Below are 72089 nucleotides of genomic sequence, written 5' to 3' on the forward strand. Positions count from 1 at the left end.
AAATTGGGTCTTGGGCACTGCTTGGACCCTGTTTTGATATGAAATTTGTATTTTTTTTCAATATTATTGATAGAAATAAATTCTATAGTTGAAAAATGTGATTTAATATTCAATGAACTCATATTGAGTTGATGAATATCAGAAAATGGATGTTTTATTGAAGAGATTGAAAATTGTAAAAGTCGAAAAAAGGGAAAAAGGGTATGAAATGGTAAAATGTCAGAGTCACACCCGAGGGGTGATGTTTGCATTTTACGTTGTTGTGCTGTGTGTAGGTTGGTGAACAGATATCCAGGAATAATATTATTGGTTACATGTTTATTTCCTTTCTGTTAGCGCGAGGCGCTGTTTACGTTTCCGTTATGTTATTTATTTTAGGCCGGGTGGCCACACTTGCATGGTAGGAAACTGGATATCTATTCTCAACCTTGTATTGTTAATTTCTCTTTTATTTTCAAATAAAAATAATATATATGTAGTTATTTTGTGAGCTGTTAAAGAGGCTGTGAATGCCTGAAGGGATAGTGCGTCATATCATCCGGAGTGGTGTACTATCCTGGGATGTACGGTAGGGACCACCAAACTCATACGTGATATGGGACGCGTATGAGAGTGGAGTCACAACTGGAATCCGGGATATTCCTCTCTATCTTTACCAGTGAACTTGTAATGTAAAGTTGGTCGTATACGAATGGTTTGTATATTTGTGAATCACATGCACGCCTGATAGGCATAGACGAAGATGATTGGTCAATGATCACTAACAATCTATAGTAGTCGAACGTTCTGACACATCGAAAAGAGACCCATTGCTTACGGTCACGTCAAACGGCCAGCCTGAGCCAGATAAATGGTCAACCAAACGTGGTAAGGGCAGCGACTGGCCACAAAATCAGGAACTAAAAGTCAGAGAGAAATTGTAATATCATGTCCCGACTGGGAGCGATCTAGTCGTGAATCCCAACACTCTAATTCCAATACTCCACCATTGTGTATTATGTATCTGTTGCTTATTTTGATATATAAAATGAAATCCATGTTTATTGTTTCCATTTGATCAATTAGATTTGTATAAAAAGAGAATGTTATAGTGAGTACTGCTGATCGATGTAATCTGAGTTTTAAAATGTTTAGTTGCTCACCATGGTTATATGTACCAGTTAATCGTAGTTTATTATGTAAAACTTTGATTATTTTAAAATGATTTAGTATGCTTATTCGTTCATGCTAGGAGGGGTTATTGGCAGAAATTGTTTGTTTCCTTACTGGGTAACCATTGTTACTCACCCTTTCCTTCTCCATTTTTTTAGTTTCAGATCTGAAGCTTGACGAGGCAGGTATAGAGCATGAGTGAGAATCATCTGGTGGGTCAGATAGACAGCCAGAGTTTGTCACTTGGTGAGTATTAGGACTACATCCCTCTAGTGGTGGTAGTTTGTCTAGGTAATGTTATAGATTTTGTTCTGAGCGTTAGGACTTTTGTTAGAGTGAGAAATAATTGTATAATCTTGTATTCTGATTATTCTTCCGCACTCTGATATTTCATTCGTTATTAGACGTATTTAAGCTTCCGCTAGTATTATATTTTGTATATGTATGCAGGATTGTATGTCGTTTATCAGGTGCAGGTTGAACGCCTTGGAATGCTAACATAAACAGAGGAGACCATGCCAAAATTTCGAGGTGTCACCTAGTACCTCGAGATCTGTCATGGGGATTTGTGTTAGTATTCGGCGGGGCGCCACAAAAATAGTTTGAATGGGCACTCGAAAAATCATTTTGAAAATTAGTTTTTGTAGTGATTCTCGTACGAATTTACACTAATCTACCTAAGATCTAAGTAAGGGCTCCATTTAAAAAATAGGGGAGATGTTAGACAACATATTTTCTCCATCTTAGATGGTAACCTTGGAAGTGGTTGGTACTTTAATTTCGGCTTGGGCCATGAAGGCTTCTTTATTAAGGAATGAGTAACATCCATGTCCATGCATTGTAAAACATACAATTTAAAAGTTTAGGCTTTGTAATTATAGGCCCAATTTTATGGAAGAAAAAGGGCCCAAAATCATTAGCTTTTTGAAAAACATTTTTGTGGTGGGTGCAAAGTGTGTAGGGATTTTTTTTAAAAGAAATTTTTGAAAATGGGCTTCAACCCTTATCCTTTTGAAGTTGAAATCCAATTATTGAGTATAGGAGAGGGTGTCTACTACATCCTAAGGTTGATATAAATCGAAAATAAAGAAGAGATGGGAAAAGATAGAAAATGGGAAATGGAAAGGAGAGAAATGAGGATTGTTAAGTCACTTTGTCCTCAACCTACCTTGTCCTTAAAGTCTTTGTTCTTGATCTTTTCTTCTTGTTTCTCAAAGTAAGTTTCTTGATTTTGAATTTAGATGTAGAGAAATTGATGGATTCAGGGGCCAATTTATAGTGGGGACAATGGGGGCAATTACCCCCACAAGATTTTTTGAAATCTACAGGGAGGTAGTCATAATTTAAAAAAAAAAAAATTAAATAGTAATACTAGTTTTCCCCTACAGAAATTTTGGAATTTTTTCATATTAGTAATTTGCCCCCATAGAAATTTTAAAATAATTGAAGGAATTAAGAATTAATATTCAATTCTCCCTTGTAGTCTTAGTCTCCTTATCTTCTCAAAGACTCCAACTCCCTCTCTTGGTCTCCTACAAGCCCTAGACGACTCCATATCTTCACCAACTGAAATGGCGAGAAGAACCCCATGAATTCGAACATCAAAGAGCTCTTAACAGGCAATGCCTCTTCCTTTGCTTTTAGTAAGTAATTTCTCTCTCTCTCTCTTTCTATTGTGGAGATTGTGAGAATTCTCTATGTATGAAGGAGGTATTTAAACCCTAGATGAAAATTAAAGAGTCTATACAAATTTTCATAGGAATTAAGTTTTGAGAAGGGTGAGGATCAATTTTATTATAAGATTTAAGGTCTCATTTTGGATATTGATTTGGTTTTCTACTTAGGATTTGATTTTTGGATAAGTTCATTCATTGAGGGATTTTTAAAATCTAGGGTTTTTACTGGGATTTTTGAAATAAAATTAATATGTTTAAATGAAATATAGTAGTCATTTTCTCTTTTATTTTATTATTTAGTTTTTTTGAAATTTAAAAAGTTGAATTTTAATATAAGTTTGGATAGTCTAAGATAGATTTTTTTTTATTTTAGTAGTTCTCTTTTTCTAATTCAAAGTCTCATGAGTAAAATTGCAATTATTAGCGGTATTAGAGCTTGATTATTGTCTTGCATCAAATGTGTTTGATGATTTGTATAAGGGAATAACATTTTGATTTTTTTTTAAATGCTGACTAACTTTAGAGATGAATCGACTTTGATATTGGAATCTTTTATCTTGAAGTCGGTGTGTTTACAAAATCTAAGTTTAGACTACAATATCATGTTCTACAGTTGAAATTAAGATAAACCTGACTTGCTAAATTGTTAATGAATATTCCCTCCAAATGTGCTGTGTTTCCTTGTTATCATTGTATAAGCATGGGATGTAATAAAGGCACTGGTGTGTTCATATTAGTCTTTTAAATAAATGGTGTGCACATTTCCTTATCTAGCATGGAATAAATCAATCAATTTATTAGTGTGCTACCAATAAAAGTTGGTGTGTTGGTAGCAACTCTCTAAATGTTCTATCTAATAACTTTGCTGAGGGCTCATTTTGATATAAAGTAAAATGTTGAAATTAAATGTGAAAAAGTAATTTTGGAAAAAGTACTTTTTACAAAGAAAATGTCTATTTGATTAAAAAGTCCAAACGCCTGTTTAGTAAACACTTAGGGGGCGATTGATTGCGCTTCAAAATGCAATTTTACCGGTGTTTGCATCAAAAGGCAGCGTTTTGAAATTTTTAACGCAAATTTCCAATTTTTACCGTTGTTTTGAAAAGCAGATGGGAAGAGCTTCGCGCAACAGTGTTAAAACACAGTTAAGTGAAATGATTGTTATGCCCTTCGATTTTTTTAAAATTCCATCACTGTCTGCGATATTAACCTCGTTCACACTTCACCCTTCGATTTTTACAGTCGACTGATCTCATTGAAGACAACGACCAGTTGACTGATCTCATTGACGACGACGACTACCGAAGCACCGATCTAACCCTTTGACAACGACGACGACGCTGGTATCTTTGTTCAAACGAAACCCATCAACGATGACGTTTGCTTTGGTCAAACGAAACCCATCGGCTTGAAAAATTCATCGTCGATCGATTACTTCGATTAACGCCTTTTCCAATCTCTGTGAGCTCTCTTTCTCTCTCTCATCGATTTCAATTTGTGTGATTGTTGACGAAATTGCATATTAACAGAAAATTTTCTGTTAGGGTTGTAATTTTTTGGTTGCTTTTTATTAAAATAAATTTTTGTTAGAATTTTTGTGAATGATTGTTGTTGATTAACGCCTTTTAGAAATTTTTTTGTTAGAAATTGCATCGATTGAAATCGATTAACGCCTTTTAAAAGTTTTTGTTAGAAACAAGCAATTTTGTTAGAAATTGAATCGATTAACGCCTTTTAGAAATTTTTTTGTTAGAAATTTTTGTGAATGATTTTTGTTGATTTTAATTGTTGCTTGTTTTGTTGTTTGAATTATTGCTTGTTTTGTATAATTTTTCTTTGAATTTGTGTGAATATGTAAAAAGAACTTGGAATTTTTCTGTTTATAAAATGAATTTGTAAAAATAACTTGGAATTTTCTGATTTGAAAAAATAACTTGGTTTTACTTATTTTAATTTTCTTGATGAGAGTTATAGAAATTTTTTATTTTTCAAAACTAATCTAAATCATAATTACAAGATGACTGAGTTGTTATTTTTCTTTAATGTGACGTTACATCGTAATCTGAATTTCTTCAATGTGACGTTCAACTTTTGTACCATTAGTCCACTTTTCATGGGCTATTTGATCATGTTCAAATTTCATTTTCTTGCACTCTCTTAGTATGTGTTTGATTGGGTTACTGTTTTCATGGGCTGTTTGCTATCTTGAATGATTCTAATGAGACTTACTATTTTGGATGATTCATATTGTACTCTCGACTACAATTGGTTTACGAGGACTCAATGGTCTAATCATTTGGATTAAATAAAACATTGATTTGTTTGGAATAGGATCCAAACTCTGTTATTTGAATCTTGTATTGATACACATTGATTTGTTCTTTGGCACATGGATTAAACTTTCTTTTTAGTAATTTTAAAATTCAATGCAATCTGTTTCAAATTTTTTATTAGTCACTATCTCAATTCATTACCTCAATCCAATTGAAATCCAATTGTTTCACTCTCATTATCTCAATTCATGTTTTTTTAACACAGTCAACTTGTATATTTCTTCTAGCAAATAAAGTGTAAAGTAGAAATATATTTAGAAACTTCACTTATATGAGCATAGAAGTGGTACCACTTCTAACAAGAACTTGGGGTTTATTCTTATAAATGATCATGAAACTGGGATGTAGTACAATGTCATAATAGTACTAAAATTGATATGAACTTCTTATTGGAACTAAATATTATAATGTATGTGATGTTTCCGATTTTGACATTAAGAAAACTTGGATTAAGCTTAGGCCACCATTGTATTCATTATAACTTTGAAATACTTATACTAACTAAATGTTTAAATCGAAAGATACCTTTTCATATGCATAATAATGTCAATATGATTATGTTTCTATTATTACAATCTAGTGGGGGATTGTAAGATGTATAATAATATTTGAAAGTGATATTTTTTGTTTCAAATGTTGTGTACCATATTGAAGAGTTGCAATAATTACCTTTTGAAAAGTTGTGATCCAAAAAGCTTTGAAAAATTACACCTAAGTGGACGATTACTTTAATAAGGTATTTTTTTACTAGGTACAATGATTACTTTAATGAAAAACTTTAAATGGGTATTACATTCAATAGTAATAAAATTATCACTGTGATTTCAACATGATTTCAATAGTAATGCCTTATCTCAAAATTTCAATAGTAATGCCTGATTTCAACATGAAATTACTGTATTTTGTACAGTCAAAGATTGAGAACACAGAGTTCCCTCACCGTGGGACTGAGAACTGTGCGTTCTTCCGACTATCTATATGATAACTTGACATTGCCTCATGGTTTCTCTCTTTGATTATACACTGTGCAAAAATTGTAGGTTGAGATGGTGTAAGTAATCAAATAATTTACATGATTAATTGAAATAAACCATTTAATATTTCGTTCTACTGTCGTCTCTTGTTGTTACCATTGGCAGATGGAAGATAACAATTCGAAGAATGCAAAAGCAGATTGAACACCCAAACAACATGAAGTTTGGGTCGAAATCTGTTATGAATTAGTTAAGAAGGGGAGGAGACCCCATAAAGTGCTTGACAAGACCGGTTATGATTTTTTAGTTAAGGAGTTTAATAAAAGAATTAATGTTTATTACGATAGAGGGCAAATGAAGAACAAATGGGATAGACAAAAAGGCATTTGGGAACGTTGGAATAAGATTTGTATGAATACTAGCGTCTCTTATGATGTTGATAATGGTATATTAGATGCAAGTGATGAGTGGTAGGATGGGTGGTTAGAGGTACATTTCTTGTTAATTTGTCATTTTATTTATTTTAAGATTTTTGTCTCTTTATGTAAAATATGATTTTTTTATATTTTATAATATCATCCAAAAGATGTAATATTTTGAAAGTAACCTCTGAAGTTTGTGAAACAATTAGATTTAATCTTTGGAGGCACATATGCCACTAGTAGCCGGATGTGGTCACTTGAATCTAGTACAATGCCATCTGCATCAGTACCTCAGGATGAGAATCTTAATGAGGATGATCTAGATTATGTCATGCCGACCCTGCATCCAGAGTCTCAGACACATCTAGACTTTACTCCTGATGATGTTAATGAGTGATGATGATGCTACTCCTATTGTACCCTCACCCACAATCCACGTTCGACGTAGAAGTGGTGATACTCTACCACTTCAAGGTCGTAGGCAGAAGATGACTACTGCTATGCGAGTTGGCAGTCATTGGAAAAGTTCACAGATGCAGTCCACAGTCAGATATCCGCTTCTACCAATCCCACTCTACTTAAGAAAGGTAGTATTCAAGAGTCGATCGAATTCTTAGACCAGTTACCAGATGTACCCACCAATAGTGATCTCTATCGTTATGCGTTGAAGATATTTATAAAAAATAAATAATTCAGAGAGGTTTTTTATGCATTACGATTAGCAGATATTTGTCGTGAGTGGTTGAAGGGCGAGATATTTGATTTTATGGATGGAAAAGGCATTTAGACATGTTTTATATATTACTACAATTATTTTGTGGGTTTTATGATGCACTTATAGAGTGTAATAGACATTGGTTATTTTTGGCTGTTGGATGGATATTATGCATATTATAGTTTCTGTTAGATGGATATTTTATTTGCTGTTAGATGGATATTGTGATTAATATTTTCTATTAGATGGATATTTTATTTGTTGTTAAATAGATATATACCACTAATATAGATTCATAAGCAGGTCATGGATTCAGATGTTGATACCACGAATACTATCGATTCAGCTGATACGATTGATACCATCGATTCAAATGATGAGTCCATCAATACTGTCGACTCAAGTATTTTAAGTATGGTGACTACAAGAGGCGTCCTAGGTTCTTTATTTTATTGCGATAATTTCTTATATAGGAAGCCACATAATAATAATTAGTTAAAGGAGATTGATTTTGTGTGGGAAATACTGGATGATAATCGTGTGATATGTCATTCATTATTTAGAATGGAACGACACGTATTTCTGAATCTGTATAGTCTTTTAGAAGATTGAGATCTATTAAAGATGGAACGCTACATTACTATTCAAGAACAACTAGCGATGTTTTTTTATTGATAATAGGACATAATTAAGAACAAAGATTAGTTGCAAATAGTTTTAATTACTTAGATCAATCAGTTAGTAAGTATTCAAATAAAGTTCTTTTCGCTATGGTGAACTTATCAATGTCCTTAATTGTACCTCTCGACCTCAATGAAGTTTCTTCACACATCCGTAACAATCCTCGTTTTTTGCCATATTTTAAGGTTATATATATATATATATATTTGAAAATATTTGTTTCATTAATGTTTATATATTAATATACCTTAAAAATATGTAGAATTGTATTGGAGTGATAGACGGGACTCATGTTAGTGCATTTATACTAATAATAGAACAAATACGATATCGAGGACATAAAGGACTCACACAAAATGTAATGGTAACATGTTCGTTTGACATGTTGTTCACTCATGTGGTGGTTGGTTGGGAAGGGTCGGCTAATGATTCACGTGTCTTCCTTGAGACATTGAATACTCCCAGTTTAAAATTTTCATATCTTCCACTAGGTCTATATTTAAAAGTTTTTCAATTATATTTATTTATATTCAATCTTAGAAATTAATATTTTTTTTGGATAATAGGTAAATACTATTTGGTATATGCTGGGTACCCACTCATGGATGGTTATCTCGCACCTTATCGAGGTGTTCGATACCATCTACAAGATTATAGGAGATCACAGGCAAATGGTCAAAATGAATTATTCAATAATTTGCATTTTTTACTTCGGAACGTGATTGAATGAACTTTTGAGATTTTGAAAATAAAATGGTCAATCTTGAAGTTGATGTGTTCATATAATTTGGATAAACAACGAAGCATTGTTATTGCCTGTATGACATTGCACAATTTTATCAGAAAATATACTATCGTCGATGAAGAATTTGCTCGATTCAAAGAAGAAGGATCAACGGGAGTAGAAGAAGAGGACATTACTAATCAAGAGTATCCAGTTCCCCCATTAAGAGGTCGTCAGAGTCAACAAACAATGAAAATACATAGGAATTTAATAGCTGATGCCATTTTTACTGATAATCATTGATGTATTTTCATATTCTATTTTTTTATATTTTGTATTGTAATTATAAATACTGTTAAACAATGTTGAAATAAAGATTATACTATTTTAAAGTATATTTCAAAGATTCTATACTTATTTATTTATTGTCTTTGTGTATGATAAATAGCATTGATAACAAACTATACGTATTCACCATATTGTTCATGTGATCAAGTGATGACATTAGTTACAGTTAAAACAAAAAAAAATTATGAGAGGATGTTTTATAGGTGTCCATCTTGGCGGGTAATATGGTATTGATATTACTATTGGGTATGTATTTATATTTGGTGACATTGATATTAATTCATGTGTTATTTTACTTTATTGAGACATGCATGATTTTTTCTGTGAGTAGATGAAGTTGACATTATCAATGATAATGTTCCTTAAGATAAAGTAACGGAGTCAAATAAGAAGAATGAAAAGTATATTTTATATGCATTTGTTAGATGTATATTTTTTATGTTTTTATTTATTTCAGTTTTACTTATTATATTAATTATGATTATTATATTTAAATGATGTCAGAATCTAAATATGGTGGTTGTGGATGTATTATGTGTATACGATGTAATGTGGATGTGTTATGTAAAATGTGAAATTTGGATTGCATATTATGTAGGTATTTTGTTTATCAGAAAAATTTCATATGTTCAATTTTAAGATGAGATACTATCGAAATTTTTATATTTATTTATATTTAGTATAATTATATACTTATAGGGGTATTTTAGTAATTTTTGATGCATTCTGCATACATTATGTTGGATTGTGTATTATGCAGGTATTTTGTTTATTAGAAAAATTTATATGTCTATTTTAAAGAGGAGATGCTGCCGAAATTTCTATAGAATTATAAATCTTTCTTTATTTTTTTTTAGAATTATAAATATTTTAAAATTAATACAATTTTTTTTAATTTTTTATATAATTTTATTATATTTATATATATTTACTATAATTATATATTTATAGGGGTATTATGATAATTTTTAATGCATTCTAGGTGTACTAGCAACCTTAAGGGTATTATGGTCATTTTACCTCAATACAGCAGATTCTTAATGCTATATCAAACAGTAATTACTAGATTCTGGTCAACAGCACAACACTTTTATAAAGCTTTATCAAACATGCTTTTCAATGTTTTAGCTTCTAACAACAGATTCAGACAGTAAAAGCTGATAGTAGATTTAAGAATCAATCAACACCTTACTTTTACAAAGTCAAAAAGAAATTTATATATATATATATATATATATATAGAAGTGTTCGGTATATAGAAGTGTTCGGAAACCCTAAAGAGAGCCATACATTGTGTCAAACATTTTTCAAAATAGAGGTTAAAAGTTTCAAAATGAATTGATTTTTTGGGAGGATGATATCTATGGTGAAGATATCATTCTTATAAAAAAATCAGTCCATTCTAAAACTTTTAACCCTAATTTATAAGTTGAGGAATCATGGACCGCCCAATTTTTGTAAATCACTTTTGATGGGGTTAGAAGTTTTGGAGAGATCATCCTCACAAAAACTCACCCCATTCTGAAACTTCTAACCCATACATTGAAAAAATGTTTGGCTCTCTTTAGGGTTTCCAAACGCCACCCTTTTGAATTGTGGCACCCCGCCAAACGCTAACACAAATCCTCATGTCAGATCTCGAGGTACTGGTGGCACTTCGAAATTTTGGCATGGTCTCCTCTGTTTATGTTAGCATTCCAAGGCGTTCAACCTGCACCTGATAAACGACATACAATCCTGCATATAACAAATAAAATATAATACTAGCGGAAGCTTACATACGTCTAATAACGTACGAAAGATCAGAGTGCGAAAGAATAATTAGAATACAGGATTATACAAAATTTCTCACTCTGACATAATTCCTAACACTCAAGACAGAATCCATAAAACTACCTGGGGGAATTGACACCACTAGAGGGTATAGCCCTAGTACTTACCAGGTGACGAACTCTGGTTGTCTATATCTGACCAACCAGATGATCCTCATTCGTACTCTATACTTGTCTCTCCAAGCTTTGAATCTGAAACTAAAAAATAGATAAGGAAATGATGAGTAACAATGGTTACCTAGTAGGGAAACAAACAATTTATGCCAATAACCCCTCCTAGCATGAACGAATAAGCATACTGAATCATTTTAAAATAATCAAAGTTTTACATAATAAACTATGATTAACTGGTACATATAACCAGGGATGAGTAACTAAACATTTTAAAACTGACATTACATCAATCAACAGTACTCACTATACCATTTTCTTTATGTACAAATCTAATTGATTAAATAGAAATATTAAACATGTATTTCATTTTATATATCAAAGTAAAACAGCAGATACATAATACACAATGGTGGAGTATTGGAATTAGAGTGTTGGGATTCACGACTGGATCGCTTCCAGTCGGGACATGATGTTACAATTTCTCTCTGGCTTTTAGTTCTTGATTTTGTGGCCGGTCGCTGCCCTTACCACGTTTGGTTGACCATTATCTGGCTCAGGCTGGCCGTTTGACGTGACCGTAAGCAATGGGTCTCTTTTCGATGTGTCAGAACGTTCGACTACTATAGATTGTTAGTGATCACTGACCAATCATCTTCGTTTATGCCTATTAGGCGTGCATGTGATTCCCAAATATACAAACCATTCGTATACGACCACCTTTACATTACAAGTTCACTGGTAAAGATAGAGAGGAATATCCCGGATTCCAGTTGTGATTCCACTCTCATACGCGTCCCATACTATGTATGAGTTTGGTGGTCCCTATCGTACATCCCAGGATAGTACATCACTCCGGATGATATGACGCACTATCCCTTCAGGCATTCACAAACTCTTTAACAGCTCACAAAATAGCTACATATATATATATATATATATATATATATATATATATATATATATTATTTTCATTTGAAAACAAAAGAGAAATTAACAATACAAGGTTGGGAATGGATATCCAGTTTCCTACCATGCAAATGTGGCCACCCGGCCTAAAATAAATAACATAACGGAAACGTAAACAACGCCTCGCGCTAACAGAAAGGAAATAAACATGCAACCAATAATATTATCCCTAGATATCTGTTCACCAACCTACACACAACACAACAATCTAAAATGCAGACATCACCCCTCGGGTGTGACTCTGACATTTTACCGTTTCATACCCTTTTTCCCTCTTTCCAATTTTTACACTTTTCAATCTCTTCAATAAAATATCCATTTTCTGATATTCATTAACTCAATACGAGTTCATTGAATATTAAATCACATTTTCCAACTAAAGAATTTATTTTTATCAATAGTATTGAAAAAGAATACAAATTTTATATCCAAACGGAGTCCAAGCAGTGCACAAGACCCAATTTATGAAAATAACCCGTTAAAATATCCTACCCACGTATAATTTGTTAAAAATACAATTAAACATTTCGAACATGCAATTTCTGGCGTGAATTTTTGAAATAACAAAAGAATTCTATATTTTGGAAATACATCCAAATTTTTTCGATAAAATCCTAAATGCAATTTTAACAATCTACGATTATTAATAGAAATTAAGAGTTCCTTACAATGTTTAGGAGAAAGGATCAAAGCGTGTGCACGGAAATCGAGATGGATTGAACTTCGAAGTGGTTGATTTTCAAAACCGGCCTGGTGGTTTCGAAGATCTCGATGTGCTTGTCTTTTCTCCCTTCTATGACGAAAGACAGTTTGACCCCGAAATCGATGAAAATCGAGGTTGAAGTTACGAAAATCTCCGTATAAAAATACGGCTGATTTTTGACTATACGGGGTGAAAAAGACGAGAAAACGAAAGGAATTTGGGTGGGTTATGTAGAGAATGAGGCTGCGGACGTTTCTCCCTTCTACGGCGGAAGACGGTTTAACCCCGAAACGGACGAAATTCGAGGTCAAAGTTTCAAAGTTTTCGTATCCAAATACGACTGATTTTTGACGATATTGGATGAAATAAAAAGTGAAACGAAGAAAGGTTGGGTGGGTTTTGTAGATGTCGAGGCTGCGGATCTTTTTCTCTTCTACAGCGATCATCGAAAGTGGACCGTTTGCGAAAGATCTGAAGTGAAAAATCGGAGGAAAAATAATTTTTTTTCGTATATGTCTCGACTGTAATGACGCGTTGGGGAAGATGAGTCATATAAAAAGAATTAAATTTTATTTATATAAAAATTGGGACGAAATCGGTATTTCGCCTATTGTTTTAATCGATGATAACTTGATCATCCGAACTCCAAAACTGACAAATGAATACTCTATTTCGCCTAATTTTTCGTTCCGGATCTAATGGTTAGTCAATTTCTATAAATTATGTCTCCATAAAAATTTATATTTTTTGCGTGAGGTGACCCCTAAATTTGATGTCATTTTCATTTTTGACGATAATTCGACTTCCTGATCTGCAAAAATGACAAATAAATAGTCCATGTTGAATAATTTTTTGTTATGAATCCAATGGTATGATCGAATTTTAAAAATTATTCCTCTAACAAAAAGTCACTGTTTTAACCTGATCCGACCCGGTAATCGAGGATTTTGTAACTTTTATATTCGAACTCGCATTTGAGCGTGCTTACAGGCTAAACTATATTTTTCGATTATTTTGAATCTAATGGTGAGGTCAGATTCCATTAAAAATGATCAGAAACATCCTAAAGTTTTACCCCTAAATCCCACTTTTGAGATTTTCTTAAAATTCCACTATTTATTTTTTTCTCGAGATACGAATTAAAAATTCGGGGTGTTACATGAATAATATCATCCATACAAATTATTAGTCAATATCAATATTGATGAATTCCTCCTTGTCATCTAACTACTTCACCATTATAACAACTATTACCGTAATCTAAAAAACTAATATTTCAAATAATGAAATAATATTACTACCCCAATTACTTCATGAACTTAATATTACTAAATTTTTTGTATTTTTTCTAGTTGAAACGAATTTGATAAATTAACTTAGAATTTTAAAAATCAATGTGGAATTTCATTTTCTGTAGTTGGGATCGATTGCTCTTAATTTCTTCTTTAAAGTAAATTTCAAATTTATAAATGCAAAATTAACTTATTGTTTAGTTGTTTTCTAGCTAATCTAGTTTATTAATTGTTAAAATAAAAAATTGAATATTCTTTTAGATAACGTCGTGTGATTCAGGTTGGGACAAGGTGACCAATAACAATCTAATATATTATTTTAGATACAATGTCTAAAATAACATACAAATCATCATTTATATAGTGTGTATATTTTGATAAATATTTTTTAATCTTTTTATTAATTACTTTTTATATTTTTTACTCAACCAAGTATAATTTTATAGGAATCTTTCAATTTATTATTTAACGTAAGTCTTGATCATTCAACGACTAAAACTCTTCAAATTATGTTATTTAAATATCGAAATTAACTTCAAACTTTAAAGGTACTCACATTGTTATTTCTTGTTATAAATGTATAGGGGGCGGAGTCTATTGCTAATTTAATAATGAAAGTTTATATTCTTTTTATGAATATAAAGGGGGCGGAGCCCTATTATTTTCTTATTGATGGAAGATTATTATTCATTTTATGAATATACAGAGGGACGAAGTCCTATTGTTCATTTATTGATTAAATATTGTTATTCATTTTATAAATATATAGGAGGGTAGAGTACTATTGATAATTTTTTGATGAAATATTTTTATTATTTTTATGAATATATAGGGACAGAGCCTCATTTGATGATTATTGACTATGCTTATGAAATTATGATATTAATTTCAATTTTTATTGTTCATTGAAATTATTGATTATGATTGTGATTAGATTAGTTCTTGTTACTTTTTTTAACATGTAAAATTATTTTTCAATGTTGGATTACATAACTTTCTATGATAGAATAATATGTATCTTTAATATATAGAAATGTGTTAAAAATCTTGATATCTAACTAAATAAATTAAATTTATGAATCAAATATAAATAAATTACTTATAACAAAGTTTAATTTGGAATAATCATCTATTACTTGAGTAAGAAATGATTTTAGTAATGATGACATGCGATGATGTTCAAAATATAGTCGTGTTGAAATCAACCTGAAAGATCTTCCTTTGGATCTTGGGTTACGAATCAAAATTTTAAATTATAATTCTAATGATCGAGATGAAATTATAAGATTGTATTTATAAAAAGGCCCATGTCAACCTTGTGAACATAATTTCCTACAAAAAAAGTTAGGAAAGGTGTCATGTCGTTCCAATTCAATTTGATTTAATGATTTTAAAAATTGGTTAGAGTATAGTATTGTGAAAGACGTTGCATTTTACTTGTGTTACTATATGATGAGAGTTGATTTTGAAGAGCAAGTCAATGACGATTCTTTCATTATCGTGGGATTCACAAATTGAAAAAAAAAATGAAAGATTTCAAATCCATGTTGAAGGCCCAAATAGCCCCTATAACAAAACTTGAAGGAAATGTTAAGATTTAATGAAACAAAATCAACACATTAAAGTTGTTTATTCTCGACAATTTGATCAGACTAAAAATGAGTTTCAGATTCTTTTGATTGCAACAGTCGATTATATTCGATTTCTTTTATGTTAAGGATTAGCCTTTTGAGGTTATTATGAATTTGAATATTCAAGAAATTGTGGAAACTTTATTGAACTTCTACATTTTTTTACAAATTATAATAAAATTGTATAAAATGTTATGTTAAAGAATGCTCACAAAAATCTGAAAATATTATCTCATGATACACAACAGGATATCGTGTGTAGTATTGTAAATGAAACTACTAATACAATAACTAATGATCTTGAAGATGATCTATTTTCTATTTTGATTGATAAATCTTGTGACGTATCAATCAAGTAACAAATGATAATTCTGATTCGTTATGTAAATAAAAAATGATATGTTATTTAGCGATTTCTCGGCATTGTCCATGTCAGTGATACAACGACTTTATCGTTAAAAGCAGCAATTGAAGCATTATTCTCAAAACATGGATTAAGTATGTCAAAATTACCTGGACTAGATTATAACGAGGCTAGTAATATGAGAAGAGAATTTAATTGTTTCAAAAATCTCATCATGAAAGAAAATCAATCTACTTTTTATGTTCACTGTTTTGCTCATCAACTTCAGTTAGTACTTGTAGTTGTTACAAAAAATCATTTTCAAGTTGCTAATCTTTTCAATATTCTTGTTAATTTGTTAAATGTTGTGGGACCTTCGTGTAAACACCTAGATATTTTAAGAGAAAAATGCGCTAATAATATTATTCAAGTACTAGACAATGGTAAAATTTCAAATGAACATGGTTTGAATAAAAAAATTAGCCTCCAACGAGCTAGTGATACACGTTGGGGCTCACATCATGGTACATTGATGAGCTTGATTTTTTATGTTTTCTTCTATTGTTGACGTGCTTGTGGTTGTTGAAGAGGATGACACAAATTCTAAGCAAAAATGTGAAGCAAGTACCCTATTAGATTCGATTCAATCTTTTGACTTTGTATTCATCATGTACTTAATGAAAACAATTTTGAGAATTTCAAATAAATTGTTACAAGAACTATAGAGGAAAGATTAAGATATTATAAATGCTCTAGCCTTGATTATTGTATCTAAGCAACGATTACAAATGACGAGAGATAGTAAATAAAAATCTTTACATAAGGAAAATTTTCTTTTTGTGAAAGACATGATATTTTTATATCAAGCATGGATGATATATATATATATATATATAGTTTGAGGACGACTACGATGTAATGTTAAATAAGTCACCAATTTACACAGTTATTGTGTTAAATTATTTTGTACGGTGTTAGATTTGCAACTCCAAGAACTTAACGATCATTTTACAGAGAAAAACATTGAGTTACTTTTCTGTGTGGCATGTTTGAATCCATGTGATTCATTATCTGCTTTTAATAATAATAAGTTGATTTATCTTGCTCAATTTTACCCATCAAAATTTTATAATGCGAAACTTATAGCACTTGACAATTAACTTGAGACTTATATACTTGATGAGCACTTTGATAATGAATTTTTACAACTTAAAGGAATCGGTGGTCTTGTAGAGAAATTAATTGAGACAAAAAAAATGTTGTATATCAATTGGTGTATTTGACTGTGAAACTATCTTTGATACCACCAATGACAATTACAATCATTAAAAAAACTTTTCAATAATGAAAATAGTAAATAATCGATTACGTAATCGAATGAGAGATCAATGGATGAATGATTGTTTAGTTACCTATATTAAGAAAGATGTGTTTGATATTAATTGGTGTATTTGATCATGAAACTAACTTTGATACTACGGCTACTATAACCATTAAAAGAGTTTTTTCAGAAATGAACATAGTAAAGAATCAATTGCCTAATCGAATGGGAGATCAATGGATGAATGATTGCTTGGTTACCTATATCAAGAAAGATCTGTTTGATACCATTGACAATGAGATGATCATTCAACACTTTCAGAATTTGAAAATTTGATGGGAACGATTGTGAAGATTTATGTATATGTATCAGTGATTGATTTTATTTAAAACGATGTGAAAATTTTGTGTATATATTACGAGTTAATACATTTTGTAAGTGTTACATTATTGAAAATACATGTAGTAAAAGTTATTTATTTATTTTATATATTTTAAAAATCAAAATTTAATATTATTAATGAGTTCATAGTTGCCCCCACGAAAACAAAATCCTTGTTCCGCCCCTTAATATATTTAAGTTAGGATTGAAAGAATTTTTAGTATAGGGATTGGGATTGTCTAAAAAATTTGAATAGAGATTTAAAATAGATTTTAGAGAGCTTGAGAGAAGGAGAGAAAGATGAGATTGAGGGGGAGAATTCAAACATAGGGGATTTATGAGGAAGTGGTAGGTTTTTATAGATTTTTTTAAGTTACTTTTAAGTGTAAAATAGGGAAAAATAGAAAGTGAAAAATGACATGAGATTTGTGAATAAGAAGGTTGGAATTTGAGGTTAGGGAGGGGTAGTTGTGGAAAATGGGTTAAGTGAGGTTGTTCTTTACCCATACCCATGGATATGATCCAAATAGGTTGGTTAGACAACCCATACTTAGATGGAGTATGAGTTACGTTAGGAAGTGTGGGTATTGGATTAAAAATTTAGATAATGTAAGGGGGTAGGTGATGAGTTTTTTGGGAGATTGATTATGGTGATAACATGTGGAAAAAGTGATAGCATGCATTTGCTTTTGGTGGGTTAGGTGAGTTGATTAAGGAAATGGGGTGTGACGAGGTCTGGAGATGGTTTGTGTAGTGATTTGTGGAGGAAATAATGGTGTTAGGTGGTAGCATATGATATGGTGTAGGGATGGTGATGATGTAATTGATTTTTTGAGAGGTTGGTTGTGGTAGTGATATGTGAAAAAATAATTGAGGGTCTTGACTTTGGTCAATGCACTTTGAAGCTCAAAAGAGGTCATGGACTTGGATATTGGATTTTGGTCTTGATAATTTTAACTAAGGTGGTGGTGAGGATGGGCTCAAGGCTTTGGTTGGATTTGAATGTAGGTAAATTGTGGTTTATGTTTGGGTTGGTTAGGGGATGGACGTTAGATTTGGATTTAGTGGGTTTACAACATAGGCCCATTAGAGCCTTAGGGCTTTGAAAGCGCCCTCGATCCGTAGGGTGCGCGGATCCGCTTTTGACCCTTGAGATTTGGGAGTCGCCACCTAGTTGTTAAGGTCTAGGAACCAAACTGACTCTAAAAAAGATAAACTAATCTACGAAAGAGAAAAAGAGTCCGGGGATCACATTACGGGGTTAGAAGGTGTTAGGCATCAACCCCGCCCGGCCAAAGTCGGTCTCTACTAACTTTCCAAATAAATCACATTGCTAAAAACCTAGATAAAAATAAAAATAAAAAAATTTCATACCTTTCCGATAGCAAGGATTTTGTTCCCTCAGATCTGACAAAAAATAGCTCCTTGTACTGTACTATCTTGCTTCGTTCTGTCTTCGGATTTGATTTTGGATCTCCGAGGCAAGGTATCTCCTTATTTTTTGGTCTGAACTCTTCAAGTTTGTTGCGGATTTTGGGATGTTTTTTGAAGGCTTTTAGGCGTTTCTTATGCTAAAATCGAAAGAGGGATGTTAGGTAAGGAGTTGGGACTCCAAAACTAGGGTTTATGGGAGGCTAGGGGGGCTTTTAGACCTACTTCTCTTAGGGTTTATGATTTGATACGAAAATAGGGTGTGAGAACCTCTATTTATAGAATTTTTTTAAGGGTTGATTTGGATAGAGTTAGTATTTAATTAGAGTTCTTTTAATTAGAGTTGTGTTTTAGTTAGACTTGTTTTAGGTAGAATTGTGTTTTAATTAGAATTGTTTTAGGTGGAATTATTTTTTAGTTAGAACTCTATTAGATAGAGTTATTATTTAATTAGAATTCTATTATGATTTTTGGTCTTATTTGATTGACTTTTAATGTTTTGACTTTAGTCTTAATTGATTGACTTTTAATATCTTGACTTTAGTCTTGCTTAATTGACTTTAATTTTGACTTCAGTCTTGCTTGACTGACTTTAATACCTTGACTTCAGTCTTGCTTGATTGACTTTAAATTTTTGGAGAACCCCCCTCTAAAATATCTTTAATTTTTTGGACCCCCAAATGGAGGGGTCCTTAAAGAAATATCTCACGAACCCTCAACAATTTTACTTGAAAGCCCGATTGATCGATTTTTTTTAATTCAAAATTTTAAGTTAATTTCATTAATATTTTATTTTAATTATTTAATATTTTATTTATTAATTCGAAAATTTTAATTATGAAAATTGTGAAATTACCGTTTTGCCCTCGGAGAGGACTTTTCACGTTTTAAGTCAGTTTTTAATGTTCTACGATGTTTTAGAATCCATTTTTCGTAAGGAATTCAATGGAAATATTAGTTTTTGTTATTTATGAAATTTTTTGATGTGAAATGATTGTAAACTTTATGAGGGGTATTTTCGTAATTTTGTCAGATTCTGTTAAAATTGGTAAAATGATTTGTTTGGTTTCGATTTGTTATTTTATGTGTTCGAAAGGGTTTTCCTAATCGTAACATAGGCTTTAGGGTTATTTTGATGTTAGGGGTATTTTGGTAATTTGGTCATTTTTATCGTGAAACTTCTTTTTGGTTTACAAGATGATGATTTCTATGTTTCTGGAGTCGTATTTTCCTAGCGTAGCGTGGTTTCTAAGGTTTTGTCAATTCGAGATATCTCATCCAGATTTCTGAAACATTTTTAGTAACAAAATAAAGCAATGGAATACACATCCATCATTGGGAATCATTGCGATCGGGTTGACGAGTTGATTAATCAGGCGAATGCAAAAATGGGGTGTCTACAGACTTTTATTCGAAATGAAAAATAATATTTTTTAGGGCTTGGGCCTTTTTATTTTAAAATACAATTTTTTTTTGCTTTTTTGCATGGGACCCATTCAAATTCGGATGTTTACAGTTAGAACTGGCAATGGATTAGTTCGGTAGCGGAACAACCCACTTCGTTACTGATCCGAAATGTTTACCCTACAATCTATACCTGAACTGATCCAAAAATTTTACTTTACAATCCGATCCAATTTGATTAAGATTTCATTAATCCTAATTCGATCTGATTTATATATATACATAGGGGGCGGTTCATGGGACATAAGTAAAAGCATATGTAATATAGGTTAGAAGTTTTGGATTAAGCTGATTTTTTGTGAGGATGATCTTCTCATCATATAGATCATCCTTCATATAGATCATCCTCACAACAAATCAATTCAATTTGAAACTTCTAACCCATATTTTGAAAAACTATTGTTTTTTGCTTATGTCCCTTGAACCATCCCCATATATATATATTAAAGAAATTAAGTTTTGGAAGAGTAAAAAACTTTGAGTAGGGTTTGAGAGATAAAAAAAGAGAAGTAGACAAGGTTAAAGAAGATGGATTTTGAGAAAGAAACCTTTGTTGAGGATGATTAGGTTTAGGAGGAAAAAAAAAAGATCCAATAAAGAGATGTAGAGAGAGGCGTACATGAAAAGTCATTGTCTTCATCATCACCATGAGCTTTTACCATCACCATCATCGTGAGTCATGGTTGTGTATGAGGTTGAACATCTTATTTAGGGAGCCAAGCTTTTTGGAATGGTTTTGTACTTCTGTTGAGGAAGGAAGATGATGAGTATAGAAGATGAATAAAATTTTAGGAGAAAGAATAAGTAGGTTATGACTCATGATGAGTTGTAGAAGAAGAGAAAATATAAAAGAGAGAGAATGTGTGGGTTATGATGTTAGGTTATTAATGTATAAAAAATTGAATCGGGTTTTAACCAGATAAGATTGAGACTAATTTGAATCGGATTTTTTCGGATCAGATCAGGTCAGATATTGGGTAAAAAGTGAATCATTGCCAACCTTATCTAGAACTATCCCTCTTTGCAGGAGTTGCATGCAAATAATAGGCTTAACCTTGTACAAGCCCCAAAATTTTGCTCGAACACGTTTTAAAAACACCGAGTGAATTGATGAACTTTGTAAAAGTGGCCACCCAAACACGAGGTCTAACATGGTTGGCTTTTTTAATTCCCTGACCTCGTGACTCGGAGCTTGTTCGAGATCTCAGATTTGGTAGTTTTTGATGAATTTTGAAATCCTGATGTTTTTTATCATGTTTTGACAAATTGAATTTAAAATGCAACTTGAAAATGAATTTTTGAAAACAACATTTTTTTAACAAGATATGTTTCTTTGGGAAAAAAGCTTAAATAATAAGAACTTCTTAAAAATGAATTAAAGGCTTGTGATGATCCTTTAGTAGGTCTAGACTGTAGAATCTTTTAAACTTATCGTAACATTCTTTGATTGTAGTGGTTGGAAAATTATAAAAAAAAATGTAATTTTCCCAGGCTTTGAGTTTGATAGGGAGGGGATCTATTGTAAGAAGTCAGACTTCCAAGCTAAGAGTCTGACTATGAAAAGTAAAAAATGAAGTTTGCAATATGAGTGTGTTTCGATAAGGAATGATTTGACATCTTTCGCTTTAAACGACGAATTTGTGAAATCTAAAGAAGATCAAAATTATTTTTTCCTCAATTTTTTATTTTATTTTTTTAATAAGCTGAAAATATCGTGTAGTTTATGCTCATACAACAAGGAGCAATATATAGTTTAGACTCTTACTATGGAGCAAAACATAGTTTAGGCTCATATTGGAGAGCATCATACAGTTTAGACTCTTGTTGAGGAGTAACATGTAGTTTAGATTCTTGCTAAGAAGCAATACTCAATTTAGGTTTTATTGAAAATCAATACGCAGTTTAAGGTCTTACTAAAGAGCAATGAGTAGTTTTAGACTCTTATTGAGGAGCTAAAAGCAGTTTAAACTCTTGTTAAGGAGTAAAATGCAATTTAGGCTTTTATTGAGGAGTAATAGGTAGTTTAACTCTTGTTAACGAGCAATATGCAGTTTAGGCTCTTACTGAGGAGCAATATGTAATTCAAGCTCTTGCTAAGGAGCAACGAATAATTTTAGGCTCTTATTGACGAGTAAAACGTAATTTAGGCTCTTGTTAAGGAGCAACATGTTAAGGAAAGGCTTATACAAAAATAATTTTGATAATTATTGGCCTTAGGTAATTCGATAATTTTTCTAGGAACAAACTGAGTTTTTCAGCATAAGTTCAAAATACTAGTTTGCATAATGCATTCAAAAAAGCTTTTTTTATTTGTTTTATTGATTTTTTTTATTTATATTATCCTTTTAGCATTAGCAAAATGTCCATATTAAGAATCCAACATTGTTGAATGCGGAATAGGGTGTATCCGACAAATTGAAAGTAGTTCTCTTCGATTCTCTTTAAGGTTATCTAGAGTCATCCTCACCTTCGGATATCGATAAAAGGATAGAAAATGACTAAATGATGTTTGATGATGAGATACAAGATTTTGTGAAAAATGTAATCAAACACATGAAAAATATCATTTTTCATGAAAAATCATTTTCCACCCTATTTTTCATTTGCAATCAAACATGTCCTTATAGGAATATCTTTATGTTTTTTTTTTTTGTTTTCTCTATCTTTCAAAGTTATCATCTAAGTATGGGAAGAGAAATATTAATCAATCATTTGGTAGTTAATTCGGTTACATAGTTTTGCAAAGTCATAAATTTGCAAAGACTTTTCACTACCATAATACTATCTACACCTAAAAAGTGAAAAACTTTTCAGGAAAGTTTCAAAGGATTTCCTGAGAAATATTAGGAGGAGCACACAAAAATTTATGAGTTACGATAAAAAACTGATAAATATTTATGAGGATTTACGAACTGGACACCAAGCAGTACGTGCTTGCAACTTTTTTCCAAGTTGGACCAATTTATCTTTGACCGAGCACTCCAGAAAAAATGGACTTTGAATCGTGAGAATGTTCCAACGGTTGAAAATTCGAAAGGACTTCTTCGGTGTCAAAGGAGCAGCTGACGTGGAAAGAGTGGAAAAGTTAAATTGACCAATTCGTTGGACAAGTGTCCAGCTGACAAAATTGTACTCTAGAAAAAGTTTGGTGGGGAAATAGAACCTCTCATAATAAATTAAGGAAGAGTAGAGGTCTGAAAGAAAAATCGAAAATAAAGGATGAATTTTCAATTAATCATCAATTATTTTAGGAAAAAAAAATCGTGACAATTTATCAATCAACCTCTATATTCTTTTTTTCTTTAGTTGGCCCAAAAATCTTTCAATTTTCCAAGTTGAACCCTAATTGGCGAATCCAAACTTTGTTTCTTTTTGGGTGCAATAATAATTTTCTCCCCCGCATGGTAGATAAATCTAGGTTAGTAGTTGTTGAGGCATTAGTTTTCAACTACTACGAATACCTTGGAATCATCAACATTTTACATTCAAAACTCTCACCCTTTTTTGTTGTCGTCGAATATTAGTATGATACTCAACAAAGAATCCCGGATGCTTAAGTTGGCTAATTTTCTAGTTGGAATTAAAAAAATCAATACCCTTTAAAATATTCCTCCTCTATATGAATATGTATCTTCATTAAATCTTAATTTGTCAGTTTTCTTTCTCTACATCTCTCCATGCTACTAGGATCCATGATGATCCATTTTCAAGATTTGTTTTGTTCGATTAGGCATCTGGATTGAAGAGATGAAATATGTTGACAAATCGTCTTTGATGCATCAAATGAATGATCATATCCCGTCTTGAGATACCACTTTATCCCATTATTATCTATTTAACATGGCCACTATCTATTCCCCAATCCCATCAACACGGATCTCAAGATTATTGTCTGGTCTTGAACTTTTTGTGTCTTTTCCTATAGAATGATTATGAGTAATGATAATATGACACTCTCACGTGACATACTAAAAATACTCTTCTGATGTGGCATGTACCAAAATCATAGATTTTCTTTCATTGGGATACACAACTGCACAGATTTATGGGGATGTGAAATTGTGTAACCCAAGGCATAAAGTCTACGGTTCTAGCACATGCCACGTCAAGAGAGTATTTTGAGTTGTCACTTGGGAGAGTCAAATTATCATGACCTAATGATTATTTGTCATTTAGGGATTATGCAAAAGAGTCGGGATAATTAAACTATCCCACGTGGCATACTCAATCGACTATCAATCGTGACAAGTTTGGGAACCGTAGGTCTGTGCTCCTCAGGATACATGATTCCCTCAAGATAAATGTATCCCGAGGAGCATAGATCTATGGTTCCCGAACTTGTTACGTTAGGGTAGTTGATTGAGTATGGCACATGGGATAGTTGGGTTATCACGATTCTATGCAAAAATCTCTTATCTTCAAAATATTGTATTTTCACTCCCTTTGTCACAATTAAGCTTATTAATTTTTCCTGCAATTCTAGTCCGTGTTGGAATTCATAAGATACAAGTCTCAATGACTATTGAATATTACTGTTTAATTTAGCTTCCACCTGCTCCTTCACTATTTTAGTGTTTGCTAATGACATGCAGGGATGCAAGACAATCACATAAGCCACACAGATGGTCATAAGATAATGGGTCCATTTATATTATAGTTATAAGTACCTAATTAATATAATATAAACCCACTTCACATGTCTACCATTTCAACTCTTTCGTACTAATGTTGATGACATTTTGATCTTATTCCCTCTAATTGAGAAGGCAAATTACTAATACCTTCTTTGTGCTTCGAAAAATTAAACTCCCTTTGAACATTGTTCAACATCATTAACATACAAAATTAATAATAATTATTTTTTTCCTTGGAGAATTAAAAAAAAAAAAAAACTTCCTTTTGTGTCAACTTGATTTATAAAGTTTGAATAGGGAATAGAAGAAAGTCACATGATCTAACTAGGATTTTTTGAGAAATCTTTTAGACGCATAAAAATTAATCCATAATTCCATAAAATATGAATTGACCAATCGCAAGATACAAAGTGTATTAGGACTTTTTGAACATGAATGTTTTTGTAACTTGGGGATGTTCTCAATACACATTGTACACACGACATCTTGTGATTGGCAAGTCTATGATTATGTGAAACTCGGATTAATTTTTCTATGCGCAAGAAAATCTCAAATTTTATAATCTCAAGATATATTTCCAACCAATTGATTTATGCCTTAACTTGAGTTTTTTTTTTTTTTTTGGGTATCTTGTAGTCGGAGGTGTAGAAGATATATTATGGTCCTAACTTGAGTATTTTTATGGCACAAAAAATCTCGAATGGCGTACTATGAAGATATATTTCCAAATGTTGATTTATGACCATAAAAATGTGTGTTTTGCCCTAAAATGTTATATATATTTTAAGTTTAGAAATCTTAAAAATTGTATTATATTTTTACAGTTTTTATTAATAAAGAATTATCATCGTCATTTGTGGACGTAGATAATTTTATCGAATTACGTAAATCTCTTGTGTTATTTATTTTTTTGTTATTTTAATCTTCGTAGTTTATCAATCTTGATTGGTCATTAGGAGTTTTTCCGCCACACCATCATCATCAAATAACCAATAATCGAACAGGATCATACTAATTTCACAACATACAAGGAGTCGTATATAATAATTATCAATTTTTCCCATTGGGTGGGTGGTGCGGGGGTGGTTATGGATAATACTAACATGCTCTTCTTCTTTTCTTTTTCTTTTTTATCTCTCTTTTTTCCTTTGAAATCCAAAAGCACATTTACATAAACACCCTTATACAATTCAAGACTTCTAGATTAAATGCTCTTTTACTTTTCATCAACCTCCAGCTTTAGCACACCTTGCACAATTCCACTCATTTAGCTGTTAGAACCTTACATCACTTATATGACGGATAAACACAACCATCCAAAACCACATAGAATACCAAGTCTAACTATAGTTTTAAATTTTCTCTATATATTTCCACAAACACACACATTACAATCTTAACAGAGCCAAAAATTGCCCAAGCTTTTACTTAGTCATGGCAAGCTTCAAATCTTTGTTCTTAATTCTTCTTGTAGTCTTCATGACAATGGTCACGGCTGATCATGTCTCTTCTTCTTCTCCTTCACTGATCAAAGCAGCTTACTGGCCTACATGGGACAATGAAAACTTCCCTCCCAAGGCCATAGACACATCCCTCTTCACCCATATCTTGTACGCTTTCCTCATGCCGGATTCTCTCACATATAAGTTAGTTGTTTCGGAATCTGAAAGCGCTTTGCTTGCAGATTTCACCGACACTCTTCATCGAAAAAATCCTCCTGTCAAAACCCTTTTCTCTATAGGTGGAGGTGGTTCAGATTCCACCATCTTCTCCAATATGTCGTCCCAACCATCTTCACGCCAAAGTTTTATCAACTCTACTATCGAAATCGCACGTAAATATGGATTCGATGGTCTTGATCTTGATTGGGAGTTCCCCACGGACACGAAACAGATGAATGACTTCGGCCTCTTACTAATGGAATGGCGTGTTGCGATTGAGAATGAGGCTAAGGTCACTGGCCGCCCACCTCTACTTCTAACGGCCGCCGTTTATTATTCGGTTAATTTCCTTGTCTATGGTGCTCGAAGGTCCTTTCCTGCGGCTTCAATTACACAGAACTTGGACTGGATCAACGTTATGTGCTTTGACTATCGTGGGTCATGGGATACTACCTTTACTGGTGCCCATGCAGCCTTGTTTGATCCTACGAGCAATCTCAGCACAAGTTATGGATTAAATTCATGGATGAAGGCTGGGGTGCCTACGAAGAAGTTGGTCATGGGTTTGCCACTCTATGGGCGTACGTGGAAGCTTGAGGACCCTCAATCACATGGAGTTGGAGCACCAGCAGTGGGTGTGGGCCCAGGTGATGAAGGGACTATGACTTTCTCCCAAGTGGTGGATTTTAATTTGAAGGAGAGTGCAAATGTAGTGTATGATCCAACTACGGTGTCAACCTATTCTTATGCTGGGAGTACTTGGATTGGGTACGATGATCAGACGTCGGTCACGACGAAAATGGATTTCGCTCGGTCCCATGATCTTCGTGGGTACTTTTTCTGGGCTGTCAATGGTGACAAGGATTGGACGATTTCTAGAAAAGGTAATGCTCATTAATGATTTAATTGCTTTAAGAACAATTTATTTATGAATGTTAGATGAAGAAAAACTCCATTAGAATAATTTTTCTTCTACTAATAGGATTTCTTCTAAAATCTCTTTATGCCAACCACATAGATGAGTGTAATATGGACGCATATAAATCTTCATTGTTGGATCAATAAGTGAAAAAATGAGTAAATTTGATAAGATTCTTTCAAGTATTACTCAAAAAAGAGTTAAATTTGATGGATCTTGGCATCGAATTTACTCCTTTTTTTCACGTAGTAATTTTTGTGTTTACAAATTCAAGATCATATGTTTTTCTCACAAGTCATCATATTTTAATACATATTACATATATAATAAACCACAACAATCGGTCCCACATTGTCATATTTTTGTGAGAGACAAACCTTTAATTAAATTACAATTTTGAAGGATAAACATCACATCGAACTATAATTTTTGTAGGACCCACTTTATTATCTTCCCTTCTAACTTTATTATATTTCCTCTTTAACTCTTTTTATTATTTTTCATCTTTTACCCTTTTAATCTTAATTTTTTAATAATACTCTTTCAACTTCATTTTTTTTTCTTCTTGTTTTTACCTCCTGGACCCCAAAGAAGGTGCCCATCACCCCCTCTAAATTTACTAAATTTATTCTTTTATGTATTTAACCTACTTTATTATTTTTTATCGTAAACCTCAATTTTTTAAAATAAAACCTCTCCATTTTTTTTTTCATTTTTACCCCCTTAACCCCAAAGAGAATGCCTATGCCATAGGCACAATCGAACTCTAATATATAATCTTACTCGCATATGACTGACTCTTAACTAACCTGAGATTTTCAATGATAATTGAGATAACAATACTTTTGTGATTTATAACAACAAACGACATACTCATTAATTGTTTTCAAAGATTGCATGGATATAAGGCTTAACAATGAATATTATAAGTTCTTGTTTCTGAGTTTAATTTCTTTATTTTTACTACTATTATTTGTAATTTTTTATATTATTCAATGAGCCAATGACTTCATAATATTACCTCTTTTAACCTTTATTTACCCATTTATAATGGTAAAATACCATAATATATGATAAAATAATGAATGTAACAGTTTGATTGCCATAGTGTTCCAGTGGTAACTAATTTCAGTTATGATTATTGATGTGCAGCATCAGAAGCGTGGGGTACTCATTGATGATGGTGTCTCGTGTGTACCATGGCAAAATCGTTGATTATTCAACTGAAACTTGATCGTTTCCATCCTCCACACATTGCTTGAAAATAAATATGGTTGTTGCTTTGTAGTTCGATATTAATGAGATTTCAATCTTGATTGAGTCCAAAATATTAATGATGATGATGATTTTGATTTTGATATTATTCTACTCTTTAGCGAATTTATATAGCTATGCTCGAAAGCACTTTTTGACCATCAAATTATAGTTTACCATAGTAGAAGTGCTTTTGATATTTTTAAAAACCGAAGACAAGTGAAATTGATAAGAGGCTCAAATCTGCTTTTAACATTTGAGTTTAATTTGTTAAAATTAAACAGAACTTAAAAGCTATTTTGCCGAGAAAGTCAGTCATATGAATGAAAGTTGCGTTTCACTTGAAAGCAGTTCGCACTAGAAAAAGTTGTGTTTTGCTCTAAAATACTTTATTATATTATATTAAATTTATGACTAAAAAGATCAAAATTTAAATATAATTCTCAAAATATTCAATTAAACTGTTTTTCAAAAAACATGCCATAAATATTTTCAATAAATTGTAACATTTCCACGACACTTTTATATAAGCGCATTTGCGGGATGCCATTGCATTCACAAACGAGGCCATAATCTCAAAAGAAATTTATGAAAAATTGGAGTCAACATACAAATAAGAAATCTGATAACTGAGAAATACTATTAGTTTTTGAAAATGAACTACTTTAGGAAATATCGTTTTAGTAATTTATTTTGAAAACCTTCTTCGAAAAAATATACTAAATCAAGCAAAAATAAGTCAAATAGCAACATAAAGTCACAACAAATAAGAGAATAATAAGTTACTTGTTAGAAAGCTACTAGAAATCGAAAAATGACAAAATAATCTTCTTATGGACTCTGAAAGTGTTAGGCACCTCCTACCATTTGACAATGTTGGTCTTTATTTCATTAATAGCAACTCCAGTGGTTCGGTCTGTTGTGTTTTTTTTCCTCCAAATTTTTGCAAAGGCTTTACTAGTACTTCTTTGTATATAATTTTCTCCACAATTTATGAAACTAATTAACCCAATCAATCGCCCTAGTAGCACTCAATTTATAGATGAATGTGGTTACGATTTTGTGGGTTAGATTGATTTTCAAACATTTAGGAAGTAATTTTGTTATCTGGATTTCTGGTGATCAGGTTTGTCTTAATGGTTAGTATTAAATCATATCATTAATGGAGCATTGGTTTCGTTAGAGATGATAGTACTTTTAATAGTCCATCCTTATATATGTTACTTGGTTTCTCGATTTGCTCAGCTTGAATTCAGGTTCGTGGCTTGCCACTTTAGGACTATTCCTATTTGTAGTAGGTGGTAGGAAGAGATAATTCATTTCTCAGTTCACTAGTTCTATTTCATCCATTTTGAAAATCTTCTTTTTATCCATCATAAAATTCATGATTTTGATGTTGAAAACCACTTTTGGTGTGTGAAAATGGGGGCTTCTATGTTCTCAGGTTATTTCGTTTATTTTTCAAGAAAGTGGGTAAGGTTTTGTTTTCACTAAAATTTTATTTTGAATCATGATTGAATGGGCTTAATTAGTTTAATTCATTGAAAAATACTTTTGTGCACTTCGCAGCTATGCACACTACAGGAAAAATCACCTACCGCAACAATTTTAATGACGGCCAAAGTTTGGCCGTCGTTGTAGAGTCTTTTTTTTTTGTGCGGTCTCACTGACTCAGTGACTCACTCTCGTTGTCTCTTATCTCAAACTCGAAATCAGACTCTCTCTCGTCTGAAACTCGAAGATAGTCTCTCTTTCTCATCTCCGCCGATCTCTTTCTCTATCGAAATCAGTCTCTTTCTCAAGCTCGAAAACGAGGCCTCTATCTCTCTCTCTCTCTCTCTCATCTCATACTCGACAGATCTGTCTCTGTCGAGGAGATCTCTCTGCCTTTTTGTCGATCTCTCTCTCTTTCTCTTGATCTCTCAAATGTGTGAGGTTTCCATCTAAACTGTCCGATCTGATTGAATCTTCAATCACTTCGATCTCGAATTTCTAGGATTTTTAAACAGAGCAGACGGATTGATCGAGATCTTCCTCTCCTAAGATTAGTTTGAAACACTAGTTGTTATTTAACTATTATCTGATGAGTTTGTATAGAAACTCCACATTTCGAGTAATTTAACCTGTTCTGTTAATGATAATCTAAGTGAAGCTTAATTAGAGTAGCTGTAGATGTACTTCTCTTCTTCAATTCGAAATCGAGTGTTCATTTTTTTTTCCTATAAAAGTAACAATTTCTATGTGATCTACAGGGTTGGGAAGGCCTCTTTGATGAATCAGTATCCTTCGGTCCATATCTATTGGAAGAAGTTTTTGGATGATTTCTTTTAGTTAATGTAAGAAAGAAAATACTCAATTTTGCTTGGTACTGTTTGCCTTGGTAAGATGTTTTTAGATTTGTGAACAAGAAGTTTAGCAATCATTACAAGGCAACCATTGGAGCTGATTTCTTGTCAAAGTAAGTACAGTTCGAAGATAGACTCTTTACCTTGCAGGTTAGATATCTATGGAGAAATTGTTAAGTTTTATGATTTATCCAATGGCTTTAATTGAAATTTTGAGAATTTTATGCTCTTAATTTAGCATTTATGTTTTTTTATTTTCTTTTCTTTTATCGTGCAAAAGCCATACTGAATTCTTAATTATATTCGTAGTTGGTTGTATCCTTCAAGAACTTCCCTTTATTATGATCTTATTATTGGCAAATCTCATGTGTTGATATAAACTTAGTTTAGGAAGAAAGAAAATTAATAATGTGATGGTTTAAGGAGAATTATAGGTTTAGAGGATTGCGTTTTCTATCTTACTTCTTGTGCACATGCTCACATCTTCGTGGGACTACAAGCCCGCAATCTACCTAGTTAGGTAACCATGCCAGTAGATTGGACCTCAACATTTGATTTGTTCACTTTCAGGAGCAAATCTTTCTGAAATAGATGTTTACTCATCTCATCTCCCCTTGAAGTAAGAGTAGATTTTAGCGAAGGATGGAATGGTCAAATGATTGAGAATATGAGCCTTGTAGGCTCATATTCATCACCCAATCCAGCAGAGTTGTCAACCTATTGTGTTTGTCTTCTGCATCACAGGGACAATTGGAACTAATTGTCACACATACGAATCAAGCTCATCCCATAATGCTCATAAAGAAGCAAATTAATCACATACAACCGTCTCCTTAAGAAAAATGTGGAACTTGTTGATACAATTATAACATATACAAGCCGCAGTGTGTTGGAAAGAATATATTTGAGTGATGTATCTCATACTTCCATAATCCATTGCTCACATGAGGCTCAATGGAATAGAAAAGACCCAAAACTGTGTTGTTAATGGCTTCTACTTTCCAAATCAAGAATCATCATGTAGAGGTCTAGACACTTCCATTGACATATCTCATCAAATGTCGAGCTGATAAACATCTTAATGGAGTGTGACGATGCTAATAGTTTGTCCCTTTCAACTTAAAAATGGTAATTTGCAAAGGTGAAGAAGTCCCTCCAAAAGATAGAGAAGGAAATCAACCAACACAATATCACACAACTTGGTAACTCGGTTAAGTCTATGAGTTGTAGTGCCACAGACCTAGGGTTTAAACTTTAAAGCATTGTCTTCAACCGCTTACCTATAAAAAAATGTAATAACGAAGAAAGCACCATCACACCCGCCACACTATTTAGCACTTCCTAATAAGGAAGGACATTACTGAATACATGTCACACTTTTACACCAAATCAGACAGCCCACAGGGAACATTATCTTAACTTTCAACAAAAAGGGAGTCCTAAAAATATCTAGTGTTCAGGTTCCAACCTTGATACAATTTGCATTTACTCATCATTAAAAAAAAAGTGTGTTCATGTTCCAACCAGCCAAGTCTTCCCAAACTCTTCGTATGTTATAAAGTCAAAATAACAATCATTAGAGCAAACAAAACAGAAATCTGATGAGAAATTGAGGACTGTCTCCTAAAAATAGCATGTTTAAGTTTCACATCAAAGACTTCTCCAAACACGTGTATTATAGAAACAAGCTCAAGAAGGATAATCTCTTTGGGTGTTTTAAGGGAATTTTTGTTTTGCATTTATCAAGAAAGGAGGATAGAATGCATCTCCATTTTAATATATTCAGTCCATCACAAGATGATGAAAGATAAGAGTTCATTTGTTTCACAATCCTACTAGTTCTCCCTTGCAGGGGCAATGCTTCTTCCTGATTTTAGCATTATTGATAACACCATATTTTGTTTAAGCTTGGCAACAATGCCATTGTTAGATTCTAAAGTTGTTAACATGTAAATGTGTTATGTCAGGGGTCATTGTTTCCTTTAATAAAATCTGCAGTTGTGTGTATTTCCAATTTTTTAGTTAAAGAATTTGATGTGTCTCTGGGCACCACCTCTTATTTCTTTAATAATTCTGATGGTCACTCAAATGGTTGAGTTTTTAAGTACTAATATTTGGTCAATTGTTGTTTTATGGTAGATATGGGACACAGCTGGACAGGAAAGATTCCAAAGTCTAGGTGTTGCTTTCTACCGTTGTGCAGACTGCCGTGTTCTTGTATATGATGTTAATGTAATGAAGTCATTTGACAATCTGAACAACTGTAGGGAAGAATTTCTTATTCAGGTGTGCTTTGAATTCTTAAGGTGGTTTGCTTTTATTAGTAACTTTATTGTAGTTATTGAGGTGTAAGACATTTTTGAAAAGATATATTTACAGCTCCACAAACACTTAAAAGTTTGCACATATGTGGGGTGTAGTATATTTGCCATAAAAGAAGCTGTACAACTACATCACAATCCATCTCTACAATTTTATTAAAAAGTTAAGCTGACGAAAAAACAAGACTTTTGCAAGCAAGCCCTTCAGACCCAGAAAATTTCCCGTTCGTTGTTTTGGGAAACAAGGTTGACGTGGATGGTGGAAACAACAGAGTGGTATGGGAGAATATCGGTGTATTTTTATTTTCTAATGGTTTATTATTCCTTTTGATTTTTCATTTACATGGTAATGTGTGTTTTCATTGATCAATCCAGGTGTCTGAGAAAAAAACACGGGCATGGTGTGCTTCAAAGGGGAATATTCCATACTCTTTTGTAATATTTACATATATGTTTATAGCATCATCAAATCCTTGTTATAATTAATTCTATACTAGTAGGCATTTGATTAAGTTGTCAATTTCTGCTGTTATAATCCAACCATTGAAATAAGGCCACCAATATAAGACTCTGATTATGCTTGGATCTGACCAGATAACTTATATATATGGGTTTTGTTAACGTGTGCTTGGATCTGTATGCTTATCAGAATGTATTTTCAAATGCCATTTACAAGTCAGTGGGTTAGACAGAAGCTGGCAGAGGCCTCCTGGTGTGGCAGCAAAACTCATCGATGCTAAAGCTGCAAATGGTAATTGTCTCTCTCATTTGTAGGTGTTCTAGCGAGGAAAGTATTGAGGTCTGTTATTGGGTTGGCCGTGAGGATTTAGTACTAATGCATAGCTAGAGTTGACATATGTGCGTGGAGATGTGTCGTCCTTAACAATGTCAAACTTTTTTTTAAATTGCTTACCATTTGTATTCTTTTTCTGTTTATAAAATTCAAACTGAGCAGGGCTGTATTATATCGAGTTTTCGCTGCAAAAACCTGGTGAAAGCTGTAGGCACATATTTTTATAGTTTGTGTATTAAAACTTGTATTAATTTTTCCAAATTTATTTCATACTTAAGAAAAGCCAAAAAAAAAAAAAAAAGAGGTTATGTTAAACATTAATATCAAATATTCTTTGGTTCCCAAGTCTTTCATATGTGTGGATATTTTCTTTAACCTATTGCAAGTTGTGGATATGAACTCAAACCTTGTGGCTATGGTATCCGGATTGCTGGTATTGTAGTATTTATGTAGTGTCTTAGTTTGTTATGTAATTGGGCATATTTGAATGAGCTCAATTATTTGCATGACTTGATGACTAATTAGTAATGTTGCCTGAATATACTTGAAAAACTTTCTTCTTGTTTTGTTAGTTGCATCTGCAGTCTTCTTTGGGTAAAGGTAGTAGTTAACTGTATTTCTCTTACATTTCTATAATCGAAATTGTGTTTGTCCTTGATATATGAGACCTTAGACCAAGACCAAACTTTTTCAATTTGGTGATCTGTGCCATATTTTTTATCAAATTGTTTGCATGGAAATTTGATGTCATGATAGAAGTTTATGTTGACACTTGTGAAGACTTCTAGTTTTTTTTGTTGTTGCTTCACTTAGAAATTGACAGTTCTTTTCCTTTCAGAACACTCCATGTGATGTTTTACTTGTTTTCTCGATGAATGTTATGCCTGCTGTTTACTGGTTGCTTTAATCATACCATTGTTACAACAAATGGGTGCTTAAACCATATACAACACTTCAGTTTTCAAATATAAATGTTATGTAAGTGACATATGTATCCTGTGTTCCCACTATAGCTGGGATGCAAATTCTACTAAATTCTTGTCATCTAGTGACTTTGGCAACCTAGAAGCCTAGAATTGTTGAAATTCCCATTTTTTAAGTTGTGGGACTTTCTTGGGTTCTTGCATTTCTATATGTCCAAGTTGTGACTCATGTCCAAAACCTCTTATGAGCTTCCACTACTACTAGCAGTTCTTTGGACCCAAGTCAGGGATAATCTGCCTGAGTGTTGTCAATTCTATCAGAGAAACTCGTTGCTGAGGGAAGCTCAGAGCAAAAAATATGGGACCTGACCAACCCATTGCCATTGGATTCGACTGACGACATTCTAGGAAATCATACTGAAATTCATTATATTTATGTCTGTACCAAGGTTAGCTAGTAATATATTTCCTTTTTCAGAAACCACTTGATTTTGTTTATGGTTCTAGTCTTAAAACATGTGCAGCGCGCCTGACCAACCTATTTGGTCCAGAAGATCTTTGAGTTGAGAGTCACACGTAAACTTCTACTTGAAACAGATTGAGAGAAAATGGGGTGCATTCAATGTCCTGGAAATGAGCTTGCCAAGCTAGAGATGCTTATCTTGGTTCACCATCTGGTCACCAAGTTCAGGTATGAATGATAATTTTTATCTAACACAATCAAAATCTGACATAAGTTTTATTAAATGTGCATCAACAAAACAGACATTATTATGCCCCAGCAGAATCATGAAGTAGAGGTTAGTGAATTATTGGCACACAAAAAATGGTTATAAGAAGAATATAACATAAACCATCCAAACCAAACAACTATTAACAGATGAAAAACTAAGAATATAATATAATACCCCAACATCTCTAAATAGTAAACCATCCATAAAGAGTATGGAATTTGGACAATCCTACTACCATGATGTCTTGAGCAAAAAGTATATAACATTGAGAAAACTACAAGGATCTAAGATTGTTACTACTTCAAACAAAGGACCAGTTCATGAACATGAAAGCCAAGCAGTGATTGGAGTTTTCTTCATTCAAAACCTTCCATGCAATGGCCTGCTCATAAGAAACCGGCCTCCCCATGCTGGATAAACTAATCCCTGCTGGAAGGTGAGAATAACCCTGCAATCAAATCTGTGTAAGTTACAAGATGCACCCCCCAACGTAGCTTCTGTTTAAATGAATTTTTGTACAAAAGATGAAATGAAAGAGAGGGGCATCCTTATGCTTGGTATCACGTGAAAGGTTTGCCTAATATTTGATGGGTTGTGTCTAATTTTTTATTTTTTTTTCAAATTAATATTTTATATTTGATGAAATGAATTTTTTTCAAAATTGAAAATGCTTATCTTGGCATTTGGAATGCTTATTGCAGGAGTTTCAAATTGTAGATTAGAATTTGAATTGGCAATTAGATTTTTGAAAGTTGAAGATAAGAAGGGCATTTGGGTCTTTTAATACTGATAGTAGGGGTCAAGGTCATCAATTTCAAAATATAGGGGTATTTCCAATATTCAGCAATACATGAGGGGCTGGTGTAAAATTAAATTTTTTTTTTTTTCAAAAGTTTTTTATAGCGACAGGCAAAACCGAAGCTAAATAATAAATTTTAAAAAAAAAAAAATACTCTATAGCGACGGCCAGAAGAGGCTGTCGCTATAACTCATGTACCTTACGACGTTTTCACAATAGTTGGCCGTCGATATAGCATTTAGCGATGGACTATTAGCGACGACTATCGACGGCCTCCCTGGCTGTCGCTAGATGTTTTTGCGACGGGATTTTGTACCTATAGCGACGGTCACGGCCGTCGTTATAGCCCTATTTTACTGTAGTGGCAATGCAAATATTCTTTTAAATTGTGAAAATGTGTATTACTTAATTTAACTAATTGAAAATTACAAATTTTTTTCCTGAAAATACAACTACACAGTCTGGAAAGGTAAAATTGTACGAACTGTTACGATTTAGACTTCAATATATTTTGATAGTTAGATTTGAACATTTAAAGATTATATTGTTCTCAGAGTTGATTCAAACATTTTAATTTATTTATATGAGGATGCAAGTTGGCCCATGTCCAAAAAAATAAAAGCCTAAAATCTTTTAGTTTGACCCATAAGTCCACACATTTCTTTTAAAAAAAAGGACACTTGTCAACTCTTTATGTGTCCTTATCTTTAAGAATGTTCCAAGCCCATTGATAACTCAACACCCCATAAGAAAATGTCCATTTTACCTTCCCTTAAGAGCAAAGTCAACCTAAAAGTGCTAAGAATTTCTTGTAAAATTGACAAAAGCTTTGAGAAGTTCTCATTTTACCTTTAAAATGTGAAAAGGCACCAAGTATATGTACTTAGACCTTTGAGGACGCTTGTCACACTCTAATAGGGTCAATTTTGAATTTATAGCTTTGCCAATGTTTTGTAAGATATTTAAAAAAGAACCAATGTCTACTTTATACCTATCTCATCATCTTTACACATGATATTCTCTCATTCATACTTCTAAAAATAATTTTTTCACCTCTTTCCACTTACCCTTACTTTTTGGGTTATTTACATAATAATGAAAGTCTACTTTTACCAATCATATCACTCTCTTATTTATCCTCTCAAAATACATTTTTGTCTCTCACTCGTCTACCCCTTACTTTTGGAGATATTAATAAAAAAATCAAATACCACTTTTGCTTTAAGGGCTTAATCTCACAAAATTTCATTTTTACTCCTAGAAACTTGAAAAATCCATAAAGAAGCCAAATAAATCTTATGTCATTTCCTTTTGTTTTTAGAATTTGTCTCTTTTAACCCTAAAAGTTGTTTCAAAACTAGCTACTATATTTAGTTTGGTTTTGATTCTTATTGGTTTCGGGTTCGATTCCAAAATAAATGGAACTGAAATTGCTAAAAATCACGGGTACCCATCGATTATGGTTCTTAAGAATCGAATGAGAAAAAAAGTATTTCAAATCATTATAAAAAAATAGTCCGTTCAAAAAATTAGATATATTATCAACAAAATTATTAACTTATTTATAATTTGTTATACTAAAGATACAATTTTATCTTAGTTAAATATAATAAATTTTTAGAAGAGTAACTCATTTTAAGCTTCATCCGATAATTTATATGAAAAATTGAAGAATTTTATATAACATACATACATACATTTTTAAATATTAAAAAAATACCTTAAATCATCTATAGTATGGAAGGAACATACAAAATAAATCGATTCTAGGTATCCGCGGGTACTTATTGGATAGAACCTAATGGTTACGGTTTAGTTCCATTTTAGACCTGGCTTTAATCAGTTCCAATAAAAAAAGAGAATCAGAACCGGTTAAATAAGTACCCATTGGCACCCCTATTCCCAAGTCTCTTCTCAAACTTTCATAAAAGACTTTAAAAAAGAGTAAGAAGAAAAAGAAGAAAAAGAAAAAGAAGAAAACAAGCTTGCAAGGTGGGATTGTGATTTTTAGTTTTCTCCTTTGATTACATTCCCCCCCTTCTCTTATTTATTTTATTTTTAGTATCATAACGTAGTTTCAAGTTCATTACATAGCAGTATAAGCATTCTAACAAGGATAAGGTAAAACAAGGAGTATACCCTCTATAAGGTGATCCTCTTTCCTTTGAGTTCTTAATAAGCTCATTGAGAGCACATTCATACATGCATATTAGTTCTTAATTCATTTCTATCCATGTAGTTAAACATCCATAATGACAAGTGTAAAAACCCTCGTTTGAATGTATTGAGAGAATTTCGATCAATCAAGTGGACTAAAATCAAACCAATCAAGAAAATCAAATTTAATAATAAAAAATGATTTTTGTTGGGCCATTCCTACCAAACGGCCAATTATAGAAATAGCCTGGCGGTTTGGTACATATGGCCAGGCCAATTTCTGTTCTAACCTTGACTTTAGTGATACTTAGGTTTAATTTGTTTGGCCGTACTTAACGTACATCCAAATCCTATGTATGCTCGAATTTTTACAAGAAAAATTATTTTCTAATCCTTTCTTAATTCCATTTTTACCTATGCTAAAATTTTTATAATTCCTTCCACATAGGATCTTTCAGTAAATTAATCATTTTTCTAATCTTGACCCAAGGTCTTACTTGGTCTCTACTTAAGGTTAATTACCTTTACTAACCTTGGCTTGTTGAGACTCATCAAAGGCAAATCCCTCTTCTACCCTTCTAACATTTTTCAAAGATCAAATGGATTCCATGACATTCTATGTAAATTGACCACTTTTCAAAGACAATGACATTTTATCCACCATAAATAACTCTTTAGAACTTTTATCCAATGACCAATCTATCTTTAGTTTGTTAGAGATTTTCCCAAGGGAAGTGACCAAAGAGGTCACAAACCTATCATCTAATTATCTACCATTTGGTTTATTTCCCTCATAATGGACTTAAAATCAAGGTCTTAAGACTATTCTAACCTCTATAAAAAATTAGAACTTTTGAATTTTTAAAATCTTACCCATTGATGATCAAGATTGGTTAGACCTAACAAGAGGATAAATACCATCAAGACCAATGTTAGAAGGTGTAATTGATGCTTTTCATGAAGGCTTTAGTGAAATTGTTGGGAACTTGAAGAATTAAGACCAATTTATCCTTAAGAGTCCCCCAAAATCCTATAAATAGGTGACCATTCCAAGACAAATGTAGGAGCACATTTCGTGATCCAAAAATTCTGCCCAAATCCCACTAGTTTCTCAAGCCTCCCTATTTTCTCAAACCTATCCTAAAAATCCATAAAGAAAAAAACCAATAAGAAGAAGAACGAAGAGCAGAAGAAGAATAAGGTGGGTTTAAACCCTTTATTTTCTCCCTTTTCTTATTACCCCCTCTCTTTATTTTAAGCACTTTTCTGTATTTTAGTCTACTTTCATGATTTCTGATGTAGATTTACATTTCCTTAGTTAGAGGCTTGGAAAGAGAGAGTAATCACTCTTTAAGGTAATTTACCCCAATAAGTCCTCAATAAGTTCTTCGAGAGTATTATATTAGATTACTTTACATTATTTATTTCTATGCAATTTAAATACATAATGCAGATGCTTTACATTCTTTACTTTTCTTACACTTTAAGTTTCTTAGAATAATAGTTCCTCATTTTTTATCTTCTTTGATGATAATAGAGCTAGAGAGTAAACCCTCTTAGGAGGTGATCTTTTCTTGATGAGTCTATCCATGCATGCACCTTGCACACACTCACTCTTAAAATGAATACAAGTAAGGGGTATAAGTCTTTTTAGGATTAAATCCAACCTTTAGAGCCAACAAAAATAGTCCAAAAAATGGACAAAGATTTCATGCATAATGTCACACCCAAAGTTTCAAGATCCATAACCCGATCTGTTACAACCATTTGAATTGTGATCTATAACGTAGGGGTGATTTAAAAATAATCTACTTACTCACATTGATAAAAAAAATTATGTGTTCAATTTAATTAAAAAACATTAGCTAAATCTATTTCTTGAAACATTCACATAGGACAGTTCAACACACCTTCAATAAAAAATTCATAACTTTCTCAATTTTAATCAAAATTTTATATAACACCCAATTTTGAAAAGATGGTTAAAATAACCATAATAAAAAAATGCTAAACCAAATAACATATTTATTTTTCTGGTATAAAAATACTGAACAAAGGTTTTGTACTATGATACATTTTAGGATTTAACAACACATTATGTGACTTTTAAATTTCGTACACACTTCAGTTCTTATTAGAAATGTACAATTCAAGAAAAATATGAAATGTATATTAAAATCATTATTTGGAAAGTGAAATGGCTTTACAAAAACAAAGGTACAGAATGGATTTCCTACAGTCATATTCAGTAGGTTGGACGGTAAAATCCGAAATAAATATTCTTATCATTTAAATGGTATGGGGGCTAAATTTATGTCAAAGTTAACTTCCAAAACCTAATTCTAAAATAAAAATCAGAACCAAAGGAGAAGTCTAAGCAGGGATTACGACGATATAAAATAGGTTTTGTTTTCTATTCATTTATGATGTCCACTAACAATGACAGTAAAGACAACTTGTTTTAAAATATAATAAAATTTTTAAAAATCTAAAAAAGAAATCAGGATATGCGTATGCGAGTTATAGAATTTTTTCAAATGGAATCATATCATTTTGATAACAAATGAAATTTCTATAACCTTTCTTGTAAAACATGTTAAAATGAATCATCAACATCACTAATCTTCATTTTCTAAATTAATTAATAACCAAGATCCTTAAAATGAAAATCCAACACATTTATTCAATAAATTAGTTTAAAACAATTCTAATAAACATAAGATAACATCAAGAATTCTCCCTAAAATCCCATATACTTTTAATCATAGAAGCAAGTCAACTTAAGAAATAGAACATAGTCAATTGTCAAAGACGATCTCAACGCCCCTAATGTGTCTTCATCGAAATTTGAAATTTAAAAAAAAAAAAACATAAAACACAAAGCTCGGGTAGGAACTCATCTCTGTCTTTTTCTAAGAATTAATATAAGATAAATAAATAGAACATTAAATTTTTACAAGAAAAAAATACATTCATGATCAATAACAATAGTAAAACTTCAATGACAATAGTAATAGAAAAAATATCATAAAGTATTGTCACCATTGTCATCATATTCTAAATCTAGAATTCAGTAATAAATCTAATTATATCACAATTTCAAATATGGAACTCTCACATTTTATCATAAATATCTTATTTTAATTGAGAGAGAAAGGAAAAGATGAATCTATCTTTTTTATTTTATTTTTTTTTTATGATGAGTCTATGATTTGACTACGTTGATTCACTTGATTATACGTGTAATACCCGAGTTTTAACTCACATCTTAAGGAAAATTAATAGTAATATTTTGAGAAAATTCTGAAAGAGGGATTGAGGATAAATTATTTGGATTTGGTTCTGTTCATTTCTAATAGAAACTGACTTTGCCATTAGATTCAAAATGATCAAAAAACATACTTTAGCCTGTAAGCACGCTTGAATTTGATTTCAGATGAAAAAATTATAAAATCCTCGAATTTCGAGTTAGAGGGGATCTAAACGAATGAATTTTTGTTAGAAAGAGAATTAAAAAAATCCGATCATACCATTAGTTCTGCAACAAAAAATTATTAAGAATAGAGTACTCATTCACCAATTTTCGAGTCCAAAAAGTCAAGTTACGACCAAAAGTAGAAACAAATGAAAATTTCCCAAAATGCCTCTTCAACTCTTTATAAGAGAATAAACCTATTATTTTATTTCATTTTCTCTTCTCTTCCACGACTCAAACCTCAGTCGATTTAACACCAAGGGTTTCAACCCCATTCTCATCAAGATCTGTTGTGAACGAATCTGAGTTGAACCTCAACGAATAAGAAAAAGTTGTCGACTTCGACAAGATCTACAACCTCACCATCATTGATTGTCCATTTTTGTTCTTCTTCCCCATTCTCCACCAAAAATTTTCTTATAGTTTGAGTGGATTTCGACGCATTCTGTTAGAGGGTTTCATCGAGTTAGAGTTAGATTCATCTTTCATCGTAGAAGAAAAATGAGTGTGCCATCATCGACAAGCTTCACAAACCATAATTCGTTTACAGCCTAACACACTCAACATCGAGCTCCACCACTTTCGATTCTTGATTTTCGTGCTAGCCTATCACGTCCGACAATCACAATCTTTGTAAGAGACTCAATTCTTATTAGTAGTCATAGATTTCGAAAATTTGCATTTAAGGTTTTTAATAAAATTTGTTATGATTTATAAATTGTAGAATGTTGCTTTGTTTATTTTAACTTCATGCCAAGACCCTCATATTTGATGTGTCTTCATTGTATTTTAACAATTTTACATGGGTAAGATAATAGATTCAAAGAATCGTTAACGAAATCTAAAAATTTGGTTGAAAAACCAAAAATTTGCGTAGTTTACAACAAAACCGGTCCAAAAATCGACTCCACAAGTTCATGACCACAGTCCCACTGGTTGCTACCGATCCAAATCCCATAGGTTCATGACCACGACCCCATCAGTTTTTGCAAAATGTTGACATAAATTATTTTAAAAATTTCTGCTGCCTTATGAAGGTGTTCACATAAAAAAATAAAAACAAATTCACTTCATTAAAAATATTTAATTAAATTTCTTCTTTAATTTTTACTTTCCATTTACTAAAAGTTTTTCTTAATAAAATTAAGGTTTTACCCCCCATTTCAGAATAATGGGAATGATTTCAAATTTCAAATTTCAAAAGATCAAAATTCAATTTTTGATTTTAAGAACATAACGTAAATTTTGACGTTTTTGTCAAATTTTCAAAATCAAATATATTTTTCGTTACTTTGAATTAGAATATAAAAATTACATGATTTCGAATCTTGTGCTCAAGACTTTCACTTGTAAAAATATATTTTCAATTTAAATAACTTTGAAAAATCGAGTTTCTAACACTTAACCAAACTTCCACCAGTTTTTCCTAGTTTTAACAGTTTGGTTCCGTGCATTGCCGAGACCCCATTTGACGTAATTGAATAATCAAAATGAATTTGAAAGATTGAGAAAGGGATGTTTTGCTCGAAAAGATAAAAAGTGAAAATATTAAAAGATGAAAAAATGGATGAAATAGTAAAATATAATAATCGCGTCCGAGGGGTGATGTCTACATTTTACCTTGTTGTGTTGTGTATAGGTTGGTGAATGGATATCTAAGGATAATGATATTGGTTGCATGTTTATTTACTTTTTGTATTGTAAGGCGCAGTTTATGTTTCCGTACTATTATTTATTTTAGGCTACGTAACCACACTTGCAAGGTAGGAAATTGGATATTCATTTTCAATCTTGTTATGTTAATTTCTTATTTGTTTTTAAAGAAAAATAATATATTTATGTAGCTATTTTGTGAGCTATTAAAGAGCATGTAAATGCTTGAAGGAATAATGCATTGTATCATCCGGAGTGATGTACTATCTTGGGATGTACGGTACGGACATCCAAGCACATATATGGTATGAGATGCGTATGAGAGTGGAGTTACAATTGGAATCTATAATTATTTCTCTCTTTCTTTACCAGTACACTTGTAATGTAAAAGTGATCGTACACGAATGAGGTTGTATAGTGGGAATCACAAAGATAATTAGTTAGTGATCACTAATAATCTACAGTAATCAAATGTTCTGACACATCGAAAATATATCCATTGCTTACGGTCACGTCAAACGACTGGCCTAAACTGGATAAATGGTCCTACAAGTGTGGTAAACAATGATAATCATAAAATAAAAAACTAATACTTTATTATGGAATATCATGTCCCAACTGGGAGCGATCCAGTCGTAGAATCCCAACTCTCTAATTTCACTACTCCACCATTGTGTATTATGTATCTGTACTTTATTTTGAATTATAAAATGGAAAGCATATTTATTATTTCAATGTCATAAATTAGAATGGTATAAAAAGAAATGCTATAGTGAGTAATGTTGATTGATGTGATGTGAATCATTTAAAATGTTTAGTTGCTCATCCTTAGTTATACTTACTAGTTACTCGTAGTTTACTTTGTAAAACGTTATATGTATTGAAATGCTTCATTATGCTTACTCGATCATATTTAGGACAAGTTATTAGCATGAATTATTTGTGAACTTATTGGATAATCATTGTTACTTACCATTTCCTTCCTATTTTTTAACTTCAGAACTTATAGTAGTTAAGGTAGGCGCAGAATCAGTGAGTGAGGAGCATTTGGTTGGTAATATAGACGACTAGAGTCCATTGCCTAGTGAGCACGGGGACTACACCTATTAGCATGGTCAGTTTCGTCCAAGATGTAAATAATTTTTAGGGCAAGTGTTAGGTTCATATGAGAATGAGGTATTTTTGTAGCTTGTATATTGTTAATCTTCCGCACTCTGATCTACCTTCACATTGTTAGATGTATATAGTTTTCTACTACTTGGTCGTTCCTTAGTATAATTATATATGCATAATATTATATCTAATTTCAATAAGATTTTCGAGTGCCTTAAAACGTTAGAATAAATAGAGAAAATCCTATCAAAATTTTGAGGCACCACCTAGTACTTCGGGATTTGACATTGGGATTTGTGTCAGTGTTTGGCGGGACGCCACGCTACGAATAATATTTTCTTCTTTAATAATAGCAAACGATCAAGGTTCTATTGAGATTAAAAGTATTATTTTTTTTCAAAAAAGAAAATCTATCTCTTTCTTTCGTAAGGATTTAATTAAGTTTTAAAATAAAATAAAGATGTACTCCTAAATTTTTTTAAGAATAATGTCACAATAGATTATCTCACATGTGTACTTTAAATATTAATTCTCTTACCAATCTAGGTTACTCACAAATTAAAATCTTTTTTAACTATCTTAAAATTCTTTCCTTACTTTAACATGAATATAAAAATATCAAATTGAATTTTAAAAAGAATTTTCTACATGAACCAGCTTTAATTCAAAAATGATTTTAAATTTTGAAATACTTTCTAAATCAATTCTCATATCATCATAATCTTAGATGATCTAAGGGTTGAAATTAAAGGTACAATTGTTTTTTTTTTTTTTTTTTTTCTATATTACTATTCAATTAAAAAGGAAACAAAACACATATTAACGACTTTCATAATATATAAGCTTTCTATAAAATTTATTTGTATTCTACTTAGAGATTGAATGATACAAAAATGAGACTCAATGTAGTCCCAAATAATTCCAATAATTTAAGCTTGACTAATGAGGTCTTTTGAATATTTCTTTTAAAACCTAAGAGAACATCGATTTTTCATAAAAATCTTTAATTTTAAATTAAATAAAAACTCTCTCTATGCATTATAAATTATATTATAACCCCACTGTCAAGTAGTCATTTTTATAGTGACTCATTTATTATTTTTTTAACAAATATTATCCACATCACATAGACTTCTATGGTTTGAGTTACTAATTTATCTACTAGATTTATTTATTGGGTCTATACATTTTCATTAATGACTCAATTATATAAAGTCAAAAATTCTATAATAATAGCCACTTTATATCTCATAAAATTATTAAAATTTTAACAATGAATGAAAACATGACATTAATCAATATATATATATATATATATATATAATATATATATATATATATATATATATATATATATATATATATATATATATATATTATCATAGTTAAGTTGACTTTAAATTTTTGACAACTAATTGTTTAATATAATAAATTATCCAAATGTTGATTATAAAACTACCATTATGTCAAAACTAAAAAAATATTGATTATAATATATCACCATTAAAGAGGTTTTTAGGAGTATTATTGATTAAATAATTTCTTGGGTTTTTAGATCAGGGGTATTACACATTGAATTTAATTCCAACATGGTTTTGTTCAATACATGAACACCTCTTAAGGACCAAATTAACAAATAAAGTCTCTTTAAAAAACACAAACTTTTTTTGAATATTTGAGACCCTAAATGATGAAATCTATGTAGATTTCCATCAAAGTCCAAAGCTCACACAAAACAAATCTAGCAAACACCTACTTCTAGTAGGGGCTTGTTCATCATCTTGATTCGCATTTTTTTATTTCTAGAAATAGACTATGGTCAATGTTCTTAAAATTTTTTATAACTTCCTTTATCTTTAAAACTCCAAAAAATGTGTTTCAAATTTTATTTTTAATTAACAAATAGTAACCATCTTAGGATATGAGGGACAAGGTGCCTAACACCTTCTTTATCCTTCAACTGAACTCCCTTAGCATAGAGTCTTTAGAAAAATCTTTTCCCACCCATTTAGATATGAGAGTCACCATAAGCCAAAGGAAAACATATGTTAAAATATTTTTTATGGTGCCCATTCACACTTTAATTGAATGGTGGCGACTCATAACTCATTTAGATTAGCTCAAAACCTTGAAGGTTTTGAAGCCCATGCAACTACAACAACTATTGGTTGAGAGTATACACCCTTCATATAATGATCCTCACCATCTCTAGGTACCCAATAAGCTTTTTGAAAGCCTTTGTATACATCATGTATTGTAATCATTTCAAAGTTATATGGTGTAAACGTTCCAAAATGGCAAAATGAGTTTGAAGAGTTGAAAGTTTATGAACCCAAGTACAAGTCTGATTTAGGAAGTAATCACTTAGTTCTAGGTCTAGGTACCATAAATATTGACTCCTACTTGGATTCGGGTCAATTTATGATAGAGATCATGGGTAAGGGGTCCGGTTTTGAGATCTTGAAGGTGATAGGGGTCGGTTCGATCCGACTCGAAGGTCTATCTCTACTACGATCCAATGACTATCCTAACATCAACGTAGATGGGCTATGGTCAAGAATACTCTCCTAGGGAGAATGGTCTCATCATCATCATCATGTGTTAGTCCACAATGTATTGCTACTTTTGGTATTGCTTTTATGATGCTCAAATTACAAGGAAACCATAGAATAATTGAATCAAATTAGCATGTCAACAACAAGATCTCAATCTTTTAAAAGGTATTAATTTGATTTTACAATTTACTCTTTAAAAAAGACGATCTTTGTATTCACCTAATCATTAAACATCATCAAAAATTGAATATTCCCTTTTTACAAAAATTCAATGCCACGTTATCCATAAAAAAATGTGGGGAGTTTCATTTGGTTCTAAATGTGATTACTTCTATGTCTTGGAGTAGAATTTTCTAGCGTAACACAATCTTTAGAGCTGTTGAAATATGGTAATGAACCTAAACGTGTGTAATTTCTACGCCAAGTATCAAATGTGGTGGCAATCTTAAGTGTGCGTAATTTCTGTCCTAGGAATGTCGTCAAAGCAATCAGAGGGACTTAAAATGGATTATGAAATTTGGGAATAGATCCAAGATGCATAGCATAAGCTTTCAAGTTCTCCACTGCCTTTTACTAATTGTTCGCCGTAGATTACTACGTAGGAAAATGATGCAGTATAAATGATAAATAATTTTGGCAAACAAGAGTTGATCCACAAATAGATTTTCGTATTTCTGATCTTAAATAATAAGGGGATAGAGAACTTAAAACAATTTCTGAAAGGTTACTTAAACAAGTCTGAAAAAGCGAAAACACAAGAATAACAAAGGCACTAATTAAAGAACTAAGGGCGTGTTTGATCGCACGGCAATATCATGGCAAAGGAGTTGCCACGAAAAACTCTTCTTTTCCAATGTTTGACAACAATCAATTGAAAAAGGTTGGGAAAATGATTTTCCTCATACTTAAGATTTGCCTCTTCAAGCAAAAACTCTTTTCCAACTCCTCTTTGTTAGAAAATGATTTGTCACGACTGTCACTATCTCTCTTTTTTTTTAAATTTTTTTTTATTATAGAATTAACACGTTTCTTGTCTCTATTTTTGGAATTTACACATTTTTTTGCTATGACTTGATGATTTTCCAACTTTACACATTGCAGTATTTTTTTTTTTTTTTGAGGATCGGTCGTTGTATATTATTGGTAAGTAAGGTCGTTGAACTCACCTTGTGGCATTCAACACCTTAGTCCTTTAGCTGTACACGTTGATGTTGTAGGTTGTTGATTGAAGGAACACTTTCCTTACTAACTTAGTAAGATTTCAAGTCTTACTAAGGATCATTTAACTCGAATAGATTACAACATTGGCAATCCAACATCATAGTCCTCTTGATTTCATGGAAAAAGTCAGATCTAATTTTTTTCCCTCTCCAAAAAACAATTTATTTTGGCTTAATCCAAGGTGTTGAAAGTCGATGGCTACCAAACCCACAAATTTAAAATTAAAATTCAACGGTGAAAATTAACTTGCTTTTAAATTTTTTTAAAGTTCATTGAATTTTGTCCTCTGCATCCCTGTGACATCAGATCATGTATTTGGATGCTACAAGGTGAGCTCAACTACCCTAATTAGTAAGATTTGAAATCTCACTAAGCTAGTAAGGTTAGTCTAACTTTTATTGATTTAATGTGTTATGATTTTTGTTTAATCAATAATATTGTAAATTAATATAGAAAAGGGGAGTAGGACATATATGTCAAATTACAATACCCCTCAATTGTTGAATTATGTGAAAATTATTTTCTACAAAAGTTTTCATGAAATGCTCAAACAATGGAAAAAGGATTTGCCAAACAATATTTTCCCTACAATCAAACACGCCATAAGAGCTATCAATACCACCACAATCAAACAACTCATTTAAATACCTTAATCATGTTTCTTTTGTTTCAATCCAATCAACAAACTAGCGTTTTAAGGATCGGAATATAAATCAGTGGAAGCACGTTAAATTCAACAAAACTTATGAATCCTTTTGTTAGAAAATTACAAAATAACAATTCAATTATCTTGGTAAAGCATGATTTAACTTGATCTAATCTAAGTTTAAACCGCGTGTATTAAAGACTTTTTTAACGTGAGTGTTTTTGTAAATTAGGGATGTCCTCGATACACTATACACATGGTTAGTCTCGAATTCTGTGAAACCTTGCTATAAACTGATCTTTTTTCTTATTGTAAATTAAAAACACTTTACTAAAACACCTTAATACAATTCAAGACTTCTAGATTAAATAATTTTTTTACTTTTCATCTACCACCAAAGTTAGAACAGAGATTTACTATTTTGAAAGTTATGTGTGAGGCTGATGAATCAGTGTACTGAAAATTACTATAAATAAAATACTTAAACTGCTTACAAATTTTCTCCCACTTACCAATCACTTTTGCTTATTCAATACACGTGGCGTCATGCCATTAGTTCATCATCTGAGCACATTACTTTCAAAACCGCAAATCTCAGTCCCAAAGTAGCATAATTTCCACCCTTTTACCTGTTGAAATCTAATATTACTTAATATCATGGAAAATACCAAGTCCAACTATAGTTTTTAATGCTCTTAACATTTCTCTAGAAACACACACGTTACAATCTTATCAAAACCAAAACTTGCCCAACCTCTTACCTTTTCATGGCAAGCCTCAAATCGGCCATCAAAGCCGCTTACTGGCCTACATGGGATAGTGTAAACTTCCCTCCCATGGCCATAGAGACATCCTTCTTCACCCATATTTTCTATGCTTTCCTCATGCCGGATTCCCTCACGTATAAGTTAGTTGTTTCAGAATCCGAAAGCACCTTGCTTGCCGACTTCACCAACACCCTTCATCGAAAAAATCCACCTGTCAAAACCCTTATCTCTATAGGTGGAGGTGGTTCAGATTCCACCATCTTCTCCAATATGTCATCGCAACCATCTTCACGCCTAAGTTTTATCAACTCTACTATCGAAATCGCACGTAAATATGGATTCGATGGTCTTGATCTTGATTGGCAGTATCCCGCGGACCCAAAAGAGATGAATTACTTCAGCCGCTTACTAATGGAATGGCGTGTTGCAACCAAGAAAGAGGCTAGCTCCACTGGCCGCCCACCTCTGCTTCTAACGGCCGCCGTTTATTATTCCGATAATTTCCTTGTCTATGGTCCCCGAAAGTCCTTCCCGGCAGCTTCAATTACACAGAACTTAGACTGGGTCAATGTTATGAGCTATGACTATCGTGGGTCATGGGATACTAACTTTACTGGTGCCCATGCAGCCTTGTTTGACCCTAATAGCAATCTCAGCACAAATTATGGATTGACTTCATGGATCAAGGCTGGGGTGCCTCCAAAGAAGCTGGTCATGGGTTTGCCACTCTATGGGCGTACATGGAAGCTTAAGGACCCTCAATCACACGGAGTTGGTGCACCAGCAGTGGATGTGGGCCCAGGTAATGAAGGGTGTATGACTTTCTCCCAAGTGATAGATTTCAATTTGAAGGAGGGTGCAAATGTGGTGTATGATCCAACTATGGTGTCCACGTATTCTTATGCTGGGACTTCTTGGATTGGGTACGATGATCAGACATCGATCACGACGAAAATTGAATTCGCTCATGCCCATGATCTTCGTGGGTACTTTTTCTGGGCTGTCAATGGTGACAAGGATTGGACGATTTCTAGAACAGGTAATTCTCATTAATGATTTAATTGCATTAAGAACAATTTATTTATGACTGATAAATGAAGAAAAACTCCATTAGAATCATTTTTCTTCTTGTTATTGGATTTCTTCTAAAATCTCTTTATGCTACCCACATAGATGAGTGTAATATGGACATATATAAATTCTCATTGTTGGATCAATAAGTGAGAAAAGGGGTAAATTCCACCCTTTCAAGTACAATCCAAAAAATAGTTAAATTTGATGGACCTTGACATCGAATTTTCTCCTTTTTTTCACATAGTGATTTTTGTATTTACACATTCAAGATTGTATATTTTTCTCACAAGTCATCATAATTTGATCCATATTACATATATAATAAAACATAATTATCGGTTCCACATTGTCATATTTTTGTGAGAGACAAATCTTCCATTAAACTACAATTTTGAGGGATAAGCATCACATCGAACTATAATTTTTATGGGACCCACTTTATTACTTTTATCCTTTGTCCCTTCTAATTTTACTATATTTCCTCTTTAATTCTTTTTATTATTTTTCATCTTTTACCTTTTTAATCTTAATTTTTTCATAATACCTTTTCAACTTCATTTTTTTTTCCTATTTTTAGCCCCCTTAACCCCAAAGAAGATGCCCATCACCCTCTCTAACTTTACTATATTTATTCTTTTATCTCTTTAATCCACTTTATTATTTTTCATCGTAAACCTCAATGTTTTTTAATAAAATCTCTCCATTTTTTTTTTTCATTTTTACCCCCTTAGACCTTAACCCCAAAGAGAATCCCTATGCCATAGGCACGAGCGAACTGTAATATAATCTTACTCGCATATGACTGACTCTTAACTTACCTGAGATTTTCAATGATTATTGAGATAACAATACTTTTGTGATTTATAATGACAAACGACGTACTCATTAATTGTTTTCAAAGATTGCATGGATATAAGGCTTAACAATGAATAGTATAAGTTCTTGTTTCTTAGTTTCATTTCTTCATTTTCACTACTATTATTTGTAATTTTTTATATTATTCAATGAGCCAATGACTTCATAATATTACCTCTTTTAACTTTTATTTACCCATTTTTAATGATAAAATACCATAATATATGATAAAATAATGAATGTAAAAGTACAGTTTGATTTCCATAGTGTTCCAGTTGTAAGTCATGGTAAGTGGTAACTAATTTCAGTTATGATTACTGATGTGCAGCATCAGAAGCGTGGGGTACTCATTGATGATGGTGTCTTGTGTGTACCATGGCAAAATCGTGGACCATTCAACCGAAACTTGATCATTTCCATCCTCCACACATTGCTTGAAAATAAACATTGTTGTTGCCTCTTAGTTTGATCATTTTCATCCTCCATATATTGCTTGAAAATAAATATGGTTGTTGCTTTGTAGTTCTATATTAATAAGATTTCAATCTTGATTCAGTCAAAAATATTAATGATGATGATGATTTTGATTTTGATATTATCCTACTCTTTAGTGAATTTATATAGCTATGCTCGAAAGCACTTTTTGACCGTCAAATTATAGTTTACCACAGTAGAAGTGCTTTTGATATTTTTAAAAGCTGAAGACAAGTGAAATTGATAAGGGGCTCAAATCTGCTTTTAACATTTGGGTTTAATTTGTTAAAATTAAACAGAACTTAAAAGCTATTCTGCCGAGAAAGTTAGTCGTACGAATGAAAGTTGCGTTTCACTTGAAAGCATTTCGCACAAGAATATCCTAAACAACCATTAATAACTCAACAAAAAAAATCTTTATTTTTTTTTGTTAAAATTTTCTCAAAATGGGTGAAGTATCCTTTTCAAATCCTTGCTTTAGTTTAATTGTTATCAGAAAGAATTCTTTCTTGTCATTCTTAACAGAAGTATATTCCTTCCACTTTAATTGAACATTGACGGCAGGGGTGTGTGTGTGTGTGTGTGAGAGAGAGAGAGAGAGAGGGAGAGAGAGAAGTTTCAGTCACTGATTTGTGAGGCCATTCTTAGTTCTGACCTTCAACCACTGATTTACACTTCTATTCCCAATCCACAACATGAATTCTCTTCTCCATTTCGAGGTGCTTATTTTTAATTTTAAAATTTTTATGCTCAAAAGTCAAAAATGTTTTACAGTTGTCAAAATAAATGTAGAACGTTTGATCTCATCAGATCTAATAGTTCAAAAAAACTTGGTGCAATGCTTGGCACACTTTAAGACCTCTGAACGGTCCCCATAGTTTTTTTTTTTTTTTTGATTGATAAGTTGGGGTTAAAGGGACCCCTCCCTTAAAAACACTACTAATGAGTGTAGATACAAGATAAATCATCTGCTACGATTTTTAACAAATCTGGAGGTACATTTGAAATATCCTGAATTATAAAAAACCCATCTGAACCAGCCCCCAACTTAGCTAGAAAGTCTGTTGCCCTGTTTGCTTCCCGCATTGGAACTCAAAATCACGAGCCTGGATTTCAATCTCCTTCAACTTTTCTTCATACTTCCATGAAGGAATAAGTTATTTCTTTATGCACTTGAATAGCATACAACGAATCTGAAGAATCAGAATATGTTTGAATCTCTTAATCTGCAAAGTGCATTGCCTTCCAAAATCGATTGATTTCAATCTTAATGATATCATCTTCCTCAATATACTCCAGCAACAAGTGAATTCAACCCACTTTATCTCTCCAAGTAACCAAATTTGCACCTTGTATTGGTAACGATCCATCAGTTGAGAAGCAAGAAGAAGGATCAGTTACTCTATAGTTACAGTAACAGCTATGTAATCTTAACCAATCCCAATCTGATTAGAGTCAGTTATTATTGTAACAGTCAGATTTGTTATTTCTGTTATGCCAACTGTTATAACAGCTGGCTATTGGTTGTAAGATTACTCTAAGATAAATACAATTCATCTCTATCTCATATTATGAGTTTAGAGTTTCAGAAATACATTCTTTCATTTTCTATCTTGGTATCAGAGCATTAGATCTTCTAATCATGTCTTCTGCTAGCTCTCAACCTTCATCTTCCTCAGGTTCGATTGGTTCTGGTCAAGGATCAACAGTGGTGTCTATCCCTGCCTTTCAGATGCTTAATCATACCTTGCCAGTGAAGCTTGATCGATCGAATTACGTTCTGTGGAGATCACAGATGGACAATGTGATTTTTGCCAACGGATTTGAAGAGTTCATCGAAGGAACTTCCGTTTGTCCTGAAAAAGAATTGAGTTCTGGTGCCATTAATCCTGTCTTTGTTGCTTGGAGGAGACAGGATCGCACCATCCTCAGTTGGATCTATTCCTCTCTAACACCAGGTATCATGGCTCAGATAATTGGCCACAATTCTTCTCATTCTGCCTGGGTAGCGTTAGAAAAGATTTTCTCCTCTTCTTCAAGAGCTCGTATTATGCAACTAAGGCTTGAATTACAAGTCACAAAGAAGGGATCTATGTCTATGATAGACTATATCATGAAAATTAAAAGTGCTGCAGATAGCTTGGCAGCAATTGGTGAACCTGTATCTGATCAAGATCAGGTTATGAATCTTCTTGGAGGTCTTGGTGCAGAGTATAACTCTGTTGTTACTGCTGTCAACACAAGAGATGACACGATCTCTCTTGAAGCAGTCCATAGCATACTGCTATCCTTCGAGAATCGTCTAGAACAACAAAGTTCGATTGAAAATATTTCTGGCATGACTGCTAGTTTTTCATCATCTTCTAATAACAGAGGTGGTGGAAGGAAGAATTACTATGGTGGCCGTAGTCAAGGAACTACTACAGGCAACAATACCAATTCCTATTCCAATAGAGGTCGAAGCCGAGGAGGCAGAAATGGACGAGGGAATTCCGGCTCGAATGATCGACCTCAGTGCCAATTATGTGGTAAATTTGGTCATACTGTTCAAGTTTGTTATCATAGATTTGATGTTTCTTTTCAAGGAGTACAGAATAACAATCCTCAATCACCTGGGACTCAAAATAATGTTCCTGCCATGGTTGCCTCCACTAACATTCCTGCAGAAGAGAGCTGGTTTCTTGACTCAGGTGCTAGCCATCATCTTACTCAGAATGCTACTAGTCTTAAGAATGTCACCAGCTATACAGGAGCAGATTGCGTGACCATTGGAAATGGTAAGAGGCTGTCTATCTCGAATTTTGGTTCTAAAGATTTAATAACTAATTCTCATTCTTTCAATCTTAGAAAAGTTTTCCATGTTCCCTTCATCTCAGCGAATTTGATAAGTGTGGCTAAGTTTTGTTCTGACAATAATGCTTTGATTGAGTTTTATCCCAATTCTTTCTTTGTGAAGGATCAACTTACGAAGAGGGTTCTTGCTCAAGGCAAGCTTGAAAATGGACTCTACAGGTTTCCTGTTTTTAGTTCAAAGAAAGCATATGTTGCTGTTAAAACTGTCAAGAACATGTATCTGATAGTTCTTCTTTTGTTACGAATAATCAGCTTTGGCATCATAGGTGGGCCATCCTCATTCTGATATTGTTAACAGAATCTTGAATATCTGTAACATTTCTTGTTCTATTAATAAAAATCAGATTTGTTCATCATGTCAATTAGCCAAAAGCCACAGATTACCTCTGCAATTGTCTAATTCTCGTGTTTCTAAGCCACTAGCATTGATATACACTGATATATGGGGACCTGCTCCTGTTAAGTCTACCTTTGGGAGTAAATATTTCATTCTTTTTGTTGATGATTATTCACGATATACCTGGTTCTATCCTTTACAAACAAAGGATCAAGCCTTGCCTATTTTCAAACAATTTAAGGTGCAGGTGGAAACTCAATTTGAAACTAAGATTAAATGTCTTCAGTCTGATAATGGGGGAGAGTTTCGTGCCTTTCTTCCTTTCCTTCGAGCTGCTGGTATTCAACACAGGTTCTCATGTCCTTATACTTCAGCTCAGAATGGTAGAGTTGAGCGCAAACATAGACATGTTGTGGAGACTGGTTTAGCTCTTCTTTCGCATGCTTCCATGCCATTTAAGTATTGGCAATATGCTTTTCAAACTGCTGTCCATCTTATCAACAGGATGCCGAGTAAGGTCTTACATTTTGATTCTCCATACTCTCTTATTTTCTCAAAACAGCCACACTACAAGTCCCTTCGCATATTTGGTTGTTTATGCTATCCTTTTGTTCGTCCCTACAACAACCATAAGCTTCAGTATAGATCTGTTCAGTGTCTCTTTCTTGGCTATAGTCCTAATCACAAAGGGTACTTGTGCCTTGATTACAAATCTGGTAGAGTTTATATTACTCCTCATGTTGTTTTTGATGAGAGTGTGTATCCCCTGAAATCTATGCTTGTTGCGGCCACACAGACTGCCGTAGACACCCAATCTTTACCTCCTGCTCTTATATCTCTTCCATCTCAGCCTACTCATTCTTCAACATCAGTCTCAAACACAACTCCAGTCCCAATTATTGATTCTACATCTCCTTCAGATAATTCTATTGCTTCTTCACCATCTCAACCTTCTGCTCCTACACCTCCTCCAGTTCAACGAATGACTACCAGGGCCATGAGAGGTATAACCAAGAAGAAGCAAATTCTAGATCTCACAGCAGTCAAGACCACAGAACCATCCACTTTAAAACAAGCTCTCAAGGATCCCAAATGGATTTCAGCAATGCAAGATGAGTTAGCTGCTCTTTACAAACACAATACCTGGAATCTTGTCGATTTGCCTGTTGGTTCTAATGTTATAGGATGTAAATGGGTTTACAAACTCAAGCATAAACCTGATGGAAGTATAGAGAGATACAAAGCCCGTTTGGTAGCAAAGGGGTTTAACCAAACTCATGGGCTAGACTACTTTGAAACTTTCAGTCCTGTTGTTAAAACAGCCACCATTCGCATTGTTCTAACAGTAGCTCTCAGCTTCAATTGGATTATTCGGCAATTAGATGTTCACAATGCCTTCTTGAATGGGGACCTCGAAGAAGAAGTATTCATGGCCCAACCACCAGGTTTTGTTCACTCTCAATATCCAACCAAAGTGTGCAAATTAAACAAAGCCTTGTATGGCCTAAAACAATCACCAAGGGCTTGGTTCACAAAGTTGAGTACTGCTCTCTTACAATGGGGATTTAATTTCTCTCGAACAGACAGCTCTATGTTTACTCATTTTGGTAAAACCTCAACACTTATCGTCCTTGTTTATGTCGATGATATATCATAACAGGAAGCTCTCCGACCATGGTTTGTAATCTGATAGCAAAGCTCCATTCTGCCTTTGCCTTGCGAGATTTGGGGAATCTGTCCTATTTTTTGGGCATAGAGGTATCATATGATCAAGGATCAATGCACCTTAGCCAAACTAAGTACATCTCTGATCTTCTTCACCGCACAGAAATGATTGCTTCTAAACCAGCCAAAACTCCAGGAGCAATCGGGAAGACCTTATCTAAATTTGATGGAGAGCTGATGGAGGATGTTAAGATGTATAGAAGTATAGTGGGTGCCTTACAATATGTAACCATGACACGTCCTGACATTGCCTTTGCTGTTAACAAGGCTTGCCAGTTTATGCAACAGCCCACAACAGCACATTGGCTTGCTGTCAAACGTATTCTCCGGTATTTGCGAGGCACTATGACTGAAGGTCTTCGCCTACAGCCATCCTCAAGTCTAACTATTGAAGCATTCTCAGATGCAGACTGGGGCGCAAATCCTGATGATAGACGCAGCTCTAGTGGGTATCTTGTTTATCTTGGACAAAACTTGATCTCTTGGTCAGCTTCTAAACAGAGAGTTGTCTCTCGAAGCAGTGCAGAGTCCGAATACAGGGGGCTGGCCATAGCTACTGCAGAAATAGTGTGGATTCAAGCATTGCTGAAAGAGTTGTGTGTTACAGTTGCTCAAGTTCCTATTCTCTGGTATGACAACATAAGTGCTTCTTATATGGCCAAAAACCCAGTTTTTCATGCTAGAACAAAGCACATTGAAATAGATCTTCATTTCATTCGAGATCAAGTTCTTAGGCAACAAGTTCTCCTCCAGTTTGTTCCAACTGAAGCTCAACCAGCAGACCTTCTCACGAAGCATCTCACAAGCTCCAGGTTCATGTCCTTAAAGTCACACCTTTGCCTCGTTCCTAGACCCTTTCGCTTGAGGGGGGATGAGAAGCAAGAAGAAGGATCAGTTACTCTATAGTTACAGTAACAGCTATGTAATCTTAACCAATCCCAATATGATTAGAGTTAGTTATTATTGTAACAGTCAGATTTGTTATTTCTGTTATGCCAACTGTTATAACAGCTAGCTATTGGTTGTAAGATTACTCTAAGATAAATACAATTCATCTCTATCTCATATTATGAGTTTAGAGTTTCAGAAATACATTCTTTCATTTTCTATCTATCAGTATTAATCTTCAACACATTATCTGATGTATGCACCTATGATAGTTGTTGAATCACCCTTGGCACCAACGAAAAACCACATGCCCAGTTCCTCAAAATCTTTAACATTTCCTCTGCATTTTTATTCCCAACGCTCATCCCGTCAAAACGACGCCTTACTACTTCCTCCACCTGTTTTAGAATGAATTCTTTTTGAACAACCAAATCAGCAAATACCCACTGATTTCTTTCTTTCCAACACATATAAATTACAGTACAAAACGCTGTGAACAACATCTGCTGAATCTGATTTTCCTGAAATGTAACACTCTTGATTAGTTGCACTTCTTCCTCAATTGACCCCATACCAACTCTAAGAATTCCAAACTTATTCAGACATTGTTTCCAAATCCAACTAGTATATGGACATTGAAGGAATATGTGATCATTCATCTCTTGATTATTACAACACAAGGCACAACGAGAAATCCATTTAAAACCCCTCTTATTAAGATTTTCCACAGTCGATAATTTCTTTTGTATCACTAACCAAGCAATAAAGGAAAATCGCGGAATGCTTTTCTTACTCCAAATGATCTATTTCCATCCCACTGACACCCGATCTTCATCCAACACTTCATAAGCTGTTTTTGTAGAAAATAGACCATTAGGTGTTAATTTCCAGACTACTCTATCCTTTAACAACATCTTTGGTACTCGAGTAGATGAAATAATGTTAATAATTTCATCCATACAATCATTATATGGTCTAGGAAACACCCATGTATTCTCAACGATGAAATCATGAATTACTGCATTCTTATGGCTGTCGAATTGATTAATAATTCGCTTTCCAAATCAAGAAATAATACTCCCTTCATGTAACTAAGGGTCTCTCCAGATTTTAGTACCTTCTCTATCCCCAATCAGGAATCTAACATGCTTCCTTACAAATTCTCTTTCCTTCAAGATGCCTCTCCATGCCCAAGAAGTATTGTTTGAAGCTTGACACCCCCAAATATCCTCTTCTCCAACATATCTCGCTTTCATCCACTTCACCCAAAGAGAGTTACTTTCTAGTAAGCGCGAAAATAATTTAGCTCTGCCAATTTTATTTATATCCCTAAGACCTCGAATGCCAATGCCACCCTTATCAAAGGATTTACATATTTTTCCCAACTAATAGGGTGACTAGAACGAGCAAGGGAAGGACCACTCTACAAGAAATTATTAAGAATATCTCAATTTTTTTCAAAACACTCATCGGGATATTGAAAGACGTCGACCAATATATTTGGAAACTAGATAGAACTGATTTAATTAACTCAAATCTTCCCGCATAAGATAATAAATTTGATTTCCATCCCTCGATCCTCTTGAAAACTTTATCAATCAAAGGTTGACAAAGTGAATGAGTTAATCTAGAGGAAAATAAAGGAAGACCCAAATATTTAATGGGAAAATTTCCCTATGAAAATCCAAGAATTAACAGAATTTGATTTTGGTTATTGCATGATTCACTAAAAAAAACTTGACTCTTTGCTTCATTTACTTGAAGACCAGAAAAACTGTAGAAAAGATTCAGGATATCTCGAATAGATGAAGATGAAGATATATCATTATTTGCAAAGATTAGAACATCATCCGCAAAAATCAAATGGGAAACTCCCGAAATTCCTAAAATATTAGGAACATGCAGTTGATTTGAAGAAATCTTATGAGTTAGAATGCAAGAAAAAACTTCCATAACCATAGTAAACAAATTAGGAGAGAGTGGATCTCCTTGACGCAACCTCTTTCACTCCTAAAAAACCCATGGGAAGATCCATTGATAAGAATTGAGAAGCTTGGCGTAGATACACATTCCATAACTCTCTCTATCCAAACATAATGACACCCTAGTTGGCAAAGAATCGGCCATAGAAAATCCCAATTGACACAATCATAGGCTTTCCTAATATCTATTTTTGCACAAAAAGACTACGAAGAATTTGGATTATGATAATTGTGAACCATTTCATGAGCAAGCAGAATATTATCCTGGATTTTTCTACCATTAACAAAAGCCGACTGGTTAGGAGAAATTGTATGAGATAGATAGATGGCTAATCTATTTGCTAATAACTTGGATATGGTTTTATACAAGAAATTGCAAATGGCAATGGGCCTAAATTTTTCAAGATGATTGGTATTCTCTTCCTTAGGGATAAAACAAATTAACGTTGCATTAATTTCCTTTAATAACTTCCCTTTTAAAAAAAAAATCAATTACCGCCTCACACACATCCTCCCCAACAACATCCTAGAAGTTAATGAAGAATTCTACCCCAAATCCATCTGGACCTGGAGATTTATTTTTCGGAGAATCAAAGATGACAGATTTTATCTCCTCCTTACTGACAGGTTTAGATAAAATATTCACATGTTCCATAGAAAATTTAGAATTAAAGGGCAGTGGAAAACTTACCAACAGATTCGATTTTCGAAAAATTGAAGAATAATACTGTGTTGCCCAAGCTCCAATACTATCTTCACCTTTGAGCAGGATTCATTGATCGGTTTCCAATTCCATTATTCCATTATTCCATTCCTTGCAATAGTTGTCACCACTGACGAATAAAAAAATCTGATATTTCTGTCCCCCTCACAAAGCCACTGAAACCTCGACTTCTACCTGTACAATTGTTCTTCAATGTCTAATTCCGCATTATAATCCTTCAGCGCTTCCACATCTTGATTTTGCAGTGAACTTTCCATAAGCTGCTTCTGAATCATTTGCTAAACTTGATACAACTTTTCCTTAGCTCGCTCTTTCCGTCCATGAATGACACCAAAAATATTTTTATTCCATTCTCTAATTGAATATTTTACCAACCTAAGCTTCCTGGTGAGTTTAAACATAGGACTTCCCCTAATTTCTTGATTCCAAGAATCAATAATCATCTCCCTAAATCCAGGTTTCCCAATCCACAAAGTAAAAAATTTGAATACTTTGGGACCCCCCATTGAGTTAGATGGAAACAACAATTTTAATGGAGAATGATATGAAAAATAGGTCCCCATAGTTTTTAATGCTCTTTAATTTGTATTTCTCCTATGACACACGTTACAATCTTAACAGAACCAAAACTTGCCCAAGCTCATACCTTGTCATGGCAAGCCTCAAATCTTTGTTCTTAATCCTTTTTGTTGTCTTCACGACAATGGTAACTGCTGATCATCTCTCTTCCTCTTCTTCTCTTTCATTGATCAAAGCTGCTTACTGGCCTACATGGGATAGTGTAAACTTCCCTCCCATGGCCATAAACACATCCTTCTTCACCCATATTTTCTATGCTTTTCTCATGCCAAATTCTCTCACGTATAAGTTAGTTATTTCGAAATCCGAAAGCACCTTGCTTACCGATTTCACCAACACCCTTCATCAAAAAAATCCACCTATCAAAACCCTCATCTCTATAGGTGGAGGTGGTTCAGATTCCACCATCTTCTCCTGTATGTCATCGCAGCCATCTTCACGCCAAAGTTTTATCAACTCTATTATCGAAATTGCACGTAAATATTGATTCGATGGTCTTGATCTTGATTAGTAGTCTCCCGTGGACCCGAAACAGATGAATGACTTCAGCCTCTTACTAATGGAATGGCATATTGCAACTGAAAACGAGGCTAGTTCCACCGGCCGCCCACCTCTACTTCTAATGGTCGCCGTTTATTATTCTGTTGATATCCTTCTCGATGGTGCCCAACGGTCCTTCCCTGCTCCTTCAATTACACAGAACTTGGACTGGATCATCGTTATGTGCTTTGACTATCATGGGTTATGGGATACCACCTTTACTGGTGCCCATGCAGCCTTGTTTGACCATAATAACAATCTCAACACAAATTACGGATTGGATTCATGGATCAGCGCTGGGGTCCCTATAAATAAATTGGTCATGGGTTTGCCACTCTATGGGCGTATGTGGAAGCTTAAGAACCCTCAATCACATGGAATTGGTGCACCAGCAGTGGGTGTGGGCCCAGGTGATGATGGGACTATGACTTTCTCCCAGGTGGATTTCAATTTGCAAGAGGGTGCAAAGGTGGTGTATGATCTAACTACTGTGTCCACTTATTCTTATGCTGGGACTTCTTGGATTGGGTACGACGATCAGACATCGATCATGACGAAAATAGAATTTGCTCGGGCTCAAGATCTTTGTGGGTACTTTTTCTGGTATGTTATTGGTGACAAGGATTGGATCATTTCTAGAGCAAGTAATTCTTATTAATGATTTAATTGCATTAAGAACAATTTATTATGAATAATACTACTGGGGTGACTTTAAAATCACATCAATTCCCATTTTGTTAACGTGGATGCTTCTACGGAACCATAGATGGTTTTCACTCTTATCTCGATGAAGTATGTAGAGGGTATTTCTCGGAGCGATTGACACGTGGCAATCTTAGAAAATCTCGTGATCGATTCTCCGAGTGGAGTAGAGAATACACTGAGTTGCATCAAAACCAACCTTCACACGCATTCTATAAGAGTAGGTTGGATGCCTGTGAAACATGTCAAGTTAGATGTGACAACTCCACATCTGATAGATCAGATGTGACAACCCCAACCTAACAGATCGGTTGAAATTGCTCTTACCCTGACAGGTCAGATGTAATTACTCTTAGCTGACATATCAGGGAGCAGGCGCCACCACTCCAACATAAATCATTGAAAGGATCCTAGGAAATCCATGAGTCAGGAACTTTATAAATACCAGAATGCAATTCATACTGAAGGTTAGAAAAAATCTTCACTGAGAACACTTTATTAGTTCGGCACTAATTTCTAACTTGATCCTCGGAGTGGCCCTATTGCAAGCCATCCACCTAGCTAGGAATTTTCAAGGAAGATCTCGAGGTAGCGCGCATCTATAATTTGGCGTCGTATGTGAAAACGTTAAAAGGAGAAAAACGACCAGTATGGTGAGGGCAAGAGGTAAAGGACGTGGAGAGCCATCAAACCCCTTGCTAGCAGATCCACCTCCATCACCGCAAGATCCAATGCTTGCGATATATCATTTGTTAATAAATATGAGAAAAGAAATGTGTAGGGGCTTAGAGAAGCAGAACGACGAGATCATAATGATACGAAGAGAAAATGAGGAGCTCAGACTATGGTTGGGTGAGGGAACTAAGATAGGAGGAGGTTTATAAGGAGAAGGTAGCCAGGGGCACACGCTTCGTGTGATGGAACAGACTAAGGCTGATCAAATTGTAGAATTGACGGTAGTAAGAACGCAACAGGGAAACTCAAAAGCTCGAAATCCAATGACTAGGGGGGAAGTCGAAGAGATGCTGAGAAGGAGAGGCGATGAACTCGCTCGAGGAAGGGACCCGGGGCAGAGAGTTAGGAATGCCATTCGAAAGCTGAGGGAGACGCCATTTTCACCAGTAATAATGAGCTCGAACCCCCCTTCTAGAGCCTTTCACCGATTGAAATTCAAAGCGTATGACGGAACGAGAGATCCTATGGACCATATCCTCTATTACAAGAGCCAAATGATCTTGTATCAGAACGACGATTCGTTGTTTTGCAAATTCTTCCCGTCAACTCTGAAGCAAAGAGTTATGTCATGGTTCCAAAGTTTGCTCGTTGGGTCAGTAACAAGTTTTTTTATAGCTAGATGAGACGTTTGTCGGACAGTTCATCCACTTGCGTAAGAAGAAAGTCAGAGTGAACGTGTTTTTTAACTTACGACAAGAGATCGGAGAGAGTATACGTTCCTTTATGACTCGATTTCAGACAAAAAACCTAGTTGTCGAGAATATGGACGAGGCAATCGCTTGCATGGCCTACGTCACTGCGATCATCCCTAGAACTCGACTACATGAATCACTGATCAAGTCTGACCCCTCACTACTTGAAGACCGTTACACGAAAGTCAAAAAATATATCCTGGCAGAAGAGTGGATAAAAAGTATAGAACAAGAAGGTGAGACAATTGTTAAGTACGGGAGGTCTGGAGGCCCCGAAAGTAACCATTGAGCTAATAGATGGGGGTAATAGGAAGAAACAACGGGACCCAAAGGAGCAATCGAGGTGGAAGAGAAGACGGGTATATACACCGCTCAACAAGAAGCTGTCAGTGATACTAAGACACATACGCTGTGACCCCGACTTCGTGCAACCACCTTGGGACTATCGAGAAAAGCTGGGGAAACCATATTGTGAGTACCACAGAGCGGGAAACTACCTATTGAAGATTGTTATAGATTGCAGCATATCATACAAGATATGATCAAGAATGGGAAACTTAGGAAATACGTGGCCTCCACAACCAAAGGAAGATGAGAGGCATAGGGAGGAAAGAATAAAAAACCACAACCTCAATTGCCTAGATGAGAAAAAAAACGTTAACCTAAGGGTCGTAGGGTAGTGTACACTATCTCCGGGGTACATGAGTCAGAAGGACAATCGAGGCATTTGGCCAGAGTAAGGATAGTGAAAAAACGTCACGAGATCAGTGTCAACCAAGTATCCTTGGGGGTCGGTAAAGCGAGGAGATCGAACCCCACGACGGGGGAGCAGAAGATAGTATTCACGGATGATGACCTTTGAGGGACAGCTATGCCTCACTAGGATGTGTTCGTCATAGCACTTTTGATTGGGAATGTAGACCTCAAAAGAATTATGGTTGACATCAAAAGCACGGAGGCTATTCTCTTCCTAGGGGCGACAAAGAAAATGGGGATCTCAAAAAGTTTGGTGTCAACCCAAACTATTGTTTTCGGATTCAACGGGGCCCCGACTAGCTCGGTAGGGAAAATCACACTCCCCGTAATAGCGGGAACAAAGGTGGTTATAACAAGATTCATAGTGATTGATGTGGACGCAACATACAATGCCATTTTTGGGAGAAAGTGAATACATGAGATGAAGGCCGTTCTGTCGACCTACCATCAAATAATCCCATTCCTGAGCAAAAATGGGGTGATGGAAATCAGGAGAGACCAAGAAATGGCACAGAGGTGTTTTAACTTGGCACTAAAGCCCGAAAAGAAAAACGAAACCGAGCCCTAGAAAAAGATAAGGGAGCCATTCGTCGAAGATGAGTAGTTATAGAGATTACAGAGTGAATTGCGGTTAGAACGGGCAACAACAGTTGATGGAGTAGAGCAAGTGTAACACCCCGAATTTTTAATTCGTATCTCGAGGAAAAATAAATAGTGAAATTTTAAGAAAATCTTGAAAGTGGGACTTAGGGTAAAACTGTAGGACCTTGTTCTGATCATTTTTAATGAAATCTAACCTCACCATTAGGTTCAAAATGATCAAAAAATATACTTTAGCCTGTAAGTACGCTCAAATGCGAGTTCGAATATAAAAGTTGCAAAATCCTCGATTATCGGGTCGGACCAGGCTAAAATAGTGATTTGTTGGTAGAAAAAGAATTAGTAAGATTCAATTATACCATTGGGTTCATAACGAAAAATTATTGAATATAGACTATTTATTTGTCAAATTTGGAGACCAGAAAGTCGAGAATTATCGTCAAAAACAAAAACGACATCAAGTTTATGGGTCACTTCGGGCCAAAATTGTAAACTTTTGATGGAGACATAATTTGTAGAAATTGACTACACCATTAGATCCAGAACGAAAAATTAGATGAAATAGAGTATTCATTTGTCAGTTTTGGAGTCCGGATGATCAAGTTATCGACGATCCAAACAATTGATAAAATACCGATTTCGTCCCAATTTTATATAAATAAATTTTTTTAATATTTTTTATATTCGTTGTCATCCCTAACCCGTCCAAAATCAGCCAACGAAATACGAAAAAAATTTCGATTTCTTCCGATCTTCCACCTCAGATCTCTCGCAAACGGTCCACTTTCGACGATCGCCGTAGAAGAGAAAAAGATCCGCAACTACGTTCTCTACAAAACCATCCAACCTTTCTTCATTTCACTTTCTATTTCATCCGATATCGTCAAAAATCAGCCGTATTTGAATACGAAAATTTTGAAACTTTGACCTCGGATTTCGTCCGTTTCTGAGTCAAACCGTCTTCCGACGCAGAAGGAAGAAACGTTCACAGTCTCATTCTCTACATAACCCACTAAATTCCTTCCATTTTCTCGTCTTTTTCACCCCGTATAGTCAAAAATCAGCCGTATTTTTATACGAAGATTTCGTAACTTCGACCTCGATTTTCATCGATTTTGGGGTCAAATTGTCTTTCGCCGTAGAAGGGAGAAGAAACGAGCACATCGAGATCTTCAAAACCACTAGGTCAGATTCAAAAATCAGCCACTTTGAAGTTTGATCCATCTCGATTTCTGTGCCGATCGTCTCAATTTTCGTGCACATGCTTCGATCATTTTGCCTAGAGATTGTAAGGAACTCTCAATTTCTATTAGTAATCGTAGATTGTCAAAATTTTGCATTTAGGATTTTATCGAAAATTTTTGATGTATTTCCAAAATATAGAATTCTTTGTTTATTTCAAAATTCACGCTAGAAATTGTATGTTTAATATGTTTAATTGTATTTTTGAACAAATTATACATGGGTAGGATATTTTAACGGGTTATTTTCATCAATTGGGTCTTGTGCACTGCTCAGACCCCGTTTTGATATAAAATTTGTATTCTTTTTCAATATTATTGATAAAAATAAATTCTATAGTTGAAAAATGTGATTTAATATTCAATGAACTCATATTGAGTTGATGAATATCAGAAAATGGATATTTTATTGAAGAGATTGAAAACTGTAAAAATTGGAAAAAGGGTATGAAACGGTAAAATGTCAGTCACACCCGAGGGGTGATGTCTGCATTTTACGTTGTTGTGTTATATGTAGGTTGGTGAACAGATATCCAGGAATAATGTTATTGGTTGCATGTTTATTTCTTTTTTGTTAGCGCGAGGCGTTGTTTACGTTTCCGTTTTGTTATTTATTTTAGGCTAGGTGGCCACACTTGCATGGTAGGAAACTGGATATCTATTCTCAACCTTGTATTATTAATTTCTTTTTTGTTTTCAAATGAAAATAATATATAATATATATATATATATATATAATATATATATATATATATATATATGTAGCTATTTTGTGAGCTGTTAAAGAGTTTGTGAATGCCTAAAGGGATAGTGCGTCATATCATCCGGAGTGGTATACTATCTTGGGATGTACAGTAGGGACCACCAAGCTCATAGGTGGTATGGGACGCGTATGAAAGTGGAGTCACAACTAGAATCCGGGTTTATTCCTCTCTATCTTTACCAGTGAACTTGTAATGTAAAGGTGGTTGTATACGAATGATTTGTATATTTGGGAATCACATGTATGCCTGATAGGCATAGACGAAGGATTGGTCAATGATCACTAACAATCTATAGTAGTCGAACGTTCTGACACATTGAAAAGAGACCCATTGCTTACGGTCACGTCAAACGGCCAGCCTAAGCCGGATAAATGGTCAACCAAACGTGGTAAGTGCAGCAACTGACCACAAAATCAGGAACTAAAAGCCAAAGAGAAATTGTAACATCATGTCCCGACTGGGAGCGATCCAGTCATGAATCTTAACACTCTAATTCCAATACTCCACCATTGTGTATTATGTATCTGTTTATTTATTTTGATATATAAAATCAAATGCATGTTTAATGTTTTTATTTGATTAATTAGATTTGTATAAAAAGAGAATGTTATAGTGAGTAATGCTGATTGATGTAATGTCAGTTTTAAAATGTTTAGTTGCTAATCCCTGGCTATATGTACCAGCTAATCGTAGTTTACTCTGTAAAATTTTGTATATTTTAAAATGATCCAGTATGTTTATTCGTTCATGCTAGGAGGGATTATTGGCAAAAATTGTTTGTTTCCCTATTGAGCAACCATTGTTACTCACCCTTTCCTTCTCTATTTTTTAGTTTCAGATTCAGAGCTTGGCGAGGCAAGTATAGAGTACGAATGAGGATCATCTGGTTGGTCAGATAGACAACCAGAGTTTGTCACCTGGTAAGTATTAGGGCTATACCCCCTAGTGGTGTCAATTCCCCCAGGTAGTTTTATGGATTCTGTCTTGAGTGTTAGGATTTCTGTTAGAGTGAGGAATTTTATATAATCATGTATTCTAATTATTCTTCCGCACTCTGATAATTCGTATGTTATTAGACGTATATAGGCTTCCACTAGTATTATATTTTATTTGTTATATGCAGGATTGTATGTCGTTTATCAGGTGCAGGTTGAACGCCTTGGAATGCTAGCATAAACAGAGGAGACCATGCCGAAATTTTGAGGTGCCACCTAGTACCTCGAGTTCTGACATGGGGATTTGTGTTAGTGTTCGGCGGGGTGCCACAGCAAGTAAACCTCGGTACTAATGGAGAACAACTTGTTAGCATTGGGGAAACACTACTACAGCAAGAACGGGATATGCTGATACAGTTATTAAGGACAAATAAGGACGTGTTCACATGGTCTTTTTAATATATGCCCGGAATAGACCCCCTCAACACGTGCCACCATTTGAACATTGATAAGACATTCCGTCTAGTTTGGCAAAAACCAAGGAGATTGTTGCCATGCCTGAGGCAGGGGGTGAATGAGGAAATTAGCAAACTCTTAAGGGCGGGATTTCATCAGAGAAGTCAAGTACCCCGAGTGAGTAGCGAATATAGTTGCAATACCGAAGAAATATGGGAGGGTCAAAGTATGCATCGACTTCACTAACCTCAACAAAGCCTACCCAAAAGATAGCTTCCTCTTGCCGAGAATTGACAGATTGGTTTATGCAACCTCGAGGCATGAAAGTATATCATTCATGGATGGATACTCAAGTTATAACCAGATCCCTTTAGTAGTAGATGACCAAGAAAGAACATATTTCACGACCGAGTAAGGGTTATTCTACTTTAAGGGATTAAAAAACGTAAGAATGACTTATTAGGGGTGGTGACCAAAATGTTCGAGGACATGATTGGGAGAACAATCAAAGTGTATATTGATGACCTATTAATAAAAAGCAAAAAATTGAAAAATTACCTAAAAGACCTCGAGGAGACATTTGAGCGCCTAAGGGGATATCGAATAAGGCTAAACCTTAAAAAATGTGTGTTCGGGGTGTCTTCCGGTAAATTCCTCGGGCATATCGTTACGAAGAGAGGAATTGAGTCAAATCCTGATCACATCTGATCCTTGATTGAAATGCCGAGTCTGAAGAACTTGAAGTAGGTGCGAACTTTAACTAGGAGGGTGGCAGCCTTGAATAGGTTCATTTCTCAAGTCTCGAATAGATGCCGCCTGCTGTTCATCCTATTAAAAAAGGGAAAAGGATTCGCGTGGAGCGAAAAATGAGAGGCAACCTTCCACAACCTGAAAAGGTACTTGGGATAGTCACCCATACTTAGCACTCCATAAGAAAGGAAAGAGTTAGGAGTCTATTTAACAACCACGACATTGTCCATAAGCTCGGTACTATTCAAAGTGGACCTCGGCTAAGAATATCTAATCTATTACGTCAACAAAATACTTGTCCCATCAAAGGTCAAATACACCAAAATCGAGAAAGTCAGCCTATCCTTGGTTTACTTGGCCCACAAAGTCCGACCTTACTTTTTGTCCCATCGAATCCAGGTAGTAACTGACCACCCATTGAAGGATATGATGTACAGGTCGGACATGTCCAGAACAATGACAAGGTGGGTAGTAACTCTAGCAGAGTACAATCTGCAGTTTGAGGATCGAACAACTTTAAAGGGACAGGTGTTGGCAGATTTCCCGATCGAGGACCCTGATTGGGAAGCAGATGAGGAAGAGGATGAAATGGTAAAAGAAGCCGACGCATGGAACAAACAAGTTAGATAGAGGATGTTTTGTTGACGGATCATGAAACTACACTGGGTCAGGTATCAGGATAGTACTAGTAACACTGAGCAATGATAGGCTTGAGAAAGTGTTGAAGCTCGGGTACAGGGCTTCAAACAACGAGGTAAAATATGAAGCGGTCATAAACGGGCTCAAAATGACGAGAGACTTCAAGATCTCTAGGCTTATGGTGTTCACAGATTCCCAACTAGTATGAAGTAGAAGATGAATGAATGGCAAAGTATTTGGCAACGATAAGGAAAAAGCTTAACTGATTTAACGAGGTCAAGATAAATAGAATCCCGAGGGATGAAAACAGGCATGCAGATTCACTGGTATTCATTGCCTCAATGCTTGGAGATTTGAAATCCCGAGCGATTCTCATGGAATACAAGCAAAAAGCATGCATCGACTACCAGTCGGAGGAGTGTATGCAGGTCAGTCAAATGTTAGGTTGGATGTAGAAGTACGTAGAATACCTCTAAACAAAGACCCTCCCCCAGGATAAGAAAGAAGCCAGAAACCTCCTTTATAAGATCGGAAGGTACACACTCGTCAACGGAGAACTGTACAGAATATCGAATGGAGGACCCTTCTTGAAATGCCTGAATGCAGAAGAGTCCAAACTGGTGATGGCATAAATACATAAAGGAATATGCGATAATCATTCAAGAGTTCGATCACTGGCTAACAAAGCAGTAACTCAGGGCTATTTCTGGCCGAGGATGTAGGAGGATTGCAAGGGGTATGTCAGGATGTGCGACAAGTGTCAGAAATATACACATTTGAATCTCCAACCCGATGATGACTCCTTAGCCATTCTCCATCTAGGGAATGGATATTGTTGGACCCCTACCTTGGGGAAAGAGGGGTAAAATGTTCGTTTTGGTAGTAACGGATTACTTCACCAATTGGGTAGAAGTTACTCCTCTCACTCGGATAAGGGATGAAGATGTTATTAAGTTCTCATGGGAGCATATCATAACACGCTTCGAAATCTCTTACGCATTAATTTCAGACAATAGTACAGTCATATTATAGAGAGTATGGGATCTGCTCACTCCAATCATCTCTGAGGTATCTGTAGGGAAACGGACTGGCAGAAGCTTCAAATAAGACTATCCTCGATAATTTGAAGAAAATTTGAGCTAAGCATAAAGGGAGATGGGTAGAAAAATTGCATAGTGTACTGTGGGCATATCGAACAACACCCAGACGAACTACGGGGCTGATACCGTTTGCATTAGCATATGGGACAGAGGCTGTCATCCCTACTGAGGTACAAGTCCCCACCGCCAGGATACAAGTAGCTAGAGCAAGCATG

The 72089-nt window shown here is 33.8% G+C and overlaps 2 protein-coding genes, 1 long non-coding RNA gene and 1 pseudogene across 11 annotated transcripts; all 4 read left to right on the top strand.

Moving 5' to 3' along the window:
* Positions 1-26453: 26453 nt before the first annotated feature.
* Positions 26454-29077, top strand: LOC147389197 (class V chitinase CHIT5b-like). Its single transcript, XM_086417506.1, has 2 exons — positions 26454-27682; positions 28870-29077. The coding sequence occupies exons 1-2, from the start codon at positions 26572-26574 to the stop codon at positions 28893-28895; spliced, it is 1137 nt and encodes a 378-aa protein (XP_086273632.1). The 5' UTR covers positions 26454-26571; the 3' UTR covers positions 28896-29077.
* Positions 29078-30528: 1451 nt separating this feature from the next.
* Positions 30529-37002, top strand: LOC147389198 (uncharacterized). Of its 9 annotated transcripts, XR_015170707.1 has the most exons (5): positions 30530-31429; positions 33456-34388; positions 35675-35802; positions 35951-36044; positions 36789-37002. It is a non-coding gene; the product is annotated as an uncharacterized LOC147389198 (long non-coding RNA). The 9 variants fall into 9 exon arrangements; XR_015170705.1 differs by having other exon boundaries at positions 30529-31429; positions 35675-36044; XR_015170703.1 differs by having other exon boundaries at positions 30531-31429; positions 35951-37002.
* A 13377-nt stretch (positions 37003-50379) lies between these two features.
* Positions 50380-52953, top strand: LOC147389199 (nod factor hydrolase protein 1-like). Its single transcript, XM_086418908.1, has 2 exons — positions 50380-51512; positions 52731-52953. The coding sequence occupies exons 1-2, from the start codon at positions 50474-50476 to the stop codon at positions 52754-52756; spliced, it is 1065 nt and encodes a 354-aa protein (XP_086275034.1). The 5' UTR covers positions 50380-50473; the 3' UTR covers positions 52757-52953.
* A 9135-nt stretch (positions 52954-62088) lies between these two features.
* LOC147389200 (nod factor hydrolase protein 1 pseudogene) lies at positions 62089-63162 on the top strand (annotated as a pseudogene).
* The last annotated feature ends 8927 nt before the right edge of the window (positions 63163-72089 follow it).

This window comes from Akebia trifoliata, chromosome 12, assembly GCF_017979445.1.
Source record: "Akebia trifoliata isolate Shusen 1 chromosome 12, ASM1797944v1, whole genome shotgun sequence".
In the NCBI taxonomy this organism is placed as follows: Eukaryota; Viridiplantae; Streptophyta; class Magnoliopsida; order Ranunculales; family Lardizabalaceae; genus Akebia; species Akebia trifoliata.

What these genes read in the sequence shown, in the direction of transcription:
- LOC147389197 (XM_086417506.1), top strand. Translation starts at nt 26,572, where the DNA reads ATGGCAAGCTTCAAATCTTTGTTCTTAATTCTTCTTGTAGTCTTCATG. An exon ending in TTGGACGATTTCTAGAAAAG is followed by an intron (nt 27,683 to 28,869) that starts GTAATGCTCATT and finishes ATTGATGTGCAG; the next exon opens with CATCAGAAGCGTGGGGTACT.
- LOC147389199 (XM_086418908.1), top strand. Translation starts at nt 50,474, where the DNA reads ATGGCAAGCCTCAAATCGGCCATCAAAGCCGCTTACTGGCCTACATGG. An exon ending in TTGGACGATTTCTAGAACAG is followed by an intron (nt 51,513 to 52,730) that starts GTAATTCTCATT and finishes ACTGATGTGCAG; the next exon opens with CATCAGAAGCGTGGGGTACT.